We start from the raw sequence: 72,089 nt of genomic DNA, 5'->3' as shown, positions 1-72,089 counted from the left end.
GAAAGTGCATGCAAGCAACTTCCAAAAAATTTGTGAGTTGACAGAAACAGCCAGCTGCCTGGACAGTCACCTGAGGTTTCTCTACAATGCTGGGGCATCATCTTCAGCCTATAGGCTTAGCATATCTGACAGACTCATTTGTGAAGTAGGATGTACACAAGGTCAACAGTTCAACCTTACATTGGGTGAGAGCAGTCCATGTACCAGAAACACCTGAATTCCACTAGTGTCATGTCATGATTCAGGATTTTAAATTCTGGAAATTGTTGATGGTTTTTTAATTCAGCTGTCCATTCTTCTTGGCTGTGTATATATGGCTTCATCTCAGCATCCCGTTCTTCTCCACATCCCTCTGTCAAATGCCAGTTTACTATTGAGAGGCGTGAGCTTAGTTACTCTTCAAGAATAACTGTTTTAGCTGCTGTTCCATTGCACATCAGAAGCCATCGGCCCACTGCCTGTTCAGCTGCCTTCGAAGAAAAAGGCATTGTACCTTTTCCAAGTTGCTAAGGCCACTTCAGGGATGGTGCCATATTGTCCTGGCCCACAGTCAGGACAAATCTCTCTCACCTGCCAGTCCCACAACCGCTCAGACCCAACCAAGTAAACACAGAGACTTATATTGCTTACAAACTGTATGGCCGTGGCAGGCTTCTTGCTAACTGTTCTTACAGCTTAAATTAATCCATTTCTATAAATCTATACCTTGCCACATGGCTCGTGGCTTACCGGCATCTTCACATGCTGTTTGTGATCATGGCGGCTGGCAGTGTCTCCCTTCTGCCTTTCTGTTCTCTCAATTCTCCTCTCCATTAGTCCCACCTATACTTCCTGCCTGGCCACTGGCCAATCAGTGATTTATTTATTTACCAATCAGCAACACATTTGACATACAGACCATCCCACAGCACTTCCCCTTTTCTTTTCTTAAAAAGGAAGGTTTTAACCTTTACACATCTCCAAAGTCAGCTTGGTATATTTGGGAATTTGGGCGTAGCTTCTCTTACTACTTCCTGCTGGAGGGGGGAGATGTATCTTATGGGGACAGAAAGAAAATTTTAGGATTTTGGAGTAGTCCATGAGGCTGTATTGTCTGAGCCAGTTGCCTTCAAACCATTTTGGATGTTGAATCATCTGGGCCATGGTGTCATCGGAGAGCTTTCAGGGGTTCTTGGCTGGTCAAACCTGATGTATCTTAATCTGGAACAAATCCATAGCCTCTGGCTTTCTGTGGGAACAAAAGCAGAGTCTCCTTTCCAAAGCAGCATATCCTTATATCCAAATTTTGATATACATTTTGGCATAACTCAACAGTTTTTACAATCAAATTTTTTTTGCAGTTAAAAATCCCAAAGATAATACAATCCAGATTCTCTGTGTAATATTCATCTTTATGTGGTTTATTTTTTATATTAATTTTACTGTCTCTTTAAAGACTTTATTTTTTAAAACTATGTATTTGTTTATATAACTGTATATATCAACTTTTTTGTCTCTTTCAAGTCTACGTATATTTTACACACATTGTAAACTATTACATCTGAATCTGTCTTATTGTGAATCTATTGCTTTAAACTGCAGCAGCTGTGGCTGCTGGCTCCGCCCACCTCAGCTTCCCAACATGGCAGTAGTACATTTTCTGCCAGCTCTGGGAGCTATCGTGGGTCTATGTTTTTATCCAAGCAGCGTGTAGCCCAGAAACCTCTTTTTTTTTTTTTTAAATATATACTAGTAAAGACTAAATCTACCACACAGCGTAATGTGCTGCTGGCAGATGCCTTATTTCTGCCATACTGCCGGTCAAACGCACAGGCCAGGAACCCACCAGTAGTTCAAACCCGTGTTTTGCAGCGTCTAGCTGCCCGTATGAGACATGAAGCAGGAACCTGGTTTTGGCTCTGTTTAGAATTGGTTATTAAATATTCTCAGGTTTAAGGTGGAAACTCGAGCCATTGGGCACCATTTGTAGCTGGAGAATTTCTCTCCAGATCCCACCGCCAAGTCTTGCCAGTGCCCACTTATAAAATAAACACACAGACTCTTACATTATTTAAACTGCTTGGCCATTAGCTCAGGCCTGTCATTGTCTAGCTCTTACACTTATATTTAGCCCATTTCTATTAATCTTTACTTTGCCACGTGGCTCATGGCTTACCGGTACTTTACATCTTGTTCTGGCGTCGGCTCCAGGCCGTCCCTCTTCCTTTCTTCTTTCTCAATTCTCCTCTCTGTTAGTTCCGCCTATACTTCCTGTCTGGCTATTGGCCAATCAGAGTTTATTTACATATAGCGATATCCACAGCATCCCAGCACTCGGGAGGCAGAGCCAGGTGGATCTCTGTGAGTTTGAGGCCAGCCTGGGATACCAAGTGAGTTCCAGGAAAGGCACAAGGCTACACAGAGAAATCCTGTCTTGAAAAAAAAAAAAGAGTGCTTTCTATCACCAGTGAGACTTGATTTCAGTCTTTCTGTTGACCATATAATAATGTCACATTATAGTCGGACAGCAATGCAAAATCTTACAAACTAGCAAATCCATTTCATTTATGCATTCAGTATTAACAAACAAACACACAAACAAACAAACAAAAAATCCTCCTTATAATGGTTATGAATCGCAGTTCAAATGAGCACCTGACATCAGAAGCTTCTGTTCTGTGTGATAAACCACAAAGCCTTTTTGGGTCCCCACATGGTACTGGCAAATCCAATGGACTACTTGAAAATCATAGAGAATGTGAACCTGTGTATTCTCCTGGACAAAGTTTATTGTTATTGTTAAATAACTACACATTTTGAAGAACACCACATGGTTATATCTTGAAATTTCAGGATCTAATGTCAAGGGGTCTTTTATGTCCCTAGGTGCTTGAGATCTGTTTCTCCAAATCAGCTCAATGCTAAGAAAGCAGTGGGGAGCTGACTCTCCATATTAACGGTTAACCTCAGAAAATACATTCATAGTTCTCCCATTATCTCTGCAGTTTGTTTTGCCTCTGTCATAGGGAACCCCCTGTCCTTACCATCCTCCTACTCTGCCCTCTGTAGGGCCATTGTGAGTCTGTGCTGCCAGCACTCTGTGCAAATCTTGTGTGTCCTGTGAGCAGCATTGGAGGAAACTCACTTAGCTGACAGGGTGCTAATCTCTTGTTTTACATTCTTCCTCTTTGGGCCCTGCATCTAGTTTTTTTTCTCTTTTGTTCTTCTGAAACAAACAAATGAAAACAATGTCAGATTTCCCTAGGGCTCAGTTCTTCAAAATAAATCTGTTGGGCTGATTTTATGACCCTAACCTCAAGACTGAGAAGGAGACTAAACATTACTGTGGTGATATTCTTTGCTTTTGTTTTCCATAGGTGTACTAGAGTTTTGTTGTATTAGTTGCCCAGAGCTTATTCTGACAGACTGAAATGTGTGAAATGTGTATTGAAGACAAAAGGAAGATCTTATAAGAGATGGAGGAGGAGAAACCATGATCAGATACAAAAAAAAACCCATCAAAATCATGCAAATTGGCTTTTTGCATATCATCATATGAAAATTAAGTACTTTCTCCAGCATCATTCTACTGTGAGGCTGCAGACTGCCTTGTACAGAGCATTCTGTGTCTGTTCCAAGCAACTTACTGTCTAAGAAAATGTCAGAATCTCATGGAGAATACTGTGAGTCAGTCTCAGAAGATCTTCATGTTTCTTGGTTTAGCATTGTGCAAATCAGTTATCAATGGGACAGTATTTTTTAATATTTGGCAATTAAAGAAAACTGTCATTTGAAATTAATGCATTAAGGAACTTTAGGATTGGTATTAAATACCTTGCATTATTCATGGACAATGGCTGCTCTCGTGCAGAGTCTCTTTGGGGCCATTTTCATTGCAGAATTCATATCTGGAATCTTAGGAAATGGATTCATAGCAGTGGTGAACATTATGGACTTGGTCAAGAGAAGAAAGATCTCTTCAGTGGATCAGATTCTTACAGCTCTGACCATCTCCAGATTCACTGCATTCTGGTTTGTAACTATAATTATACTTGTATATATTGTTTATTCAGATTTGTTGATTAGTGAGAAAATGACAAAGACAATTACTGTTTCATGGACAGTGTTCAGTCATTTCAACATCTGGCTTGCTACATGCCTCAGTATCTTTTATTTTCTCAAAATAGGCAATTTTTCCAACTTTGTCTTTCTTTACCTAAAGTGGAGAGTTAACAAAGTGATTCCAGTAACACTGCTGACATCTCTGGTACTCTTATTTGTAAATATCATAGTTACAAACATACAAGTTGGTGCCTGGTTTGATGAATTTAAAAATACCATGTCTTATTATTCCAGCTTGGATAATTCAGTTAAACTTACCAAAATTACTTTGTTTAACAATTACATATTTACATTCATACCATTAACTGTGTCCTTAATGGCATTTCTCCTGCTTGTCGCTTCCCTGTGGAGACATCTGCAGACCATGCAGCTCAACGCAGGAGAATCGAGACATGTAAGAACCACAGCCCACATCAGAGCCCTGCAAATTCTGACTGCATTTCTCTTACTGCATGTCATTGTCCTTCTGTCATTTTTTGTTCTAATTTTGAGATTTGAAATCCTGGAGCAAAACATGCTGCTTTTTTATCACCACATTATAGGAAATGGACATCCTTCAGTTCACTCTTGTGTTTTGATTCTGGCAGATAATAAGCTGAGGCAAGCTTCACTTAAGGTATTGTGGTGGCTGAGGGGCAAGCCTCAAAACACTCAGCACCTTGGTTCCTAAAACAGTTAGGGAACGTGTTGCAGTTCCTGAGGAAGGTCAGGCCATGTGAGATATCTGCATGTTAGAAATTTATGAATTTCTATTTATTTCTTTTGAATGTAACTTTATTGTATCCTGAAGATGTGTTTGGAATAAACACTAATATGAAATATTTATGGATGTACATGAGAAATAAATACTATGAAGAGTCTTTTATAGCTGTATTCAAATAAACTTAAATTTTAATATTAATTGTGCCCTAAACATTTTAAATTAGAATTAAAGAATAAAATATGAGCATTAGAAGTCAGACACTCTAAATGCATGAGTTCAAATGAAGATCTCAAGAAGTATTTTTAAATTCCTCAATATCACAAGGTAACATCATCCTAATTATCTTATTATATTCTTTATTTCAAATTAAAGAAATAATGGAATATATCATTCTGAGGTGTGGTTGATACATTGTGCACCCCAAAAAACTTAACTCGGAGTCAGAGAACAGAACAGTCACTATATTAAACAGAGTTTAATCCTAGCATTCTAGAGGCAGAGATCTGGAGCTCCGTGAGTTCAAGGCCATGCTGGAAACAGAACCAGGCATGGTGGCACACACTTTTAATTCCAGGACTTGAGATCCCATGTCTTGCTTGGGAAAGACACATGTCTTTAATCCCAGGAAGTGATGGCAGGAAGCAGAAAGGTATATAAGACATGAGGACCAGGAACTAGAGGCTTTTAAACTTTTAGACTTTTTAGTAACAGTACAGCTGAGATCCATTCTGATGAGGACTTAGAGTCTTCCAGTCTGAGGAAACAAGATCAGCTGAGAAGTTGGCAAGGGGAGGTTGGATGTGGCTTGTTCTGTTTCTCTGACCTTTCAGTGTTCACCCCAATACCTGGCTTCAAGTTTTTTATTAATAAGACCATCTAGTGATTCATGTTACATCTAATGACCAATGTGGGGCACAATTTTGCAAAAAAGCCACTTGCCTGTGGCCTTGCATTCCCCAACTCAGACTGGAGCTGTACATGGCTGGTTGTGGTGGTGCACACTGGTAGGATTTGCTGAAGGAGGCGGAAGCAGAGGCAGGAGGATCCCGAGTTTGAGGCTAACCTAGGAGACTTGCTAAAGAGAAGCTGAGGCCAGGGCCGGGCCAGTCTACAAATGGTGGTGGCGGGACCATGGAGGTGGTGGCTGCTGCTCCATGTTGCCAGCTGCTTCTCATCGTGTTGGTGGTGGCAGCCACCCTGTTTCCAGGGACAAAGGGTTTACCACTGCTTGTTGAGAGAACAATTACAATAAAGTATCAGCAAAGGTCAGTTTGGAAAAGTTTGGTAAGACAAGTGGTGGGAAGAAGTTGCTATGAAGACATTCTCTTCTAGGGAAGAATGTTCATGGTTCCGAGAGGCAGAGACTTATCAGACTGTGATGTTATGCCATGAAAGCATCCTAGGATTTATAGCAGCAGACAACAAAGACAATGGCACATGAACTCAGCTGTGGCTGGTGTCAGATTACCATGAGCATGGATCATTTTTTGATTACTTGAATAGATACACTGTTACAGTGGAAGGGATGACCAAACTCGTCCTGTCTAAGGCAAGCTGTCTTGCCCATCTTCACATGGAGATTGTTGGTACACATGGAAAGCCAGCTATTGCTCACAGAGATTTGAAATTAAAGAATATTTTGGTGAAGAAGAATGGAACCTGTCGTATTGCAAACTTGGTTCTGGCTGTGAGACACAATTCTACCACAGATACAATTATGATTGCTCCAAACTACAGAGGAGGCGCAAAAAAAAAGAAGAAAGAAAGAAAGAAAGAAAGAAAGAAAGAAAGAAAGAAAGAAAGAAAGAAAAAGATTTCTGCATTGAACCTTGACCACACCTAACATCAACTTTGAAATCTCCAAAAGGATGATGGGATCACACAATGACAATTCCACATGGACTATGATAAAGCCCTTAAGCTGATTAACACCACCCAAAGATTGGCTATGGTCTACAAACTACTCAGGACAACTTTGAGATGGCTAGCTGAGATGATACAGCTTCACAGACTACTGGAGCAAGGACTTGAGATAAGCTCTGCACTTTCCCATTATGCAGAGACTGGACAAATGATACAGCTACCTCTCTTAGGACTTGACAATTAACCCAAAATTTGTCTTTTCAGGATCCCCTAAAGATACTTTTGCCCCCAAATAGCAGAAAGTAATTTTAAGAACATGACGTCCACATTCCCAAGAGGTGGGGTGGATGTTTTTTGGTATTTTAATGAGTTATGGATATTGTCATTATTTACGATAATTGGTTACAAGTTGCTAATTGTTAATGGTCAGGGGGGAAAAGCTAAATAAAGGAGATTAGATAAAGCATTCTTGTTTAAAAAAAGAAAAAAAGAATATAGAAAAGGGTAGATTATTGAATCGACTCTGAAAAGAAAAAAGGGAAGATATAGAAATGATAAAAGGTAGACTTTTGAATCTACTCAGAGAAGAAAAAAGAGAGAATATGGATATGGTAAGATAAAAGGTAGATTATTGAATCCACTTTTAAAAAGGAACTACTTTTTTTAAATAGGATAAGTAATAAAATTTTTTGTCTGAATTTGTCAAATGTTAATGGACTGGACCATTTTAATGTATATAATGGAGGGTTTTTTTTGGTCTGAATCTGTCAAATGTTATGGGACTAGACATTGTTAATGTAATTCTTGACTATATATGGTATATACTTGTTCTTATATTAGCTATAACTTTTTATTTTAAACAAAATATGGGGAAATGTGATTGATATATTGTGCACCCCAATAAACTTATCTGGGGGTTCAGAGAACAGAAGAGCCACTATATTAAACATAGAGGTTAGTTGGTGGTAGCACATGCCTTTAATCTTAGCATTCTGGAGGCAGAGATCTGGAGCTCTGTGAGTTCAAGGCCATACTGGATACAGAGCCAGGCATGGTGGCACACACTTTTAATTCCAGGACTTGAGATCCCATGTCTTGCTTGGGAAAGACACATGTCTTTAATCCCAGGAAGTGATGGCAGGAAGCAGAAAGGTATATAAGACATGAGGACCAGGAACTAGAGGCTTTTAAACTTTTAGACTTTTTAGTAACAGTACAGCTGAGATCCATTCTGATGAGAACTTAGAGTCTTCCAGTCTGAGGAAACAAGATCAGCTGAGAAGTTGGCAAGGGGAGGTTGGATGTGGCTTGTTCTGTTTCTCTGACCTTTCAGTGTTCACCCCAACACCTGGCTCCAAGTTTTTTTATTAATAAAACCATCTATTAATTCCTGCTACACTGAGGTATAGCTGAGACTATTTGGAGATGCACATTTTATGATGCAGTCATCAGGAATATACTAAAACATTTGAATTTTAATTTGTAAAATATGAAATTATGACTGATTACAGTCTTCTAATTGAGTATCTCACTAGGAAAGTGTACATCACTTCTTCATTGCATCACATACCTGTGACTTGGGAAACAACTGGATTATCCTAGGAACAGAAATTTAGAGACGCCTCTGGTGAACAGTCATATGATTAACAGGAACATGATATTATGTGACAGACATAAAAATTAAATTAACAGAATTAGTAATCAGTTTAGTTATTTTCGTGAGTTGAAACACAGGAGGCAAAAAAGATCATGTGTCCTCTATTTACATTGTTAAATCTTGATTAAGATATTAACCTACACATTTGTAGAAATGGATTATTCATTACTTGTTTCTATAAAGAAGTGCTTCAAACTGCAAGATTATGGTTTTCAGTCATTTTTCTTGTTCTCTTAATGTTGTTCATTGATTTATTTATTCATTCATTTATTGAAAAATCATACATCAAATAATGTAGGATTATATCAATTGTGTTATTATCTAGTATTTATATTTACAGATGAAGAATGTCAATGACCTAACAATAAGCATGCTACTGTCCTGAGTTTTGAGATAAATGCTTCATTTATGTGCATTTTTGAGAAATTTCAGTGAGAAGTGATAAAACAAGTGATGACAATTCTAGCATAAATCTATTACACTAAGAAGGCCCCCATGGCAAAATCAGTTCAGTTTCCTGCCATCACAGAAGAAATCCCTTCTCAGAGCAATTAAATAATAATATGCCTATTGTAAAAACTATACTGCTTGGGTGATAGAACAGATGCAGAAGAGAAAACAAAAAATTCAGGAGAAACCATAAAGCAAACTTTTTGGCAAACTTCTATAAATGAGCAAAGACAAAATAAAAATACAAGTAAATGACATTCTCATTGAGGGTCTTGTAGACACAGGTGTGGAAGTACAATAATTGCACCAGAACCTCACATCCAAATTGGCCTCTTCAGGAGGTAAATGTTCAGCTGTTAGGGATTGGAACATTATTTCAAGTGAAACAGAGTGCAAGATGGGTTGAATGTACAGGGCCAGAAGGACAGAGAGGAAAATTAAAGATATATGTGGCTAATATAACTGAATTGATGGAGCTGGGATTTATTACAACAATGGAATACCTAGATTAACATTCCCCCAATCTCAGAAATAAACCATAAACTAACTTAAGTTTCTGGGGGGAAAAAAGGTATTATAAAGAACAGTCACCAACTATACAGATTGTACAAGAACATGACATAATAGCTGCTGATCTTTCAAAGACACCAACAGTCTCATCTTTAAAATGGTTAACAGGCAAGCCTGTATGGGTTCAGCAATGGCCTTTAACAACACAGAAACTACAGGACTTAGAAGAGCTGCTACAATAACAGAATGCTCGGCATATTGAAGAACCAAAAAGCCCTTGGAATTCTCCTGTATTTGTTATTAAAAAGAAATCTGGTAAGGGGAGAATGGTAACAGATCTAAGAGCAGTTAACAAGGTAAATCTCCCAATGGGCTCTCTACAATCTGGAATTCCTTTGCCTACTCTGTTACCTAAGGGATGACCTCTTATAGTTATTGATTTAAAAGACTGTTTCTTTTCAATACCCTTACAAGTAAAGACAGAGAAAAATTTGCCTTCATGGTACCCACATATAATAATTCCCAGCCAGTCAAGAGATATCAATTTCTACCAAATAAACAGAGTAAAAAATTAAAAACTTATGTGGAAAACATCTCTGACTTGATTTTAAAAGGAAAATTGAGACTTAGTCAATTAGCAGGAATAGACCCAGCAGAAATTGTAGTACCTTTAACTAAGGATGAAATTAACAAATTATGGGCAGAAAGTGACCCTTAGGAATGAGCTTGCAATAATTCTTTTGGGAGAGATTAACAACAAATATCCCAAAAAGCAGTAGTAGAATTAAACTTATAAAGAGAGCTAACTGGGTCCTGCCTCACATTTTACAGGAAACACCAATATCTGGAGTGTCTACATTTTATACATATGCAAACAAACAAGGAAAGGCAAATTACAAATCAGAAAATTTAAGTAAAATGTTTCAAAGTCGTTATAATTCAGATAAAAAATAAGTTATGAGTTGTTAATTGATAATGGTCAGGAAAAAAGCTAAACAAGGAGATTAGATTGAGAATTTTTGTTGGAAAAAAAAGAAGGAAAAAGGGACATAGATAAGAGATAGATTATTGAATCTACTCTAAAAAAGTTACAGAAATGATGGAAAAAGGGTAGATTATTGAATATACACTGAAAAGAAAAAAGAGAGGATACAGTTATGTTAAGATAAAAAAAGTAGACTGCTGAATCTACTTTTAAAAGGCAACTACTAATTTTAAATATTTTACATTGGATTGGATTTTTGTATATTGTATACAAATTATGTATATTGCTACAAATTTGAGATTTTTTTAGAAAGTACTGTACATATATTTCTAATCCTGTTCAAGGTATTATACCTATACAGTTCATTTAACAATATAATGCAATTTGCTAGTCCTTGAAAGTTATTATTACCAGCTAATTAGGATATAAAGAAATGAAAGTAGTTAGTCATTACAATTGAACTTATAGTCATATTGGCATATTTTCAAGGTCAAACAGAGATCTATTTTAGATAGACAGGTTGTTGTCAAACACTTCAGAGATCTACAAAATATGGCATTTAAAATGTTTTAATAACATAGATTTTTTTTATGACAATGAGACATGTTTGCTCCTGGCAGCACCAATCTACTTCAGAAAAGATGATGGGTATCGAAGAAACTCTTTATGAAGTTTACTTTCATTGTGGCAAAAGTTAGTCACTGGGCAAGAAAATGTCCTTGCTTCACTTGCCTCAACTGCTGACAGTATGCTGTCCAAAATGAACAAGCAGGACACAAAGAAAGGACTACTGATCCTTGTCAAGACAAGGTATGAAAGCCCTTTAGAAAATCCTGCTTCACAGATTAGTCTGTTAGATATGCTAGGCCTGTAGGCTGAAGATGGATGCCCCAAAATTGCTGAGAAAACTCAGGTGACTGTTCAGGTAGCCAGCTGTTTCTGTCATTCCTCACATTTTTGGGAAGTTGGTTGTTTGTACTTCCTATTTAACTTGGTAATATTATTTCCTTCTTGGGTCTCTAAGGGAGTTGAAAATTAGATAGTTATAGTTTTTCTTAACAAATTCAGGAAAAAACTCACTAAAAAGGTGTAAAGTGTATAAGTTCGAAAGACATCAAAAGCTTGTTTTTGGTAATACAAGTTAGGATAGAAAGTGAATTAGGTACATTTTGGACTCACCAAAATAGGATAGATAAAGGAATATTTTTGTTGAATTTGTCAAAAGCAAATGGACTAGACATTGTTGATATATTTATTGTCTGAATATATTGAATATAGTTATTATACTTATTGTATATAGTTTTTCTTATATTAGTTATAACTTTTTTTGATTTTAGAAAAAAAAGCAGGGAAATGTGATATTTTATTTGTGCTATAACAAATAAAGCTTGCCTGAGGATCAGATGAGAAAGCCAGCCACTGTATTAAACATAGAGGTCAGGCAGTGATAGCACATGCCTTTAATTCTAGCGTTAAGGAGGCAGAGATTCATCTGGATATCTATGAGTTCAAGGCCACACTGGGAACAGAGTGAAGCATGATGGCACATGCCTTTAATCCCATCACTAGTTTAACATAGAGGTCTGGAGGGCTGTACAGATAGACAGGAAGTGATAGAGCTGGGCAGAAAGAGGAAGTGATGTAGCTGAACAGAGAGAGGAAGTAAGCTGGCAGGGCACAGAAAGGTATATAAGGCATGAATATACAGGAAGTAGCTCTCTCTTAGGCTGAGGATTTCCAAGTGGAAAGAACTTGTGACTGGCTTGTTCTATTCCTCTGGTTTTTCAGCTTTCACCCCAATATCTAGCTCTGACGTGCTGTGGATATCATTCTGTATAAATAAAACATTGATTGGCCAGTGGCCAAGCAGGAAGTAGGCAGGACAAGGAGAGGAGAATTCTGGGAAGTGGAAGGCTGAGAAAGGAGACACTGCCAGCTGCCGCCATGACAAGCAGTATGTGAAGATGCCGGTAAGCCACGAGCCACGTGGCAAGGTATAGATTTATAGAAATAGATTAATTTAAGATATAAGAACAGTTAGCAAGAAGCCTGCCACAGCCATACAGTTTGTAAATAATATAAGCATCTGTGTGTTTATTTTATAATTGGGCTGTCAGACTGCCAGGGCTCAGTGGGACCTACACTGAGGATTTATTTTTATTAATTTTTTATTAAGACCATTTAGCAATTCATGTTGTAGAAGGGAAATAAGATTATGAATCTTATTCAAGGACTCACATCTGGGGAGTGAAAAATCTAGAAACATTAGAACACAGATGCAATTGTACCCAGCTTTATCATGGTCATGAGGCCTTGTACACATGACCTGTAAGAACTGGATTTACTTCTCTCTGTACATATAAGCACTTGTGAATGCTTCAGTGCCTTGGATTGAGTTTGCATATAGTCACATTTCTGGATATGTGTAATACCTATTACAATAGGATGTTACACAAATATTCATTACCTGTACTATATAGAAATATGGACACAAAAATTGTAATGCTCATTAGGGACAAAATTCAAAACTAATTTATTTGTATTCACTTCAGTCTGCAGTTGCTTGATTCAGCAGGCATAGAAACCACAGATACTAAGAATTAACTCTTTTTTAAAATTTTATAATTAATTTAATTTTACATATCAGCCACGGATTCCCCTGTCCTCCCTCCTCTCACCCCCCAGCCTTCTCCCCCAATCCTCTCCCCATTCCCACCTCCTCCAAGGCAAGGTCTCCCCTGGGGAGTCAGCCCAGCCTGGTAGATTCAGTTGAGGCAGGTCTAATCCCCTCCTCCCTACACCAAGGTTGAGCAAAATGTCTCAGCATAGGCCCTAGGTTCCAGAAAGCCAGTTCATGCACTAAGGACAGGTCCCAGTCCCACTGCCTGGGCGCCTCCTAAATAGTTCAAGCTATTCAACTGTCTCACTTATCCAGAAGGCCTGATCCAGTTCCATGGGGGCTCCTCTTAACTACAAATGAAGAAACTAATGACACAGAAATATTCTCTCTTCTTTCTTTACACACACACACACACACACACACACACATGCACACAAACACACACTCATGGGTTGATGGGGTTGAGGTTCAAAAAATCAAAGGATTCTACATAAAATTTAAAAACCAAGAGAAACAAATATAGTTAATATTAGAAATATATAATCAACACTAAAAAATAAAAATTATGTAAGCACATATTTTCAACTGAAAATGGAAAGATAGATCAATCAAAAATTTTTAGTCTTTAGACAGGCTTCATGGTACCTTCTCTTGAGGAACATGCTCTACCACAGCACCAGGCTGCTAGTGTCTTCTAAGTCCTCAAATGGGCTCATACACAACAACTTTTGGAAGACTTTTGGTGTAGGTATGATTCTTGTTTGCATCACATCTTAGGTATATATGCTGTTCTTTCATCCCAATGGATACATTTACAAAATACTACCACACCTAAGGCTCAGGAAACATTGTGAAAAAGTAGGCAGAAAGATTGTAAGAGCTGGACTCTCAGAGAATTGACTGTGAGATTATGTCTTCTGATAATGTCAGAACCTACAGTCATAAGTCTGACCAACATGACTGCCCAAACATGAGCTGAATAAGGACACCAATGGACATGAAAAGGTAGACGAGGAAAAGCCCATGAGGCCTCAAACCTATACACAAAGAGCTACAGGCAACTGAGGAGAACTGTGAACAGAAGAGGTGGTCTTCCCTAGAGAATAGTACACTAAGTGGTTTTCCAGTGCCAAATGGCCAACCCTGAAAACATACTTATAAGCAACATTTCATGGACTGTGTAGTTTATACTTAAGAATATATATGTATAGAAATGAGGGCTGTTGCCCTCATTTCTATACATATATATTCTTAAGTATAAAATAAAGTATAACTGAGGAGACCCTTAATTCATAAAAGGGTCCACTAACAATCTACAGAAATTATCTTATTTTGTTGTGATAAACATCATTCTTATTGAAAGGTAATGTTAGATACATTGTCTATAGGGGTAACAGTGTAGAAATGCTACTGCTGACACATTATTTTAAATTAAAATATAATTACATTACTTCTCCCTTGTCTTCCCTCCCTCCACTACTTATATTCCCCATTGTTCATTTCACATTTTAGTTTTTAATTTTTATTTTTACAAACACACACATTTACTCACCGATATATTGATATGTATATTATTCATTCATTGACTTGTTTGTCAATGCAAGAAAATTATTCTCTGTGTATAATTAGCACACAAAATTTTAGGAAATACACTAAAATTTATCAGGGTGTTAAGCAAATCTTAAGTGAATGAGAGTAAGAAAAACAAAGCACTTGTCATACATCCTCAATCCAAGGAAAATAGTGTTGGAAATACTCAAAATTTTCATACAATCCCATTCATATCATTGTCTTCTTTACTGTCATTCAGACGAGAAAAATTTCTGTGTGCTTCCATGTTTATAGAAAACCACTTTCATTGCTCTGGTTTATCCTTCCAAAGTTTTTACTTACAGAATCCTTCTGGGACCGTGAACAATGTGTAGCTCAAACTATAACACAGCCTTTCATCCCTTAACTAATAGCACTCATTATGCCACAAACTCTAGGGTCAGTGGTATTTCCTAATATGTAAAGCCTGTGCTATCCCTTAGGTGACTAGTGTGTGCCGATTCTGAGTGTCATTAAGCTCTAGGGAATATCACTAATTTTTTTTTCTAGTTATAATAGAAAACTCTCATTTGCTCTAGAATCAAAAGATATAAAGTAGTTATTTTCAGGTCTGTGAGATTAAAATTAAAAGCTCCAATAATTAATTATTAAAAATTTGTAAATGTATAATGCTAAAAAATTACTGTAGAACATTTATTTTGGCCGAGTGGATATAGAACTATGAGAGAGAAACATGAGGAGAGTCTTGGGTTGGGAAGAGAGATGGAAAGGGGATACCTCAGACACCATTAGGGGAGCATGAATATCAATATGACAGCATTCTCTGGCTGGAGTGGCACAGGTAGCTGATCCAGACTTTACAAGTGGTACTGGTAGGTGGTTACATTATGTGCCTCTCATACCCATACAAAGATTATGACTTCCTTTAACGAAAAATCCTGATTTAAAGAGGAACTCTTACTGTAGCTGGAGAATTTCTCTCCAACTCCCACCAAGTCCTGCCAGTCCCGGAGCCCACTTATAAAATGAACACACAGACTCTTGCATTATTTAAACTGCTTGGCCATTAGCTCAGGCCTATCATTGTCTAGCTCTTACTCATATTAAGCCCATTTCTATTAATCTATACTTTGCCACATGGCTCGTGGCTTATTGGTACCTCACATCTTCCTTGTCCTGGTGGTGGCTCCAGCAGTCTCCCCCTCTGCCTCCCTGTTCCCTCAATTCTCCTCTCTTAGTCCTGCCCATACTTCCTGTCTGGCTACTAGCCAATCAGTGTTTATTTATTCAGAGCAATATCCACAGCATCCTACTTTACAACCTAAAGCAAACCACTCTAATTGAACAGGGAAGACATGACATAGTTGAAGATGAGATTAGGAAACGGGAAAAATAATTGTCCCCTCAATGGGATACGTGCTTGCTCACTGGATTCTACTGCCATGCCTGTTTGCTTTCTGCTTTCTACCCCAGAAAGCAGAAAGGTTACTAGAGAAGTAAATGACCGTCTTGGTCTTTAGGTCATGCAACCTAGGGTTAGGAGAACCACATCTAGAACACCATCCCCACAAATGTAGTGAGAACAAGGCAAAAAAGAAATCATAGTAAGAGAGGGTTTAGTAAGTGAAAAGAGAAAATACATGTGGAAGGTTCAAGTTGGGCAGAACAGAGAGAACGAAGAAAAGAACGCTTGGAGTCTGTGTCCATTAAGGCTTTTAGTGAGGTGGGAATAAACACTACTATTCTGTTCGGTGGTGTTAGCATAGGGGGTAGAAACTTCTGTAGCTATTCAGTCTAGGCAAGGAAACAAACAACTAACAATATTCCATTACTGTCAGCTTTAAGTTATTATCAATTAAAGTCTGTTCTATTTTGGCCCAAATTTAAGTTTGTTTGAGATAGGAGACAGTTACCCACATTCACTACCACAAGTTTTTCCTTTTAGCTCTTGTTAACTGGATATAAAAGACACAACTAGTTGAATTCATTGTCTTCAGTTTGTTTGTTGGGTTTTGGGACAGTTTAGGGCCATGAATTCTTGCCCAGTCCCATTTGGATTAAACATTTGCAAGCATTCTGAGGATTGTTTTTTGAAATGTTAGCACCTGACACTTGCAAATACCTTTGAGAACCTCAGTTACTTCACTTATAGCCTAGAATCTTTTCCAATGCCTTCTCTTCCCATCTCCCTGCTCCTCATGGCTGCTGACATCTGAAGCTTACCTACTTAGCTAGTTGGGGAACCACTTTATATTGATGAAATTATTAAGGCAACTCCATGTAGTTAAAAGGGAGGTTTATTTTGTGGGGTAACTCACAAGTGAAGGGATAGGTAACAGGCTCTGGGAAAGGTGTAGTGCAGTCCAGCAGTGTTCTCTGGAGAGCTCTGCTCAGTCTACCTCCAGTGTCCAGGGTCCAGGAACCAAGAGATCCCCCCCCATCTGGATCTCAGGTCTTCAGGGGTCCTCTCTTGGCTCTGCCTTCTAGGTGTGACAGTTACTGAAGCCTCAAAGGGGGTGGTATTTCCAGGTCAAACCTGGAACAGCTACCCACTACAACTTTTGGCTCTCCAACTCCATCATTCCCTTCTGTATCAGACTTTGAACTTCCTTGATATTGATATATAAGGATGTAGAAAAGGGACTTTGTCCACTGGCATTGAAAACACTATAACTACTTTAAGTTATAAATCAAACTTGAAAATTAATTGTAAATGTCCAAGTGTTTTGTATACCACCTGACAAAGTTAGAGTGATTAATAAAATGCAAAGCTTTTCAATTTATAAATTGATAATTTATTAAATGAAAAATTTTCTCATCAGGTGAAAAAATGTTATATTATATTAATCAAGGTTAAAACAGTATTTAAAGTAATTTATTAACATGATTTCAGTTCGTATTTTTAAATTCTGCTTTCTGCTTTTCTTTTTTATAATATTTGTTTTTTTCATTTTTCTTTATTAAGAAATTTTCTACTCACTCCACATACCATCCACAGAACCCCCTCCTCCCTCCTCCCACCCCCAGTCCTCTTTTCCAAGCCACCCCGCAGCCCCACATCCCCCAAATCGAGGTCTCCCATGGGGAGTTAGCAGAGCCCAGCACACTGAGCCTAGGCAGGTCCAAGCTCCTTCCCACTGCACCAAGGCTGTGCAAGGCATCACACCACAGGCACCGGATTCCCAGAAGCCTTCCCATAGACTTGTACAGCCACTCTGGAAATCAGTATGGCCGTTTCTCAGAAAATTGGGAATAAGTCTTCCTCAAGACCCTGTTATACCACTCTTGGGCATATACCCAAGGAATGCTCAATCTTACCACAAGGACACATGCTCAACCATGTTCATGTCAGCATTATTCATAATAGCAAGAACCTGGAAACAACCTAGATGCTCCTCAACTGAAGAGTGGATAAAGAAAATGTGGCACATATACACAATGGAGTACTACTCAGCAGTAAAAAACAATGATATCAAGAAATTTGCAGGCAAATGGATGGAACTAAAAAATATCATTTTGAGTGAGGTAACCCAGACTCAGAAGGAAAAACATAGTATGTACTCACTCATAAATGGATACTAGATATGAGGGAAGGGATGGCCAGACTACAACCCACAACTCCAGAGAGGCTAGCTAACAGTGAAAGACCCTAGGAGGGTCACATGGATGACCCAGCGAAGGAGAAGTGGATGAGATCTACATGAGTGGACTGGGTGTGTGTGTGGGGGTGGCAGAGGGTGAGGAGTGGGGGATGAGAACATAGGGAAATGGGAGGGTCAAGCTGGAAAAGGGACAGAGTGGGAGAGCAGGGAGGGAGATACCATGATAGATGAGGACATCATGGGACTAGGAAGAGGCAGGGTGCTGGGGAGGCTCTCAGGAATCCACAGGGATGACCCCACCTTGGTCTGCTTGCAGTGGTCCAGATGGTGCCTGGACTCGTCTACTCTGGTGACCAGTCTAGCAAATAACCTAGCTGTCATCATAGAGCCTTTGTCCAGTGACTGATGGAGGCAGAAGCAGAGATCCACAGCCAGGCACCAGGCTGAGCTCCAGGAATCCAACTGATGAGAGAGAGGAGGGATTCTGTAGGTGAGGGACTTAGAGATCATAATGGGAGGGCGTGCAGAGAAAACCGGCCACACTAGTGGAAGCCCATGAACTGTGGTCTGGTGGCTGTGGAGCCCCCATGGGATTGGACTAGGCCCTCTGGATATGGAAGATGGTTGTTTGGCTCGAATTATTTGGGGGGGGGGGAACCAAGGCAGGTGGATCTGGATCTGTCCCTAGTCTGCTTTTCTTCGGAGGCAGAGAGAGAAATTGACTATCTACAATGAATCCCTCTTTCTTTATTTGAAGCCAGCTTCCACCCTCAGTGTGGTAAAAACTGGGGCCTGAGCTCCAGTGGAAATTGAAGTTTTGTGGACCTGTCACCACATGACTTTTAAGTCTTCAGTGGCTCAAAAGACTCTTGAGCACAAAACCATTCTTTAACTTCATATTTGTTGAATCAGACTTTTGTAACATTTGTACTTCAGAACTCAAGTTGGCACAACAAAATTTCCTATATTGGAAAAGGGCCAGAGATGCAAAAGAGTGGGAAAGAATCTTTCTTGATTTGCACATTGGCAAATGTGAGCTGTCCTTGGATTCTAAGTCATCTGGTAAATATTTCAGCCCATGGCAAACATATAAAACCTTTAGCTAGGGCTCAGCAGAGAACTGCAGAAAAATATTTAACAAGAATGTGTGCAAATTAAATGTCAAATGGGACATGATTGTCTTGCCTTAAAAGTTAGAGGTTGGAGGAGCAGGACAAAGAGGAGAAAGAATTTAGCTGTACATTGGACCATATGCCAGCATTTAACCAGCACGTGAAGAGCAGCGCTAGTAGACTTTGAGTTTTCTCTGTTTGAACATGGGGCCTGTCCTCCACAGCATCTCCACTACTGCAGTAGTTGCAGAGTTCATTCTGGGGAATCTGAGCAACGGATTGATAGTGCTGAACAACTGCATTGACTGGATCAACAAGAAAGCGCTTTCCCCAGTTGATCAAATCTTTGTTATCTTGGCAATTTCCAGAGTTACTCTCCTCTGGGAAACAGTAATTATTTGGATTAAAACTCAGTCAATTTCATTTATTACCAGAGAAGAATTAAAAATACTTGTGTTCTGCTGGATCCTATCTAGCCACTTCTGTCTCTGGCTCTCCACAGCTCTCAGCATCTTTTACTTATTCAGAATAGCTAACTTCTCCTGGCAGATCTTTCTGTACTTGAAATGGAGACCTAAACAACTGATTGTGGGGGTGCTGCTGGGAAGCTTGGCCTTCTTGCTTGCAAATCTGATGCAAATAGGCATCACTCTTGAAGAGAGGTTAAATCAATATGGAGGAAACACAACTATGAATTTCATGGAGACAGATTTCACACTACTTTCAGAGTTGGCCTTATTCAACATGACTATGTTCTCTGTAACACCATTTTCACTGGCTTTGATCTCATTTCTCCTGCTAATCTTCTCTTTGTGGAAACATCTCCAGAAGATGCAGCTCAATTCCAGAGGACATGGAGATCCCAATACAAAAGCCCACAGGAATGCCATGAAAATTATAGTCTCCTTTCTCCTGCTCTATGCTACTTACTTTGTGTCCCTTCTAATAGCATGGATTACTGAGAAACATCACATTGAGCTGGTTCACATTATTTGTATGATAACTGGACTCATGTATCCTTCAACTCACTCATTAATCTTGATTCTAGGAAACTCTAAATTAAAGCAGACTTCTCTTTTGATACTGAGGCATTTGGGATGTAGGCTGAAAGGACAGAATATCCCAACTACTTAAGGCATCCAAACAACATGTTTTGCTGTAAAGAACAAGCAAATCTGTGAGGAAATAGTTCAAGAACTTTTTTCTTTTGCAGTAAACAGTTTATTATTAGTCAGTCTATATCAATGACTAAGGCTCACAGAATTATTTGTATAATATTTGAGAAATTGTTGGTCAAGAATCACTGGAAGTTTATGCAAGTCAGAACAGAGTTCCTCTATAACCATCCTGCCTAGAGACAAATACCCTAAAAAGGAGTGAGTGATAATGGGGGGAAACTAAATCAGTCTGATGGAAGTGCTGGAAAACAGATATCTGCTTAAAAATCTGCATTATGCAGTCTTGCTTCTGGTTGCTAAATATACATCTTATTTTAAAGCATATAGCCCCTATCTAGGAAGTATATAGGCTACAATAGTGTATATGCTGTACTCAAAGTAGTAGAATTTGCTTATTTACCTGTTTTACTTACTCTTCCTCTTGCTGGAACAAAATGTCCTAACTAAAGCAACTTTAGGAAGAAAGTTTTATTCCAGCCCACAGTTCAAGGGCATTTTATTCCATTTTTTTCTTGCGTCATGAAGATAACTGCAGTTTTTTCCACAGTGTATATACAATTTTTGTCCTTCCTAAAAACATTAAATATTTATGATGAATAGTTCTGTATTATCGACAATTTGGAACAACTGCAGTTTTTTTCACAGTGTATATACAATTTTGTCTTACCTAAAAACATTAAATACTTATGATGAATAGTTCTGTATTATCGGCAATTTGGAGCCTTTTTGAGGAAATCATTGATTGATAGCCTTACCATTTAGAAATAGCTACAATTACTTATTTATATGCTACTTGTGGACATCAAACCTTTTGGCTGTAAGTGACCAATTTTATATTACACATTGTGGGAGGCACTTGATATAATTATTTTATTAGATTATGAAGCTGTGTTTAGTTGAATTAAGGGCTTTGAATGTAGTTATTTAGAACTGAAATAGAGAAGTTTTGATTTGTTACTTTTACTGATAATTATAGTGTATAAAATGATTAAAAACTATGGATGTACTGCAATAAAGTTAAAAGATCTTCTTCCTTGGATAATTTAAAACAAGAGCAATGTAAATTTGAATTCTCTACTTCTCTCCTATTGTCTTCTGTCTAACTCTTTTGGTTTGGTATCTGTCCCTAACAAATGGTCACATTAAATATGTCATAAGGAAAGCATGAGAAACCTTCTCATTGGTCAGTCTTATCCTAGAGTTTGCAATGATAGTAGTTACTTTACTGACCTCTATTGATTCAGAATAGTCCTGCAAACTACAATCATTTCAATCATGGCGCCTGCATGGGTCTTTGCTAGGTCCTCTGCACGTATGTTGTGGTTGTTAGCTTGGTGTTTTTGTAGAACTCCTTATAATGGGACTGGGGTATCTCTGACTCTTTTGCCTGCTCTTGAGTTGCCTTCCCCAGACCTGATAGGGGGGTTTGTGTCAAGTCTTATTGTAACTTGTTATACTGTGTTCAGCTGATATCCCTGGGAGGCCTGCTCTTTTCTGAAGGGCAACAGAGGAGAGGATGTAGGAGAGAGGGGAGGTGTGCAGTAAAGAGGAGGTGTGTGGTAGAGAGGAGGTGTGTGTGGTGGGTACTGGGAGGAGTGGAAGGAGAGGAAACTGCAGTCAGTGTGTACTGTAAAAGAGAAGAATAAAAAAAAAATAACCCATATCCACGTGTTACTTCTAAAATTTATGTGGATGTTTGTTTTTTTCTCACAGTTGCTTTCAACCTGTTGGCTGCTTTCAACAAATGAAAAAAGGCTAATATAATAAATTTAAAACTATGGCATTTCTATTTAATTATGTTGTGCATCTGCATAAATGCATAATTTACAACAAGCATCTTAAAATGAACACTATTAGCATATAATGAATATAGCAAAATAAATTTTTTTCCCTGATTATATTGTAGTTGCTGTTCCTGGGTGGTACTGGTAAATGGTATTCCATAACTGTAATAAATAGTACATTAAAAATAAGTCACTTTAACTTCTGATGACATATGAATGGTTTCCAATCATTGGCCATTATAAATAAAACTTATTAGTATTCACTATCCTTGACCAGAAATTCTTCAGGTATGATCTTCATTTTAATTTACATAAATGCATATGAAGGAACTAACTTTGCTGGCATTTTATTTTCCCCAAAGTGTCAGTGTTTAAGAAGTACACTGTTCATTCGATTCCTTTTAGCTTTGTGTGCCAGCAGGCAACTCACTATCCTTGATTTTGGCTACAATCATTTATAGCTGGATCTTTAAATTTAATCCAATCATTCTCAATATGGGTTTGCCAGCCACATTATAGAGATGATTGTATCCATTTGGTTAAGTTTTTACTTATCTCTGATAATCAAACACTATTTGATTTTGAGAAAGAAATAAGCTCTTCCAAAATGAACTCCATGCTTCTGAAATCCCTTATATTTTTCCTAATCACAAAATATTCATTTTTTTCTGAGCTTAATTAAAAATAAATTCAGTCAGATGTACTGCTAATATCATTCAAATAAAATGTTTTACTATGGTGTGAGAAAATCCTCAAATATGTGGTAAGTATCATGTGTTAGTTTAATAACTGTTTACTCTCATTTTGTTTATAAGCAGTTAACTATTATTTTTCTTGGTTGCTGTTGAGGAAGGATTAAAATATTAATTCAATGTTTTATTTATTATTTATTAATATATTATAGTTATATTATGATTATTATGTTATAATTAATTATATATTATAATTATTATTTTTAGTTATAATTACTATAATTTATTAATTGTTACTAATTTAATGTTTCAGTACCACACATAGCAAAACCTGAACAAAATGCTGATCAAATTAGTATATTGCACATTTGCTTCAATAACAAGACCTCACATTCTCATTTTGGTTAAATGAAGCATTGTGTTATTTCTGCTTATGTGGTTTATCCAATAGTCTTGTGGCCACAGAAGGGTGTAAGCTGACACATAGTTTTTTCTTGGAACTTGTTTTAGTTCAAGGCAAACTGGGAATTCCCTAAGGGCTTCAGCTCATTCGGAAGCAACATGGTATGCCCACAGTATATTATTGATGGAAAATTTCACAGAACAATGTGTAAATTTAAGAGGGATAGTGGAATTCTCAGAAATGCTTTTCTCATAATCCTATAGTAACTAGAATGTTAGTATTCAGTCTCAACTCTTTACTCTTTTTTTGTTTGTTTGTTTGTTTGTTTTTTGCTTTTTGGTTTTTCTACACAGGGTTTATCTGTGTAACAGCCCTAGCTGTCCTGGAACTTGATTTTATAGATGATGTTGGCCTTGAACCCACAGAGATCTGCCCACTTCTGCCTCCCAAGTGCTGAGATTAAAGGCTGGTACCACCATGCTTCACAGTCTCAAGTCTTTATCATAACTTCTATGCTGCTTACAAGACACATCTCAGCCCCTAATAACCCTAGTTCTTTCCTAAGACTTAAAAGAATGTAAACGAGAAACATCCATGAATATAGAAATAAAGTAGTTACTTTGAGTCCATAGAAGGTCTTATTCTACGAATAACAAGTACAGTGAATGTAAAAGACAGAAGTTTAAAAAAAAATTCATACTGCTCCAAATCCCCTCCCCACAATTTCAAAGACATAGGATGATAAACACTAAAGCTTGGCATAAAAAGTGCAAGAAATGTGAAAAAGTTCACTGGTCCACGTTGCATTCAAATATATAAAATCTACACAGTGCATAGAAAAATCTATGGTTGTAAATAATATGTTAAAATCTTAAGTAATTCAGTTTATTTCAAACACAACTTATATATACATACACACACATCAGGGCTGGAGTAGGGGTTCAGCAGTTAAAAATACTTGCTGCTCTTGCAGGGGACCCAGGTTCAATTCCCAGTGCCATGTTGTGGGGCATGACCACTTGTAACACCAATTCAAGAGGATTCAATGCTCTCTTTTGGCTGCTTCAGGCAACAGTCAAGCATGTGGTATACATACACACATTCAGCTAAAACATTTAAACCTATAAAGGAAAATTGTTGAGACCAAGATTGGAAAAAGCACAGGGACAAATAGCAAAACGAATGGAAACACATGAACTATGAACCAATAGCTGAGGAGCCCCCAACTGGATCAGGCCCTCTAGATAAGTGAGACAGTTGATTAGCTTGAACTGTTTGGGAGGCATCCAGGCAGTGGGACCAGGACCTGTCCTCAGTGCATGAGCTGGCTGTTTGGATCCTGGGACTTATGCAGGGACCCTTTGCTCAGCCTGGGAGGAGTGGACTGGACCTGCCTAGACTGAATCTACCAGGTTGAACTCAATCCCCAGGGGAGACTTTGCCCTGGAGGAGATGGGAATGGGGGGTGGACTGGGGTTAAGGTGGGGGGTAGGAGGGAGGGGGGAGGACAAGGGAATCTGTGGCTGATATGTAAAATTAAATTAAATTATAAAATAAAAAACATTATATAAAAAATAAACAAATTACTCCTGGCTAAGGAAAAAAATTAAAAGATTAATACATATATGTATTTTAAACTTTGTCATGATATTAATGGTCATATAGGTTACTGACTAATTCTAGAAAAAAAGCTTCATCTAGCTTCCTGTACATGATTTTAGGTTTGATTCTCTATCAGGTAACTAGGAATTAAGTTTTGGTACTCTTGATGTATATAATAAATTATGGTCCTTTTTTAACCTCTCTCAGATCTGCTGCATATGACATTTAAAATGTTTAAGTTTTCTGCAGTGAACCATGTCCATCCTAACATCGACTTTTGAAGTCTCCAAAAGAAGGATGGGGTCCCACAACGACCATTCCATCTGGACTATGGTAACGCCACTAAGCTGACAAATACCACCTAAAGATAGACTTTGTACTACACAAACTGTTCAGGACAATTTCAAGGTGGCTGGCTTAGATGGTCCAGCCTAACAGACTACTCTAGCCAGGACTTGAGACAAGTCCTGAACTTTCCCATTACACAGAGACTAGATAACAATGATACAGCTAAGTCTCCCAGGACTTGACAATTATTCCAGTTTTTTTCAGGGTCCTCTAAAGATGCCATCACCCCCAGATAGCAGGAAGTAATTTTAAGAATGCAACACCCATATTCCCAAGAGGCAGGGTGTGTGGTTATTGGTTGTTCTGCAGGTTATGAATATTTGTCATCATTTGGGAGGCTTGGTTACAAGTTGTTATTGGTAGTGGTCAGGAAAAAAGATGAAAAAAGGAGATTAGACTCAGAGATCTTGTTCTAAAAAGCAAAAGGGGGGATATAGAAATAGGATAAAAGGGTAGATGACTGAATGTACTTTTAAACCAAAAAAGCAAACTACTAGCCTTAAATATTTTACATTGGCTTGGATTTTTTTATATTGATACAAATTTGAGGCTATGTTTGTTATACTGTACATATGTTATAGAAATGATAGTACAAAAAGGTAGATTATTGAATCTATTTTCAATCCAAAAGAGCAACTACTAGTTTTAAATATTTTACATTGATATGGATTTTTATATACTGATACAAATTTAAGGTTATTTTTGTTAGAACATACTGTATATACATTTTATTCTTGTTCAAGGTATTGTATCAATACAGCTCATCCAACAAGGTAATGTAAATTTCTAGCCCTTGAAAGTTAGTATTAAAAACTATTTAGGATAATAAGGAAATGTGGCTTAGTAATTTGTCACTTATCACAATCAAACTTGTAGTCAGGTTAGGTATGTTTTCAAGGTCAAGTAGCAATATATTTTAGATATACAAGTGGTCTTCAAACACTTCAGAGATCTACAGAATATGACCTTTAAAATGTTTTAATAAATTGAGGTTCTTTTTTTTATGACAATGAGACATGTCTACCCCTGGCACCACTAATCTACTTCAGAGGAAATGATGGGCATGGAAAAAATCTCCATGTGGAGTTTACTTTCTTTGTGGCAAAAGTTATCCACTTGGTAAGAAAGTTTGTCCTTCCTGCCCAACTTGGCCCCAGGTTCTGGCCACCGGGCAGGTTCCCTGCTAGCCCCACCGGGAAGGATCCCCTTCTCCAAGACCCCTGGCAGACCCTGCAGTCTCCACGCCCTGCCCCCACGCCCATCCACCTGAGCCCCAAGCCTCTTCCTGAGACTTAGAGGCCGGCCCCCAGCTCCCATCTTGCTCCGGACTTCCCTTTTGGAACACTGGTGAGTGCCCTTCCTTGCCCCGGACCTCATCCCTGGGCACCAGCCACTCCAGGGAAGACCTGCCCAACTTAGCCCCAGGTTCTGGCCACCGGGCAGGTTCCCTGCTAGCCCCACCGGGAAGGATCCCCTTCTCCAAGACCCCTGGCAGACCCTGAAGTCTCCACGTCCTGCCCCCACGCCCATCCGCCTGAGCCCCAAGCCTCTTCCTGAGACTTAGAGGCCGGCCCCCAGCTCCCATCCTGCCCAGGACTTCCCTTCTGGAGAGAGAGAGAGAGAGAGAGAGAGAGAGAGAGAGAGAGAGAGAAAGAGAGGGAGAGAGAGGGAGAGAGAGGGAGAGAGAGGGAGAGAGGAGCTCCCATCCTGCCCCAGACTTCCAATTTGGATAAGAGAGCTCCCATCTGGACAAAAGAGAGAGACTTCCTGAATCTGTCAGGTCTGTCTGAACCAAGTGTGCGGATAAGGCCAAGAACGAACCACAAGGAGATGGGCAGACGTCAAGGCAGAAACATATACAACAAAATGAATAGCAATACAGCATCACCAGGCCCGAGCCCTCCTCCAACACCTAGACCTGAACATCAGAAATTGGAAGAAGCAGAAGAAAACAGCCTTATGAATGACATCATGAAGAAGCTAGAGGCTTGTGTAGAGGAAAAGACAAAAAAATGTGAAGAACGCTGTAAACAACTAGAGGAAAGGGCAAACAAATTAATAGAAATCAATAAAGTCCTGGAAGAAAACAATAAAGTACTGAGAGAAAATCAAGAAAAATCAATGAGACAAATGAAGGAAACAGTCCAAGACCTGAAAAGGGAAATAGAAAAAATGAAGAAGACACAAACAGAGGGAATGCTGGAAATGGAAAATCTGAGTAAATGATTGGGAACTTCAGATGCAAGTATAATCAACAGAATGCAAGAGATGAAAGAGAGGATCTCTAGCGTTGAAGATACAGTAGAAGAAATACATTCATCAGTCAAAGAAAACACTAAAGCCAACAAAGTCATGAACCAAAATGTCCAAGAAATTTGGGACACCATGAAAAGACCAAACCTAAGAATAATAGGGGTCGAAGAAGGAGAAGAATACCAACTCAAGGGCACAGAAAATATATTCAACAAGATCATAGAAGAAAACTTTCCCAACTTAAAGAAGGAAATGCCTATGAAGATACAAGAAGCTTATAGAACACCAAACAGACTAGACCCCCAAAAAAAGTCCCCTCGCCACATAATAGTTAAACAACTAAATGTACAGAATAAAGAAAGAATATTAACGGCCGGGCGGTGGTGGCGCACGCCTTTAATCCCAGCACTCGGGAGGCAGAGGCAGGCGGATCTCTGTGAGTTCGAGGCCAGCCTGGGCTACCAAGTGAGTTCCAGGAAAGGCGCAAAGCTACACAGAGAAACCCTGTCTCGAAAAACCAAAAAAAAAAAAAAAAAGAAAGAATATTAAGAGCAGCAAAGGAAAAAGGCCAAGTGACATATAAAGGCAAACCCATCAGAATAACACCCGATTTCTCAATGGTGACTTTGAAAGCCAGAAGGACCTGGACAGATGTAATGCAGACACTAAGAGACCATGGATGTCAGCCTAGACTAATATACCCAGCAAAACTTTCAATCACCATAGATGGAGTGAACAAGACATTCCATGACAAAGCCAGATGTAAGCAATACTTACCCACAAACCCAGCCCTACAGAAAGCACTAGAAGGAAAATTCCAACCTAAGGAAGTCAGATACACCCTCGAAAACACAGGCAACAGATAAAGCCACAGCAGTAAACCCCAACGTATAGAAGTACACACACATCACCACCAAAAAATAACAGGAATGAACAATCACTGGTCATTAATTTCCCTCAATATCAATGGACTTAATTCACCTATAAAAAGACATAGGCTTACAGAATGGATATGAAAGCAGGACCCATCTTTCTGCTGCATACAAGAAACACATCTCAAATTCAAAGATAGACACTACCTAAAAATAAAAGGCTGGGAAAATACTTTCCAATCAAACGGTCTTAAGAAACAAGCAGGTGTAGCCATCCTGATATCCAGCAAAATAGACTTCAAACTAAAATCAATCAAAAGAGATCAAGAAGGGCATTACATACTCATCACAGGAAAGATCCACCAAGATGAAGTCTCAATTCTGAATATTATGCCCCAAACACAAGGGCACCCACATATGTAAAAGAAACATTACTAAAGCTTAAATCACATATAAAACCCCACACATTAATAGTGGGAGACTTCAACACCCCACTTTCACCACTGGACAGATCTCCCAAATTGAAACTTAACAGAGAAATAAAGGACTTAACTGATGTCATGACTCAAATGGACTTAATCGATATCTACAGAACATTCCATCCTAACAAAAAAGAATATACCTTCTTCTCAGCACCCCATGGAACCTTCTCTAAAATCGACCACATACTTGGCCACAAAACAAATCTAAACAGATACAAAACAATTGGAATAACCTCCTGTGTTCTATGAGACCACCATGGTCTAAAGTTGGATTTCAACAACAACAAAAACTACAGAAAACCTACAATCTCATGGAAACTGAATAATACCCAACGGAATCACCAATGGGTTAAGGAAGAAATAAAGAAAGAAATTAAAGACTTCCTAGAGATCAATGAAAATGAAGACACCACATATCCAAATTTATGGGACACTATGAAAGCAGTACTAAGAGGGAAATTCATAGCACTAAATGCCCACATAAATAAGTTGGAGAAATCTCACACTAGAGACTTAACAGCATACCTGAAAGCTCTAGAACAAGAAGAAGCACAGTCTCCCAGGAAAAATAGACGCCAGGAAATTATCAAAGTGAGAGCTGAAATCAATAAAATAGAAACAAAGAGAACAATACAAAAAATTAATGAAACAAAGAGTTGGTTCTTTGAGAAAATCAACAAGATAGACAAGCCCTTATCCAAACTAACCAAAAGACAGAGAGAGAGCATCCAAATCAACAAAATCAGAAATGAAAAGGGGGACATAACAACAGACATTGAGGAAATCCAGAGAATCATCAGGTCATACTTCAAAAACCTCTATTCCACAAAACTGGAAAACCTAAAAGAAATGTATAACTTTCTGGATAGGTACAACATACCTAAGTTAAAACAAGACCAGATAAACTATTTAAATAGTCCAATAAGCCCTAACGAAATAGAAACAGTCATTAAATTCTCCCAACCAAAAAAAGCCCAGGACCAGATGGTTTCAGCGTAGAATTCTACCAGATCTTCAAAGAAGAGTTAATACCAATACTCTCTAAATTGTTCCACACAATAGAAACAGAAGGAACATTACCAAACTCCTTCTATGAGGCTACCATTACCCTAATTCCTAAACCAAACAAGGATACAACAAAGAAAGAGAACTACAGACCGATCTCCCTCATGAACATTGATGCAAAAATACTCAATAAAATACTGGCAAACAGACTCCAAGAACACATCAAAACAATTATCCACCATGATCAAGTAGGATTCATTCCAGGGATGCAAGGGTGGTTCAACATATGAAAGTCCGTCAATGTAATACACCATATAAACAAACTGAAAGAAAAAAACTATATGATCATCTCACTGGATGCAGAAAAGGCATTTGACAAAATTCAACACCCCTTCATGATAAAGGTATTGGAGCGATCAGGAATACAGGGAACATACCTAAACATAATAAAGGCAATTTACAGCAAGCCAACAGCCAACATCAAATTAAATGGAGAGAAACTCAAAGCAATTCCACTAAAATCAGGAACGAGGCAAGGCTGTCCACTCTCCCCATACTTATTCAATATAGTACTTGAAGTTCTAGCCAGAGCAATAAGACAACATAAGGAGATTAAGGGGATACAAATTGGAAAGGAAGAAGTCAAGCTTTCCCTATTTACAGATGACATGATAGTATACTTGAGCAACCCCAAAGATTCCACCAAGGAACTGATACAGCTTATAAACACCTTCAGCAACATAGCAGGATACAAGATCAACTCAAAAAAATCAGTAGCCCTCCTATATACAATGGACAAAGAAGCAGAGAAGGAAATCAGAGATACATCACCCTTTACTATAGCCACAAATGACATAAAATACCTTGGGGTAACACTAACCAAGCAAGTGAAGGACCTATATGACAAGAACTTTAAGTCCCTGAAAAAAGAAATTGAAGAAGATGTCAGAAAATGGAAAGATCTCCCATGCTCATGGATAGGCAGGACTAACATAGTAAAAATGGCAATCTTACCAAAGCAATCTACAGATTCAATGCAATCCCCATCAAAATACCAACACAATTCTTCACAGACCTGGAAAGAATAATACTCAACTTCATATGGAAAAACAAAAAACCCAGGATAGCCAAAGGAATCCTGTACAATAACACAACTTCTGGAGGCATCACGATCCCTGACTTGAAGCTCTACTATAGAGCTACAGTAATAAAAACAGCTTGGTACTGGCATAAAAACCGACATGTGGACCAATGGAATCGAATTGAAGACCCTGACATTAATCCGCACACCTATGAACATATAATTTTTGACAAAGAAGCCAAAAGTGCACAATGGAAAAAAGAAAGCATCTTCAACAAATGGTGCTGGCAAAACTGGATATCAACATGTAAAAGGCTGCAAATAGATCCATATCTATCACTGTGCACAAAACTTAAGTCCAAGTGGATCAAGGACCTCAACATAAATCCAGCTACTCTGAACCTGCTAGATGAGAAAGTAGGAAGTAGTCTTGAACGCATTGACATAGGAGACCACTTCCTAAATATAACACTAGTAGCACAGACTCTGAGAGAAACAATCAATCAATGGGACCTCTTGAAACTGAGAAGCTTTTGTAGAGCAAAGGATATGGTCAACGAGGCAAAGTGACAGCCTACAGAATGGGAAAAGATCTTCACCAACCCCACATCTGACAGAGGACTGATATCCAGAATATATAAGGAACTCAAGAAATTAGACATCAAAATGCCCAACAGTCCAATTAAGAAATGGGCTATAGAACTAAACAGAGAATTCTCAACAGAGGAAACTCAAATGGCTGAAAGACATTTAAGGAATTGCTCAACATCCCTAATCATCAGGGAAATGCAAATCAAAACAACTCTGAGATACCCCCTTACGCCTGTCAGAATGGCTAAGATCAAAAACACTGAAGACACCTTATGCTGGAGAGGATGTGGAGCTAGGGGAACTCTCCTCCACTGCTGGTGGGAATGCAAGCTTGTACAACCACTTTGGAAATCAATATGGTGCTTTCTTAGAAATTTGGGAATCCATCTCCCCCAAGATCCAGCTATACCACTCTTGGGCATATACCCAAGGAATGCTCAACCACACCATAAGAGCACTTGTTCAGCTATGTTCATATCAGCATTGTTTGTAATAGCCAGAACATGGAAACAACCTAGATGCCCTTCAACTGAAGAATGGATAAACAAAATGTGGTACATATACACAATGGAATACTACTCAGCAGAGAAAAACAATGGCATCATGAGGTTTGCAGACAAATGGATGGATCTAGAAAAAATCATCCTGAGTGAGGTAACCCAGACTCAGAAAGACAAACATGGTATGTACTCACTCATAGCAGGATACTAGACATGAAACAAGGATGACTTGTCTGCTATTCACATCACCAGGGAGGCTACCTGGAAAACAGGACCCCAAGAAAGACACAGGGATCGCCCAATGACAGAGAAAAGGAATGAGATCTACATGAACAGCCTGGACATGAGTGGGGGTAATGAAGGGCGAGGGTCGAGGGAAAGAGAGCTTGGGGGAGTGGGAGATCCCAGCTGGATCAACAACAGAGAGGGAGAACAAGGAATAGGAGACCATGGTAAATGAAGACCACATGAGAATAGGAAGAAGAAAAGTGCTAGAGAGGCCCACAGAAATCCACAAAGATACCCACACAACAGACTGCTGGCAATGGTCGAGAGACAGCCCGAACTGACCTACTCTGGTGATGGGATGGCCAAACACCCTTATTGTTGTGCTAGAAACCTCATCCAACTACTGAAGGATCTGGATGCAGAGATCCATGACTAGGCCCTGGGTGGATCTCTGGGAGTCCAATTAGCGAGAATGAGGAGGGTTTATATGAGCGAGAATTGTTGAGACCAAGGTTGGATAAAGCACAGGGACAAATAGCCAAATGAATGGAAACACATGAACTATGAACCAATGGCTGAGGGGTCCCCACTGGATCAGGCCCTCTGAATGGGTGAGACAGTTGATTGGCTTGATCTGTTTGGGAGGCATCCAGGCAGTGGGACCAGATCCTGTGCTCATTGCATGAGTTGGCTGTTTGAAACCTGGGGCCTATGCAGGATTGTTTGGCTCGGCCTGGGAGGAGGGGACTAGACCTACCTGGACTGAGTCTACCAGATTGACCTCAATCTGTGGGGAAGGCTTTGCCCTGGAGGAGATGGGAATGGGGGGGGTTGGGGAAAGGTGAGGGGGACAGGAGGGGGGAGAACAAGGGAATCCGTGGCTGATATGTAGAACTGAATTGTATTGCAAAATAAATTAAAATAAAAAAAAGAAAGTGTCCTTGCCTCAAGTGCTGACAGTATGATGTCCAAATTGAACAAGCATTTTAAAAAAAAGTGACTGCCAATCCTTGCCAAGACAAGGCAGGACAGTCCTTCACATATCCTGCTTCACAGAAAAGTGTGTCAGATAGTCTAGGCTGAAGATGGATACCCCAACATTGCTGAGAAATTTTGGGTGACTGTCCAGGTAGCCAGCTGTTTCTGTCATTTCTTAATTTTAGAAATGGTTTGCTCTGTACTTCCCATTTACTCAGGTAATATTATATCATACTCAGGTCTCTGATGGATTTGAAGACTAGATAGTTATAGTTTTCATTCTTACCAGATTCAGAAAACAATAACTCGCAAAATAGGTATAAAGTGTATAAGGCTGAGAGACATAAAAAGAAAGTTTTGGCTTGGTAATGCAAGTTAGGATAGCAAGTAAATTAGGTACAATACTTTGTATTGACCAAGAAAGGATAGATAATGTAATATTTTCTCTGAATTTGTCACATGCTAATGGATTAGACACTGTTAATGTAATTATTGCATTTATATATTTGTACAATACTTTGAATTGACCAAGAAAGGATAGATAATGTAATATTTTCTCTGAATTTGTCACATGCTAATGGATTAGACACTGTTATTGTAATTATTGCATTTATATATTTGTATATAGCTATTGTACTTATTGTGTATAATTTTTCTATGTTAGTTGAAAACTTCACTGTTTATTTAGACAAGAGGGGAAATGTGTGATATTTTGTGTGTGTTCTGACAAATAAAGCTTGCCTGGAGATCACAGGGCAGAGCTAGCCACTAGTTAACCATAGAAGCTGGGAAGTTGTGGCTCACACCTTTAATCTCAGCAGTTGGGAGGCTCAAGCCTATAATCCCAGAACACAGGAAGTGGAGAGAAGTGACAAGGTGAGGCAGAGACAGGATCTTGGCCCTTTTGGTCAGAGGATCTGGAGAGATAAGAAGTCATTGGTGGCTGCTCCTCTGCCTCTTTGATCTTTCAGGTTATTACTCCAATATCTGATTCCTGGTATTTATTGATAAGACAAATTGAGTTCATGCTTTGACACCAAAATGCCACCCCAGCAGTTCTTCTCATCACTCTCCCCACCATGCCCCCCCCCAACCTGATCACTCATATTCTCATCCCCATTTGCCCTCAGTTCACTCAGAAAATTTTATAGAGCACATACTGTACTTGGATGAAGTATAGTTTGGCTATGAGAAAAAGTGCATGAATTTTGTGGAGAAACTAACAAGGAAATCGTTAGCAAATAATCATGTTTACTAGTTTTAAATCATCTTTGTGAGTTTTTCACATAAATAAATTATTGAGTCTTCATGAATCAGATAAACATAGGATTTTTTTGCTGTTTTTTTGAGGGAGGGTCTCATGGATCCTAGGGTGGCCTTGAATTTGTTTATACTTGAGGATGACATTAAAATTATGACTTATCTTCTACCTCCTTCCAACTTCTGTGAATAGAGGCATGTGCCACTGTGCCCAGTTTTTGTGGTCTTGGATCAAACCCCAGACATTATAGCCAAGTACTTTAGCAACTGAGCCATGTATCCAGTCCCAAAACACAGTTTTATAGATGAATTTATTAAAATAACTGATTTGGGATATTATCTTACAGATAATGGATGTTCTGCAGAGCATATTTGCAACTCTTTTCATGGTGGAATTTGTAATGGGAAATTTAGGAAATGGATTCATAGCCCTGGTGAACTGCATGCAGTGGGTCAAGAGAAGGAAGATCTCTTCAGTGAGTCTAATCCTCACTGCTCTGGCCATCTCCAGGGTTGGTTTACTCTGGTTGTTATTGCTAAATTGGTTTGTGTCAGTGCTCTACCCAGATTTATTGATGATTTAAAAAGTTCTGATAATTATTTACATCACCTGGATGGTGACCAATCATTTCACCATCTGGCTTGCCATGTGCCTCAGTATCTTTTATTTTCTCGAGATAGCCAATTTCTCAAACTCTTTTTCTTTGCCTTAAGTGGAAAGTTAAAGAAATGGTTTTCATGACTTTGCTTGTGTCTCTGGACCTTTTGTTTTTAAACATTATAATTTTGAACACACATGTTGATATTTGGATTGATAGATCTAAAACACTTCTAATGTAAAGTATCATCTACAATTTTCCAAAATCTTTTTAGTTCCCAACTTAACATTCACTCTTGTTCCCCTCACTGTGACCCTGGTCACTTTCCTCATCCTCATCTTCTCCCTGTGGAGACATCAGAAGAACATGCAGATCAAGGCCCAAGGATTCAGAGATGTCAGCACCATAGCCCATGTTAAGGCCCCGCAAATGGTGGTTGTTTTTCTGTTCCTGTATATAATTTTCCTTCTGTCAATTCTGACACAAATTTGGAAGTTTGGATCTCTGATAATTCATTTTGGACAGGCCTGTATACTACCTTTTCCTTCTGTGTACTCGTGTATGCTGATGCTGGAGAACAAGAGGGTGTGGCAGGTCTCTCTTTCTGTGCTCTTGTGGCTGAGGTACTGCCAACCCAATGATGTGGATCCTGGAGATTCCCAGATCCACATTTTGTGGATCATTTTGAGTATTTTAAGTGGAACTTACTTCAGAAGATATCCTTATATCTATGAATTTGTAATTTTAAAACTATTCTGTTTTCATAAACTTCATGAGTTTTAAGAGTATGCTTGCAATAAAAATGGTGCTAAACATGGGAAGTCTTTAGATTTCTGTGTTTGGAAAGTTCTGTTGAAAAGGACATCAATGCAGACTACTGGGGTGTGAGACAGCTTCAGCATACCTAATAGTGGGAACTTGTGCCAATTATTAACCTATTGTAAGTTTTAAAATTGGAAATCTAAAATGCGTATGAATGTGTGTTTATAATCATGTGAGGCATAGTGAGGAAAATAATACCTTATAATTTATAATATTCTAAATGTAGAAAATGAATATAAATATTAGATGAGAAACAAGAAAAATATAGACTCAATGCCAAATTGATCATGTTAAAAATGAGACTCAATATTAATTATCAAATCCTCATGTATGAGCCTAAATTATTTTGATATTATTTATACTTACTCATGCTTCTCATTAAAATGATCATTTTTTTTATCCAATATAGTTCTCAAATGTACACCAGTGTCCATTTACTTTAATGTGAAAGAGTACAAAGCCATTCCTTTAGTAGTATTTTAATTGAGTATAACACTGGGATGTTTCATCATATTAATTCCAGTATAAAGCTGTAAGGGCAAATGTAGGGCAGAAAACAACTAGATCATCACATGAAAAACTTTTCATAAAAAAATTGACTTATGAGCACAAACAAAGCATTCACATGAACATTTGTTAGGCTTAAGTTAAAATGATTGTGCCAATTCTCACACCATAAAACAAAATGAACCTTCCTTGCTCATTGTAGCATGTATCTTAAAAGTTCTTACTAATAAAAACAAACCTGGAGCCAGTATTGGGGTGATTGCTGGAAAATCAGAGAAGCAGAACAAGCCACAGCTACCTCACCTTGCCAATTGCTCAGCTGATCCTGTTTCTTCCAACTGGATGCCTTTCAGCTGAATTGTGTTGCTCAAAAGCCTAAAAGCTTAACCAACCCTAGTTCCTGGTTTTCATGCCTTATATACCTTTCTGCTTTCTGCCATCACTTCCTGGGATTAAAGGCGTGAGTCACCATGCCTGTATGTTTCCAGTGTGTCTTTGAACTCACAGAGATCCAGACGGATCTCTGCCTCCCAAGTGATAGGATTAAAGGCATGTGCTACCACTGCCTAACCTCTATGTTTTATATTATGACTGTTCTGTTCTCTGACCCCAGATAAGTTTATTAGGGTGAAAAATATTTTTGGAAATGACAATAAACATTAAGAGTTGTATAGTCAGAACGACAAAAGATATTTTATATTATTTGAAGTTCTTATAAATGTGTTGTTTCCTTGATTTCTTCCTTAGTCTATTTGTCATCTATATATATAGAAGGGATACTGATTTTTGTGAGTTAATTTTGTATCTAGCTACTTTGCTGAAAGTGTTTATCAGCTGTAGGAGTTTCCCAATGAAATTTTTAGCATCACTTATGTATACTATCATATCTTTTGATATAAAGATACTTTCATTTCTTCCTTTCCTATTTGTTTGTCATTGATCTCCTTCAGTTGTCTTATTGCTGTAGCTGAGACTTCAAGTACTATATTGAATAAGTATGTGGGGAGTGGACAACATTTTCTTGTTCCTGATTTGAGTAGAATTACTTTGAGTTTCTATTGATTTCTGTTGATGTTGGCTATGGGCTTACTGTAAGCTATTGTTATTATGTTGAACAATGTCATTTATGTTCCCATCTCTCCAGGACTTTTTTTTTGAGACAGAGTTTCTCTGTGTAGTTTTGGTGCCTGTCCTAGATCTCACTCTGTAGACCAGGCTGGCCTCAAAGTCACAGAGATCTGCCTGACTCTGCCTCCTGAGTGCTGGGATTAAAGGCGTGCGCCACCACTGCCCACCCTCTCCAGGACTTTTATGATTAAAGTATGTTGGATCTTTGTCCAAGGCCTTTTCTTCATATAATGGGATGAACAAGTGTTTTTTGTTTTTCAGTCTGTTTATATGGTATATTACATTTATTGATTTACATATGTTGAATCATCCCTTAATCTCTGGGTTAAAGCCTGCTTGATCACACTAAATGTTCCTTTTGATGTGTTCTTGGATTCAGTTTACAAGTATTTTTTTGAGAAACTTTCATCTATATTCTGGCACAGACAAATCTAATGGGAATGACAGAAGTCATAAGGCCAGCACAGCTGCTTGACAATGATCCAACAAAGCTGAGTCACATGACCACTGCTATGCCACCTTTGGTTATCAACTTCACCTGTTGTATACTTTGGGGACTTTCAATATTTGTACAATGTGGGGATATTGAATTGATGGGAAATTTCTTGTGAATCATTTATGACTTCTCCCAGGAGTAATGCTTAAGCTTCCTCAGGAAAGTTCTGAACATAACACCCACCACCAGTTTTAGGGAGATACCCTTATCTACTTGAAGGTCTTTCTTATGCCTTGGAGGTTGTGATACACATAAAGGAGCCAAGGGTCTCTTTATGAGGTTATAAGATATTCTTGAAATATCTGTCCCTGTACTTAGGAACAAAATAATCTAAACAAAGTAATCTTTAAAAGGTCAACAAGATTCAGTGAGCTAGAGGAGTTGTCCACAGATCAGATTGCAAGCCTCTTCCCATTATACCCTCAGGCAATTACATGGCATATACAGCAACAAAATTAGATTGTCTGAAGTTACCTCTGCCTTACACAGAATTTATATTAATGAGTATAGTTGAAAGTTTTCCTGTGCTCACCCAGCACCAACGTCCCACAGCCAGTTATAAAATTCCTGTGTCCTGTCTGGTCCTGTAACCACTGAGAACCAAGTATACACACACAAGCTTATATTATTTTTAAACTATGGCCATGGCAGGCTTCTTGCTAGCTAGCTCTTATATCTTAAATTAATCCATTCCTATAAATCTATACTTTGCCATGTGTTTTATGGCTTACCAGTATTTATATGTTGCTTCTCCTGGCAGTGGCTAGCAGTATCTACCTTCTCTCTTTTTCTTCTTTCCTATCTCTTTAGTTAGAATGTCCCACCTAACCTTATAATGCTTCACCGTTGGCCAAACAGCTTTATTTATCAACCAATCAGAGCAACATATTTTCACAGCATACAGAATGACCTCACCCATCATTTCCTCTTTTCTTTCTATTCAAAACATTTTAACTTCAACATAGTAAAATGACATATAAAAAATCAGTTATCAACAAGAATTAAAGTTATAATATCTAGTCTATTTGTATTTGAAAAAAATTAAAGAAGACATCCTATCTATCCTATATTTGTGAGTTTAAGGTTTCATATCTACCTTGTCTCTTATCATAACCAAGGAAAACCATAGTTTATCTATCTAGTCTTCAACTACATCAATGACCTTGGAAGGATATAATATCATCTAAGTAAACAGGAAGAACATTATAAGCAACTTTCAAAAATCTAGAACGACAGAGACAGCTGGCTGCCTGGACAGTCACCTAAAGTTGGTTTGCAATGTTGAGGCATCCATCTTCAGCCTATAGGTCTTGAGGTTTTTTAATCACTTCTCCATGTGTCTCGTAGAATATCTGGCATTCTCCTCTGCAAAGCAGGAACATGAAGGGCCATTTTGTCTTGCAAAGTTCAGTGCTCACCTTCCTATGAGTCCTGCATGTCCAATCAATACAACATTTTGTAAAGCAGTCCAGGCAAGAGCAGTTTTCTGCCCACATGGCTATTTTTGCAAAGAAGAAGATAAACTCCATATAGAGTGTCTTCAATGCCCATCTTTCTCTTTGAAGTAAATCAGTGTTGCCAGGAGCATACGTGTCTCACTGTTCAGAAAGTCTAAGTTTTTAAAACATTTTAAATACCATGTTCTGTAAGTGTTTGAAGATATCTATCTATCTGAAACATATCTGTGTATACCTAGAAAACTTAACTAATATGACTATAAGTTTGATTATCATGGATAACTAATAATTAATCTGTATTTCTTAATTATACATTACAATTTAAATGAGTTATGCAAATGTAATACCTTAAACAAGAGTAGAAATATACATACAGTGTAACAAAATTAACTTTAAATTTATATCAATAAACTAAACTCCATAGCAATGCAAAATATTTTGAGCAAGTTGTTGCTCTTTAACAGTAGATTCAATAATCTACCCTTTTATCCTATCATATCTACATCCTATATTTCTATACCATATCCCCCTTTCTGTTTTTAAAAGAGATTGACTATGATCAATAACAATTTGTAACCAACAACCTAAACAAAGACAAACATCGATAATGTATTTTTTGGGAATGTGAGCATAGTTTTCTAGGCTACTTCCTGCTGATAGGGGGCACTGGTAGTCTTATGGGGATCCTGAGAAAATTAAGAATTATGGTCAAATTCTGACTAGAATAGTCTGTGACTCTATATTCTCTGAGCCAGTTGCCATGAAGCTGTTCTGGATATTGAATCATCTGGGCCCTGGTGTCATCAGAGACCTTTCAGGGGGTCTTGGCTGGTCAAACCATATCAGCCTGGGAGCAATCTACAGGTTCTCATATTCTATGTAAATAATAGCAGAACCTCTTTTCCAAAATAACATATCCTTAGACATAATTTTTGAAATCCAGATACCATATATATATATATATATATATATATATATATATATATATATATATATATATATATATATATGCTTAACTCAACAAGTTTTACAATCAAATGTCTTTCTGCAGTTAAAAATCCCAAAGACAGTATAATCCAGACTATCTGTGTAATATCCATTTTTACATGGCTTATTTTTTTATATTACCTTTACTGTCTCTTTAAAGACTTTATTTTTAAAGTATTTCTTTATATAACTCTCTATATTCATTTTCTTCTCTCTTCCAAGCCTACATACATTTTTATACACACTGTAACCATTTAAAGTCTTATTCCATCTGAATCTGCCTTATTGTGAATTTATTGCTTTAAACTTGAGTGGCTAGGACTGAAATGACAGCTTTGGCTGCTGGCTCTGTCCACCTCAGCTTTTCAATATAGAGGAATTAAATTACCACCAGCACTGGGGGAACCATGCTCACCACCAACTTTGGGAAGCAGTGGGTCCATGCCTCCATCGAGCAGTGTGTAGCCCAGAAACCCCCCCTCCTTTTTTAAAAAATTAAAAACTGTTAAACTATGGCCATGGCAGGCTTCTTGCTAGCTAACTAACCCATTTATATAAATCTATATGTCATGACGTGGCTATGGCTTACTGGTCTGCTGGCATGTTATTCCTCAGTGGTTGCTGTCATCTCTCTCTACCTTCTTCCTGTCTCCCTGTTTTGATTTCCTGCCTGCCTCTAAGGTGCCTTGCTATTGGTCAAACAGCTTCATTTATCAACCAATCAGAGCAACACATTTCCACAGCATACAGAATGACATCACCCATCAGCTGAGTGAAGAATGGAATGGAAAGGTGTCAGGACCTCCCTTTCTTGAAAAGTTTAGCACTTAGGATGTTTTCTTGGGGGCACCCTGACTATTAAGAGTTAATAATACACTGCTTGGGACATGGAAATATGCCCAGGCTGGCTTGAAGATTTTTGTCTAGGTTGAGTATCCTTGAAGCAACCAGAGCTACCAGCCTGAGAACAGGCTGTCATATGCCTCTAGATTATTTAAAAAATGAATTTTGGTTGAATGAGTAAAAATGATAACTCTTTATTAATGATGTCAAAACTTGAGGGAAAATGATTACAAATGATAACTCTGCTCTGTCATAGTTTATTAATGATAACTAAAAGACAAGCAAGAGAAAGTAAAACACATGTCCAAAAACAAAAATGATATGATCTATGTTTTAGAACAACATGAATCTATTCTTACTTACTAAATTCTGTATAAATAAAGAAGCATCTGGCTGATAATCAGGCTGCAAGATTCTCACCACCATGGCCTGGCTCACTTCCTTCCCTTGCCAACTCCTTACATCCTCTGCTGGGACATGTCTAGCACTGGGGATGGCTCCCAGCAATGTTCTTAGGGGAAATTGGTCTGTAATTCTCATTTTTTGTTGGGTCTTTATGTTGTTTGAGTGTCAGAATGACTATGGCCCCATAAAACAAATTTGGCAATTGCTGTGGGATGTTCTGTATGGCAAATGTGTTGCTGATTGGTCAATAAATAAAACACTGATTGGCCATTGGCTAGGTAGGAAGTATAGGCGGGACAAGGAGGAGAATAAAGCTGGGAAGTGGAAGGCTGAGTCAGAGAGACACTGCCAGACACCACGATGACAAACAGCATATGAAGATGCCGGTAAGCCACGAGCCACGCGGCAAGGTATAGATTAATAGAAATGGATTAATTTAAGCTGTAAGAACAGTTAGCAAGAAGCCTGCCACGGCCATACAGTTTGTAAGCAATATAAGTCTCTGTGGTTACTTGACTGGGTCTGAGCGGCTGTGGGACTGGCAGATGAGAGAGATTTGTCCTGACTGTGGGCCAGGTAGGAAAACTCTAGCTACAAATGGTGTCTAACGTGGTGGCAAGAGTTTCCACCTAAAAACTGAGAAAAAAGATTCTAAAACAGAGCTAAAAACAGTTCCTAATTGTCTCTCTCAAATGAGCAGCAGCTGCCGGTTTGAGCTACTGGCGGGGTTCCTAGCGTGTGCGCTTGACCTGCCGATGTATGGCAGGAATGAGGCCTCTGCAAGTGGCACATTAAGCTGTATGGTGGATTTAGCCTTTGCTAGTACAAAACAAAAAAAGAGGTTTCTGGGCTGTACGCTGCTTGGATAAAAACATAGACCCACGATAGCTCCCAGACCTGGTGGAAAATGTAACACCGCCATGTTGGGAAGCTGAGGTGGGCGGAGCCAGTAGCCACAGCTGCTGCAGTTTATTGCAATAGATTCACAATAAAACAGATTCAGATGTAATAGTTTACAATGTGTGTAAAATATACATAGGCTTAAAAGAGACAAAAAAGGTGATATATACAGTTATATAAACAAATACATAGTTTTAAAAAATAAAGTCTTTAAAGAGACAGTAAAGTTAATATAAAAAATAAGCCATGTGAAGATGAATATTACACAGAGAATCTGGATTGTGTTGTCTTTGGGATTCTTAACTGCAGAAAAACATTTGATTGTAAAAGCTGTTGAGTTATGCCAAAATGTATATTTTAAAGATACCTTGACTTCAAAATTTGGATATAAGGATATGTTGCTTTGGAAGAGTCTCTGCTTTTGTTCCCACAGAAAGCCAGAGGCTATGGATTTGTTCAAGATTAAGATATATCAGATTTGACCAGTCAAGACCCCCTGAAAGGTCTCCAATGACACCATGGCCCAGATGATCCAATATCCAGAATGGTTCCAAGGCAATTGGCTCAGACGATACAGCCTGAAAGACTATTCCACAATCCTAAAATTTTCTTTGTGTCCCCATAAGATACAGTGTCCCCCTTAAGCAGGAAGTAGTAAGAGAAGCCACGCCCAAATTCTCAAATTATATCTAATTTTACTTTGTTAAGGTTAAAACCTTCCTTTTTGAAAAAAAAAGGGGGAAGTGCTGTGGGATGTTCTGTATGGCAAATGTGTTGTTGATTGGTCAATAAATAAAACATTGATTGGCCATTGGCTAGGCAGGAAATGTAGGCAGGACAAGGAGGAGAATAAAACTGGGAAGTGGAAGGCTGAGTCAGAGAGACACTGCCAGACACCACGATGACAAACAGCATGTGAAGATGCCGGTAAGCCACGAGTCACGTGGCAAGGTATAGATTAATAGAAATGGATTAATTTAAGCTGTAAGAACAGTTAGCAAGAAGCCTGCCACGGCCATACAGTTTATAAGCAATATAAGTCTCTGTGGTTACTTGACTGGGTCTGAGCGGCTGTGGGACTGGCAGATGAGAGAGATTTGTCCTGACTGTGGGCCAGGTAGGAAAACTCTAGCTACAGGCAATGTATCTTCTATTTCTATTCTGTAGAATAATTTGAAGAGTACTGGTATTAACTCTTCTTTGAAAGTTTGGTCCTGGGTTTTGGGGTTTGGAAAGCTTTTATTTACTGTTATTTCAACATGGATTATAGGTCTGTTTAAACTGCTTATCTAATTTTGATTTAACTTGGGTAAGTGGTATGTATCAAGAAAATTATCCATTTATTTTATGTTTTCCAATTTGGTTGAGTACAGGTTTTAAAAATATGCTCTTATGATTTCATGGATTTCTTCAGTATCTGTTATTTATGTCTTCCTTTTCATCTCTAATTTTGTTAATTTGAATATTCTCTCTCCTTCTTAGTTAATTTTGATGTTTGTCAATCTGAATTGATTTTGATTTCTTTCAAAGATCAAATTCTTTGTTCCATTGATTCTTTGCATTTTTTGTTTATTTCTGTTTTATTGATCGTCCTGAGTTTGATTATTTCTTGCCATCTTCACCTTTCGAGTGTGATCTCTCCCCTTTGTTCTAGAGCTCTTGGATGTGCTCCTAAGTTACTAATATGAGATCTCTCCAAATTTTTATGGAGGTGCTTAGTGCTATAAACTTGTCTCTTAGAACAGCATTCATTGTGTCCCATAAATTTGGGTATGCTCTGTATTCACTTTTATTAAACTTTAGAAAGTCTTCATTTTCCTTACTCATTTCTGTCTTGACTCACTTTTCATTCAACGGAAGAGTTGTTCATTTCCATCAGTTTGTATGCTTTTTATTGTTTCTGTTGTTGAAATCCAGCTTTAATCTGTGGTGGCCTGAAAGGATACAGGGTGTTATTTCTATTTTCTTGTATCAGTTAATACGTACTTTGTGTCCAAGTATGTGGTTAATTTTAAAGGAATTTTGTCTTTGTTGGGGTTTCTTTTTCTGAAAAAAGATACCATGACCATGGCAATTTTAATAAAGGAAAACACTTAATTGGGACTAGCTTACAGTTTCAGAGGTTTAATCCATTATCCTCATGGCAGGACACGGCAACATGCAGGCAGACATAGTGCTAGAGAAGGAGCTGAGAGATCTACATCTTGATACAAAGGCAAGAGGAAATGAATTGTGTACCACACTAAGCACAGCTTGAGCAAAGAAGACCTCAAAGCCCAACCCCACATTTCCTGCAAGAAGGCCATACCTACTCTAACAAAGCCACACTTCATAATAGCACAACTCTCTTTGGGGCTATTTTCTTTCAAACCACCACATGGTTCCATGAGAAGAATGTATATTCTTTTGTGTTTGAGTTAGATGTTCTGTAAATATCTGTCCATTTTGGTTTATAATGTCAGTTAGTGCCAGGATTTCTCTGCTTAGTTGTCTGGATGATCTGTCTAATAGTGAGAGTGGGATATTGAAGTCTCCCATTATCAGTATGTAAGGGTCAATATGTGTGTAAGGGTCAATAGGCTGTACTAATGTTTCTTTTGTGAACTTGGTTTCCTGTGTTTGGTGCATATATGGTAAGAATTTCAATGAGTTTTTCTTTGATATGTATGTGGTGTCCTTCTCTATCTCTTCTGATAAGTTTTAGCTTGAAATCTACACTAGCTTGCTTTGTAAGTCCATTTGCTTAGAATATTTTCCATCCTTTTACCATGACATGATGTCTATCCTTAATGTTAAGTCATATTTCTTATATGCAGCAGAAATATGAATTATGTTTTAACAACCATTCTGTTAATCTGTATCTTTTTATTGGGAAATTGAGACCATTGATGTTGAGATTTATCAGTGAGCAGTGTTTATTGATTCCTATTATTTTCTTGTTTTTGTGGGGGATATTGTTGTTGTTGTTGTTTTGGTGGTGGTGTGTGTATGTGTATGTGTGTGTATGTGTGTTTGTGTGCTCTGGTGCTTCTCCACTTTTGATTTGATGATCAGGGATCATTTATTCCTTGTATTTTCTTGGGTATAGTTAATCTTTTTCATTTGGAGTTTTCCTTCTAGATCTTTCTGTAGGGTTTGGCAGATATTACTTAAAATTGGTTTTATCATAGAAGGTCTTATTTTCTCCATCTATTGTGATTGAAAAATGTTCTGGGTATGGTAGTCTAGGCTGGCTATGGTATCTTAGAGTCTATAGCATATGTATTCAGGCCCTTCTGTTTTTTAGAGTCTCCACTAAGAAGTTAGATGTTTATTCTAATAGATCTGCCTTTATATATTATTTGTACTTTTTCCCTTGCAGCTTTACTATGCTTTGCTCTCTTATGTTTAATGATCTGATTATAATGTGCCAAGGGAAACTTTTTATTCAGATCCAGTCTATTTGGTGTTCTGTATACTTCTTGTACCTTAATAAGCACTTCCTTCTTTTAGGTTAGGGAAATTTCTTCTTTGACTTGACTTTGTTGAAAATATTTTCTGTGACATTGACCTTGGTTTCTTCTCCTTCCTCTATTCCTATTATTCTTATATTTGGTCTTTTCATAGTTTTCCAGTTGTCTTGTGCCAGGAATTTTCTTAGGCTTAACATTGATGTATCTATTTCTTCTAATATATCTTCAATTCCTGAGATTTTCTTTTCCATCTCTTATATTCTCTTGGTTATTCTTACTCTGAGCTTCCTGTTCAAGTTCCTAAATATTTCATTTCTAGATTTCCATGAGCTTGGGTTTTTTTTTAATTAATTCTCCTTTTACTTTTAGGTCTTGAACTGTTTTATTCATTTCCTTCCACTGTTGATTTGTGTTTTACAGGTTTTTTAGGGACATCATTCATTCCCTCTTTAAGAACAACCTCTATCATATTCATAAAGGCTATTTTAAGGTCTTTGTCTTATGCTTCAATCATGTTGCAATTTTCAGGACCTGCCTTGGTAAGGTTGCTGGACTCTAGTGGAGACATATTACCCTGGCTGTTATTGATTGTGTTTTTACATTGGCATTTAAGCATATGGGTCTGAGATGATTGCATTTTTGGCTGCTGATATCTGGTCTTGTATTTGTTGGGTAGGTATTTTTTTCCTGGGTTTTTGTTGCCCTTTATAGCTCTTAGGAGGATATGGTGGCTGTGTGTTGTCTGTTAGGAAATTATTCTGGGATTCCTTTAGGTGTGGCCACTGAGGGTAGAGGGTAAAATGTGTTTTAGGTATTGGGAGGATGACCTGGGTGAGGTCATAATGGGCCCAACAGGAGTGGGAAAATCAGATTGTTCTACCCAGATCTATTTAAACCCTTGAGAGTGTCAGAAGAGGCCACAACACGTAGTCTGATACAGAGCTGGGGATGAGACTGGGGATTTCATGTGGAGGAGAATAGAGGGAGTGAATATCTGAAGCTTGCCTATCTGCTTAATTGGCCTACTTGCTTCTCTGTCAGGCTTGACTGTTAGGTTACTAAGGAATACTTGCTTGAGTTGGAGGCTGGGATAACAAGATGGGTTGGGAGGGAGTTTGGAAGAGAGAGTCTGTATGATCCACTGGAGGTAGAGAGGAAGGGCAAGTGTCACCTTGTAGACACATTTCTTTTTTTTTTTAATTTTTTTTTTTATTTTGCAATACAATTCAGTTCTACATATCAGCCACGGATTCCCTTGTTCTCCCCACTCCGGGACCCCTCACCTCCCCCCCAGTTCACCCCCCATTCCCACCTCCTCCAGGGCAAAGCCTCCCCCACGGACTGAGATCAACCTGGTAGACTCAGTCCAGGTAGGTCCAGTCCCCTCCTCCCAGGCCGAGCCAAGCGATCCTGCATAGGCCCCAGGTTTCAAACAGCCAACTCATGCAATGAGCAGAGGACCCGGTCCCACTGCCTGGATGCCTCCCAAACAGATCAAGCCAATCAACTGTCTCACCCATTCAGAGGGCCTGATCCAGTTGGTGACCCCTCAGCCATTGGTTCATAGTTCATGTGTTTCCATTCATTTGGCTATTTGTCCCTGTGCTTTATCTAACCTTGGTCTCAACAATTCTTGCTCATATAAACCCTCCTCATTTTCACTATTTGGACTCCCAGAGATCCACCCAGGGCCTAGATATAGACACATTTCTAAACAGTCTTATTAAATAAGAAACACAGAGCCAAATACAGGAGTGAAAGCTGTAGAATTCAGTGATAGCCTCCAACTAACTTTAGCTCACCACTAAAGTTGTCATAGCTTCCCAAGAGAGAACCTGCTTCTTTCTGTCTAACCTGAGCCTTTATTGCCTAGATGTTCTGCCTTCTGATTGGCTCTTAGGCAGATGGATCTCTGCCTCCCCTCCAGAGTGATAAGATTAAAGGCGTATGCCAACACTGCCTGACCTCTATGTCTAATTTGGTGTCTGGCTTTGTCCTCTGATCCCCAGGAAAGCTTTATTGGGATACACAATAATATACCACCACAAATATGTATGTTTTAAAGTTATCTTGACTTCAAATTTGATTGTAAGGATATGTTGCTTTGGAAAAGAGGTTCTGCTTTTGTTCCACAGAAGATGAGAAGCTGTGGATTCCTTCCAGGTTAATATGGTTCCATCAAGAAAGACCCCCTGAGAGGTCTCCAATGGGAGTTATGGACTAGGTGACCCAATATCTAGAACAGTTTCAAGGCAACTGACTGAGATGATGCATCCTCACAGACTACTGCAAGCCAAGATTTAATCATAATTCTAAAACTTCTCAGAATTCCCACAAAATTGCCGGTGTCCCCCAATCAGCAGGATGTAGTATGAAAAGTTATGACCAAATTCCCAAAATATTATTTATGAATGTTTGTTTTTATTTAAAGGGAGTTGATTTTATATGGGTAATGGTTATAGTCAATCATTTTCTAAACAAAAAAGTGGGATATGATATAGAAATTATGAAAAATAGATAGATTATTGAATCTACTTTAATCCACCCCCCCAAAAAAAACAACTGTTAATCTCAAAATACTTTATATTGGTATGGATTTTGGTTCACTGATACAAATTTAAGGTCAATTTTGTTATACTATATGTATATTTCTACTCTTGTTTCAGGTATTATGTTTATGCATAATTTTTATCTTCACATTATGCATTGGCACAATGAGCCTCCTTGCAGAGACTTCAAACCTGGCACACATTGCCTAAAACTTCAGTGTAAGATTTCATGACCCCTTAATATCATATTTTTTATTATTGTAAAACCAATACCAAATAGGCAATGCTGCCAAGTTCTGCTATCACCTCAGAATGGAACCAACCCCATGGACCAGAGTTGCAGAATGCTTTGTGTGTTGGCTTTCTAAGCATACAGAACCCTTTCATTTTCTGAGTTTTAGGCTCTCTCCTTTCTAATTTGTGTTTTCACTAGTTTTCTCCAGCCTTTGATAGGTGGAATCTTTCCCTCAAGGCTTCTTCCCTATTGTTCCAATACAAAGAAAGAGGTTTGTCTTACCCAATTCTACTTGTTTTATAACGTACAGGCACAATTTTAGTGCTTTCCAAGTTTTTTCCTCAATGAACTGCACATTTCTTTTGTTTCTGCCCCATATACTGCTCTTTTCACTGTAGGCTTGAATATGAATGATCCCTAATAACCATGTTACAGTTACTGTAATCTAGACTTAAAATTTCCTCTGACAAATGCATTAGTCCACTACTTCTAAATTCAGTTTAACTCAAGTTCTAAGGACACAGGCAGAATGCAGCTAAATTCTTAGCCAGAATATTGTCTGAATGGAGTGTAAACCCAGTTCTCAGGAGAGTTCCTATTTTCTTCCTCTCCTCAAACAATGTTCTTCTTTGTCTTCTTTTTCCAAAATTCCCTCAGAATAGCTCATTAAGATCTGCTTACAGCATAGGGCTTTCCCAACATAAAGTTTCAAAATCTTGCACAATCATCATCAAAATTAGTTCCAAAGAGACTGCAAATCACATGATCATATTTCTTCCAGCAAGGACCTCCCTTTTCCTTTTTGAGTTTATAGTTTAGTTACTTTTTCAATTGCTGCAATAAAATATCATGACAAAAAGAACGTTAAGAAAGAAGTACTTATTCTAGATTATAGTTCAAGTGGATCGTTCTATCATACATTAAATGGCATGCCAATAGACAAGGAACACATGGTGTCACACATGAGAGGTAGGCCGGTGACAGTGCATACACACTCAAGAAGTAGAATGAAGAAAAAGGAGGGAAGGTTATAACAGTTTGCACTCACTGACTAGCTTCTTCCAGCAAGACTCTTTTTGTAAAGGTTCCACCACCTTCCCAAATAGCTCCACCAATAGGGAACCAAGTGTTTAAACACAGGAGGCCCCATGTGACACTTTACCACATTGTTGAAAGCCATCATTGACTGTGATGGATGTGTGTGTCTTTATTGGCTGCAATATTCACCCTATGGATGGCAAGCATTCCTTATCTAAAGTTCTAGGTTGTGGTGATATTTTATTTGTGATGAAATGTGGTGATATTTTATTTGTGCTTTAATAAAGCTTGCCTGGAGATCAAGGGGGAAAGGGACAGTCAATTTAAGTAAACAAGAAGTCAGGCAGCACACACCCTTAATCCTATCACTTAGCAGGCAGGGTCTCTATGTGTGTAAGGCCACACTAGGGAACAGTGTCAAGTGTGGTGACACACACCTTTAATCCCAGTACCAAGAATAGAGGCCTGGAGGTCTGTACAGACATACAGAAAGCCACAGAGCTTTGTAGGAAGAGGAAGTGAGGTAGCTGGGCTAAGAGAGCAAATGAGAGGGCAGAACAGCAAGGCAATAAAGGTGTGGGTAGACAGGAAGTAACTTGCATTTGGAAGCTAAAGAGTTGATGAGGTAAGGTTGGTTGGTGCCTTTCCTTATTTCCCTGATCTAAGGTTTTCACCCCTATATTTGGCTCCATGTTTTTTATTTAAGATCATTTAGAAATTCATCTACACTAGGTCTTTGATCTGCTGGGAACCATCTTTGGTGGTGAGCAGGTCCCTGCAGAAGATGTAAAGACTTGGTTGGGGAAGGCCTGAGCCAGGTCATTGTGCTGGTGAGAACCTTGCAGCCTGACTGACTAGCAGCCAGAGTACTTCTTTATTTATACAGAATTGAGTAAGCAGGGATACATTCATGATGTTCCAAAACATAGATCATATTGTCTATAACTACTGACTATTTGGGGTTGTAATTCTCTTGTGTGACACCAGAGTTTCCTTCTATGTGTCAGCTGTGGGACTTGTCCCACAAACCTAAGCAGTGCATTCCTTATTTATGGGGCACAGTCATTCCTGAGTACTAGTAGATGGATGACTTCCCCCTGCACTGTGTGATTCTGGTGAATTCATTCTATACTCCTTAGATAGAAAAATCTCAAAATAGGATTTGCTATGCTGTGTTTTTTTTTCTTTAAACCCTGGATGTAGCCTTGAGAGCAGGTCTTTCAGGACACAAAATTTTTCTTATGCAAATATTTGTATAGATAATCTAATGTTATCTAGATGGAAATAATTAGTACCATAATAAATGGAATGAGAATGTTTAGGAAAATCTCTAATTGTGATTTTAAATTTGGTGTAATCTAGTAATAAATACATACTAAGGATAAGACTATGAAAAGTGAATTATCACATTAGCAAAAGTAATTGGAAATATGTGACATACACTACAGTTTACTGAGGTATTCGTATTGAATAAACTAAGAAAAAGTGTGTGTGTGTGTGTGTGTGTGTGTGTGTGTGTGTGTGTGTGTGTGTGTGTGTTCTTGAGCATATGGAACAAACTTATTAAAACAGACAATATAGCCAAAACTTTCTCTCTAATACCATTCTAAGGAAATACTATGGTGGATTTCAGAATATCTACAATTATCCTGAATATTGTAATTAAAAAAAAGTTTTAAGTATCCCTAAAAAGGATGATTTTATAAAAAATATGTGAAATATTCTTCTATATATATTATAGAATAAGATGTAAGAGTGACAGTCCTAAATGGGATGTCTTCAACAAATCTCTCTCCTCAGCATTCAAGGAACTACATGAAGAGAAGGCAGAAAGACTGTAAGAGCTAGTGGGGATGGAGGACACCAAGGAAACAGAGGCTTCCAGACATAAGAGAATTGATGCAAATGAAGTCACAGAGGCTATGAGCATAGCTGCATGTGCAGATCCTGCGAATGGGGTTCTAGTGCTGAGGGGAAGTGGACACAAGCCTTCATTTCTTACCCAGAAATTATCTACAACTGATAACTGCTAACAAAGAAAAAACAAGTTTCTTGAATGGAGTCTGTCTGGTGATACAAGCCACTATTAAGAGCAGTAGATGGCCAGCACAGAGTAGACTCTGTGCCCAGCAGTAGATGGCCAGCACAAAACAAATGCAATGTCACCTTTGGAAATTCTTTCTCTCTTAATTCTTTGTTTGGACATTTTTTTGCTTATCTTTTGCTTGTCTATTATGGTTTAGGACTTTGTGTTTCTATGGTGCATGTGTGTCTGCATGCACGGTGTATTTATGTATTTCTCATGCTTTTCCATAATTTTTCGTTTCCTCTGTGCTTTGTTTTATTCTAGTTTATTTGTTTGCTTGTTTATTGGCCTGTTTGTTTTCTAAAGAGAGAAAGTATAGAAAGTTGAATGGGTGAGTAGATGAGGAGGATCTGTTAGAAGACAAGAGAGAGGAAAACTTGATCAGATTATACTAGATGAAAAAATTATTTTCCATTAAAAAAGAAATCAGAATGCGAAAGATTGGGTTTTAGATTTGATATATTCCCTAAGGTTTAGTATTTTTATGGATTTTGTGGGTTGATTGGTTGGTTGGTTTTTGATTATTTGTTTTGTTGTTTGTTTTGTTTCAGAAATTACAGGATAATGTTTCTTTTTCTTTTATTGAAAATAGATTTTTTTCATTCAGTGTATTCTGATTATAGTTTCCCTTCCTCTACTCTTCCCAGTTCCTCTTTACCTCCTCTCCTATCCAGATTCATATCCATTTTGTCTCTCATTAGAAAACAAACAGGCATATCAGGAACAATAATAAAGTAAAATACAATACACTAAAACAAAAACAAATAGGAATAGGACAAAACAGAAGAAAAAGGACCAAAGAAAAAGTATAAGACACACACACACACATACAGATGCAGAAATACACATTTGCACACAAAGGAATCACATAAAAGCACAAAACTGGAAGCCATAATGTATTTACAAAGAATCTGTAAGTTTAAAAATAAAATGTTATGACAGAACATTATGAGACAAAAGTTTCCAAAGTTTTGAGTTCATTTTCTGTTGGCCATCTTCTGCTGGGTACAGGGCTTTTCCTTAAGAGTGGTTTTGTTTCCTCAGTGAGACTCCTTTGGAGAAAATGTATTTTTCATTTGCAACTGTTATCAATTGAAGACATCTTCTAGTTTAGGGAAGGGGATGTGTGTCCATTTATATTTTCAGCCCTTACACCCCATCTGGTGCAGACGCATGCAGGCCCTGTGCATGATGCCCATCCCTATGAGTTCATATGTGCATCCATTCTGTTGTATCTAGGAGGACTTGTTTCCTTGGTGTCCTCCATCCTCCTAGGTCTTACATTCTTTTGGCCTTCTCTTCTGGAGAGTTCCCTGAGTCCTGAGGGGAGAGATTTGATAGAGATATTCAGGGTAATATTTCATATTATATTCTTGTTAGATATTTTCCAGAAACAAAACAAAACACTAGTGAGGTGGCAGAGAGTGTGTGACTATGTTAATTAATTATAAGGAACAAAGTTACAATTACATATTAGGTATCAGCTCCCATTTTACAGAAAAGATTATGTTTTCCTGGGTTCATAGAGAAAATGAAGGCCTTGAAAAAAACTGAGTCAAATCTAGAAATAATTTCCTTTGAAGCATAATAATTTCTCCAATGTTTTTGTTAAGATAGAGTCTCAGTGATAAGAAAGCATACATGCCATCTGCACACACTTTAGTGTTATCTATTTATTTAGATATTTCCTGAAAGGTTTAACATTTGTAGTTTAAGGAGAACACTGACATAGGTAGTCCTTTTTACAGCAAATTAACTGGAAGAAATAGAAATGCCATAGACATACATACAGAAAACAACATGGTGGGGGCTGTGAGACGAGATCAGGTGTGCGTGTTAGAGGAAAGGGAGTGGGAAGGATATTGGAAACTTTCCCTTTTTGTAACACAGCTGGCTGTTGCTAAGAGTAACCAGTGAGTGCTCATTTAAAGAATGTCGGCTGGTCATCTCTGACCTCTCTCCTGGCAGGCTATTCCTGGGAGTTGATGAGGTTGAAAAGGCAAAACTCTAGAAAAACAGTTTACTTTAGTTTCTGGAATTATAGTTCAACCAAAATGGAAGATCTTTATATGATGGTATGGCTTTGGTTATCATTTCCCACAAATGATTGTATTACAGTTAAACATTTTACCAGCTATCATGCAAACTTTATAAAACCAAATCCTGTAGACCATAAACAATTCAAAAACTTGTAAAATCATGCAAGAGAATACATCTTCATTTACATGCTAACAAATAAGGATCTACCATCACTTTGATTTACTGCTGAAGGATTCCTTCCTTTGAAAGGCAATACACTATATATTATGACTTATTTTATGCTGTTGAGGAAATAACAGTATTTTTTCAAAGAAAACACTACTGAAGTCCTCCTTTAGTAGACAGTATTGCAGTTTTGATTAGCAGTGGTCACAGGAAGTAGAAGAAAGTGAGAACTTCAGTGTACATCAGCTCATCTAAAAACCAGACTGTGGTAAAAACTTGTCACAAAATATGTCACAACCAAGTAGTTATGCTTGGATCCTTTTCCTTCTGTCTAAACTAACTCATTACTGTCATCCTAGTAGTGCAGAAATTACTTCTGGAAATTTGAAAGTGAGTTCATGGTGTTTGATGAACTACATTTAGTGGCAAGAAAAATGATTCCTTGTCAGATTTTCTCTGCATGAATTTCTCCAGATTTTTCTTATAGTACAGAAAAGTTAATAAACTCATAGAAAAGTGTGATTAATGCAGGGTTTTATGGAGGAAAATAAGCTATTGCTCTTGTTATTTGGGCAGTGATTAACTGTATTGGTGCGTGCCTTCTGATTATTCTTAGCAATGTTTGCTCAAGATAGATTCACCAACTGTACTTTTCTCTACTGAGAGATAAGAGAGTCATTTACCATTCTGACAGGGTTGAGAATGTTGGGAATGCCCATTTATTTATTTGATCTTATGGCAATAAATATGGAAGAGACCAATAAAGTGAAAAAGCATGCAGTAAAGATGACATGGTTATTTAATTGAAGGACACTATAAATCCTTCAAAGAGGCATGGGTATAGATATATCTATTCTAGTGATATGTGCAACTTCATTATATTCCTGATTGGTGTTCTGCTTTTCATTACTGCTAATGTCAGCATCCTGAGGAGATGTAGCTGTGTAACAAAAGTTCCTAAGATCATCACTACACTCCCTATAAATCACAAAATATGCAAACAGCTCCCTTTCTCTTGCTAGATATCACATACTCTCTGTATGTCATCACATCAGTTTGGGGGAATAAAAGGGATTAAGATGTCATTGACTAGCTCCTCTTTTCATTTTCAACAACCCTCATGCTTTTTCCCCATAAAGTAACTATCTGTTCTTGTTAAGGTAAGCAAGAAGCTAAAACAAGCCCTATTTCCAATTCTTTGGTAGTTGATGTATTGGCTAAGAATGCAAACCTTTAATTCTAAAGACCTATAAACAGGACATGGTGTATCTTATGTTAGACATGAAACTGAATGAGTACTAGTTTATTCTCTTAATATTTTCTTCGTATTTGTCATAGCAATAGGGTGAAAAATTAGCATATAAAACATACAAAACAACTCCTACACCTACAGATAGGGATTTTTGTGGGAGAGGAGGCAGGAAAATTGTAAAAGACACAGGATAAGAGAATTATCTATGAGATTGTGTCTCTAGGTAATTTCAGAAGCTGCACCTAAAAGTGTCATCATCGTGACAGCCCAAACATGAGCTGGACAATGACATCAAACATCTAAAAGTTGACTGAGGAAAGATCACAAGGCATCACCTTTGGACAAGGAATGCTGTCAGTGTGAGAAATAGTGTGCTCTAGGGAAGAGCACATCAGTTGGTTATCCAATACCAAATGGTCAGCCCTGGAGATATACACACTTATGGTGATATTTTATTTGTACTAAAATGTGATTTGTATGTTAATAACTTTATTTAAGTTGCCTGGGGGTTGTAGCTAGAGTTTTCCTGCCTGGCCCACAGTCAGGACAAATCTCTCTCACCTGCCAGTCCCACAGCCGCTCAAACCCGACCAAGCAAACATAGAGACTTATATTGGTTACAAACTGTATGGCCGTGGCAGGCTTCTTGCTAACTGTTCTTACAGCTTAAATTAATCCATTTCCATTAATCTATACCTTGCCACATGGCACGTGGCTTACCTGCATCTTCACATGCTGTTTCTCATCATGGTGGCTGGCAGTGTCTCTCTGACTCAGCTTTCCACTTCCCAGCTTTATTCTCCTCCTTGTCCCACCTACACTTCCTGCCTAGCCAATGGCCAATCAGTGTTTTATTTATTGACTAATCAGCAACACATTTGCCATACAGAACATCTCACAGCACTTCCCCCCCTCTTTTTTTTTCCAAAAGGAAGGTTTTAACCTTAACACAGTAAAATTACATATAATTTGGGAATTTGGGCGTAGCTTCTCTTACTGCTTCCTGCTGGAGGGGGGCGCTGTATCTTATGGGGACACAAAGAAAATTTTAGGATCATGGAGTAGTCCGTGAGGCTGTATCGTCTGAGCCAGTTGCCTTGAAACCATTCTGGATGTTGAATCATCTGGGCCATGGTGTCATCAGAGACCTTTCAGGGGGTCTTGGCTGGTCAAACCTGATGTATCTTAATCTGGAACAAATCCATAGCCTCTGGCTTTCTGTGGGAACAAAAGCATAGACTCTTTTCCAAAGCAACATATCCTTATATCCAAAATTTGAAGTCAAGGTATCTTTAAAATATACATATTGGTTTAACTCAACATCTTTTATGATCAAATGTTTTTCTGCAGTTAAAAATCCCAAAGACAACACAATCCAGATTCTCTGTGTAATATTCATCTTCACGTGGCTTATTTTCTATATTAATTTTACTGTCTCTTTAAAGGCTTTATTTTTTAAAACTATGTATTTGTTTATATAACTGTATATATCACCTTTTTTGTCTCTTTCAAGCTTATGTATCTTTTGCACACATTGTAAACTATTACATCTGAATCTGTCTTATTGTAAATCTATTGCTTTAACTGCAGCAGCTGTGGCTGCTGGCTCCGCCCACCTCAGCTTCCCAACATGGCGGTGTTACGTTTTCCACCAGGTCTGGGAGCTATCATGGGTCTATACTTTTATCCAAGCAGCGTGTAGCCCAGAAACCTTTTTTTTTTTGTTTTGTACTAGCAAAGGCTAAATCCACCATGCAACTTAATGTGCCACTTGCAGAGGCCTCATTCCCGCCATAGGGCAAGTCGAGCGCGCATGATAGGAACCCGCCAGTAGCTCAAACTGGCAGCTGTCACTCATTTGACAGAGACAATTAGGAACTGTTTTTAGCTCCATTTTAGAATCTTTTTTTCTCAGTTTTTAGGTGGAAACTCTTGCCACCACGTTGGATGCCATTTGTAGCTAGAGTTTTCCTGCCTGGCCCACAGTCAGGACAAATCTCTCTCACCTGCCAGTCCCACAGCCGCTCAAACCTGACCAAGCAAACACAGAGACTTATATTGATTACAAACTGTATGGCCGTGGCAGGCTTCTTGCTAACTGTTCTTACAGCTTAAATTAATCCATTTTCATTAATCTATACCTTGCCACATGGCTTGTGGCTTACCGGCATCTTCACATGCTGTTTCTCATCATGGCGGCTGGCAGTGTCTCTCTGACTCAGCCTTCCACTTCCCAGCTTTATTCTCCTCCTTGTCCCACCTACATTTCCTGCCTAGCCAATGGCCAATCAGTGTTTTATTTATTGACTAATTAACAACACATTTGCCATACAGAACATACCACAGTAGGGGGTCAAAGCTAATAGCAAGCCCTAGCAGAAGCTGGGTGGTGGTGGTGCACACCTTTAATCTCAGCTCTTGAGAGGCAGAGCTAAGCGGATCTCTGTGTGTTCAAGGATACAGCCAGCATGGAGACACATGCCTTTAATCTCAATAACAACCATAGAAGACCTGGAGGTCTGTACAGACAGGCAGTGACTAGGAGGTCATGTGGTTGGGTTTACAACCAATGAGAAGGCAGAACAGAAACACTATAAAAAGACAGACACACAGGAAGTCGGTCTCTTTTGGAGAGGTAATGCAACAGCGACAGTGAAGGGTAAGGTTTTTAGCTCTTAGCTATTGCTCTGACCTCTTGGCTTTCATCTCTGTATTGGCTCTGTGTTTCTTATTTAATAATGACGGTTGGTTACATCTACACACACTAGTAACATTATGAAGACAGAGTAGGTTGCATTTACATATTTAGAAATATATATGTATATGTATGCATGTGTATGTATGTATGTATGTATGTATGCATATAACAACAATTGATGGATTGAATTTGAAAGAGTCTATGAATTTGAAAGAGAACATGAACAGGTATATGAGAGGTTTTGGATGGAGAAAAGGTATGGAGAAATAGTGCAATGATATTATAATCTGAAAATATAAAATAATAATTTTTATATAAGTTTTTCTTATATCAATAACAAAAATCACTAAGAACAAAATCAGGAATATTCTTAGAATTTAATACATCTAAGAATAAAACTAGCCAAAATTAGGAAAGAACTCTACAATAAAATGAGAAAGCATTGAATCAAAAAGTAGAAGAAAATGTCAGAAGATCAAAAGGTTCCATGGAACTAGACATAAAAAAATTATATAATTAATATTAAAGCACAAAGTACTATAAATATCTAGAGAAATTCTGTGCAAAAAATACCAATGCTTCAGGCAATTTTAATATTTTAATAATCTAGAGTAACAAAAGAAACAATTGTATTTATATACAAATTGAATGTAAATGAGTGTATTATAATTATATCATAATGGGAATGTAGTATAATTATATTATATTATAATGTAATTGTAATATAATATAGTTCAACTATTAAGACATGAAGTATAGCTCACACATTCACGACAAAGGTCCCAAAAATGCATACTGATGATGTTACAGCCTTGATTCAGGAACCTTGCTTTTCCTTAATATTTTGTAAGGTAATTAAATACAAGTTAAAAAAAGTAAAGCTTTAGAAAGGAGGTATTTTGCATGGCTGGATAATAGAAACCTTAGAAGTCATTGTTTGCCATACAAAAATCCCAATGCCAGATATGGGATACAGCTTTAAGAGCCCAGAGATCCTCCATACAACACAGACTCTTGCCATTCTTCTTGATTACTCACCAGAACTAGAAGATAAAGCCTTATTATTGAAGACATCACACAGGTTGGCAATAAGACATAACTAAGTCAAGATATAATTGACATAGAGGCTTACTTATTGATGAATAGTTTTCATAAGGTTGGAAGGTACAATTCAGGCATCACTGTTTTTATGCTATGAACCCTTTGAACTACAATGCAAACCTGCCAAGCAAGATATGCCCACCAGTGGCAAAGTTTCAATACATACTGCATTCACTCTTTTGTTGTGGGAATTCGCTCCGTTAGTGACCTTGGGGTATCTGGCCTGATGGAGGCATAGGTTTTCTGGGTAAGTGACTGATGAGATCTGAGGAGGGGATGTTTGGTTCCATTCAGCCCTGGGAAGAACAGAGGACGATGACAACAGCAGTTTACTTTGTTCTGTATCTGTGCATGCATTTCTCCCCATTTTATTTCTTAATAAATCCTCAGTACCCTTTTAAAAAGGGGAACTGGAGGGATAGCTCAGCTGTTAAAGGCTAGGCTCACAGCCATCTCTAATGGGATCTGATTCCCTCTTCTGCTGTGCGTGAAGACAGGTCACTCACATACATTACTCTTTGGTTAGGATTGCTTTGGGTGACTGAAGCTGGTTTAGTGCCTCAAAGAATCGATTGTCTATGCATAGCTCTCTGAAGCATGTGACTCATGTGGCTCAGCCTGATGAGACTGGTGTTGGTCCTTTCTTTTTACCTGTTTTTTGCTTACTCTTTGGCTATCAAAGAGGATAGGTTGTACATTACATTACAATACAATGTAGCTCCCATCCTGAGCAGACAGCATACTCTTCTACACATTCCTTGATGTCTATTGTGGGAGTCCTGGGAGAGGCACTGCTGGGAAGAGAAGCATACAATCTGAACATGTTCATGCTGGGCTAGGAGGGGACAGAGAAGGAGAAAGACTCTTGCAGTATTGATGAGCTGATCCATTTAAGTGTCTGTTTCATGTGACAGTAGTATTGTCTTCCTGCTTTCACAGTTTCAAATGATAAAGTTCAAGTTGACTAAATGCCAGAATATAATATCCTATAATATCAACATGAAACCAAGGTTAAATAATTTCTTGACCACTAACGTAACTTTTATCATGAGATAGATGCACAATACAAGTTGAATAAGAGAATAACCTGAATTATTAAAGTGAAAAAAATAAGCAATTTTTATTCAAATAAATATTTATTGGTGGGTATGTTTGTAAGAGTATGAATATATACATACCTACATATATACATACATATTCCTATTTACAGGGCATATGAAAAATAAGGTAAAATATTAGACAATGTGAATGGAGGAAGAACATTGAGTAACATGTGTAGATGTAACCAACCATCTTATTAATTAAGAAACACAGCCGATTCAGAGAAGAAAGCCAAGAGGTCAGAACTAAGAGCCTTACCCTTCCTGCTTCAGCCAAGAGAGCTCTCCAAAAGGGGCCTACTTCCTGTGTGTATGTCTTTATATAGTCTAGCTGTTCTGCCTTCTCATTGGTTGTAAACCCAAACACATGACTGCCTTGTCACTGCCTGTCTGTAGAGACTTCCAGGTCTTCTATGGTTGGGATTGAGATTAAAGGCGTGTATCTCCAATGCTGGCTGTATCCTTGAGCACACAGAGATCTACCTAGCTCTGTCTACCAAGTTCTGGGATTAAAGGCATGCGCCACCACTGCCATGCTCTTGCTATGGCTCTAATAGCTCTGACCCCCGGGCAACTTTATTTATTTATTAACTTACAATTAAAATCACATTTCAGTACAAGTAAAATACCACCATAAACATGTGCATATTAGATGTTAAAGACCTAATTTTCAAGCATTCAAAGAAATTCCATGCACTAAAATATCAGAGAGAGGCATCCTATTTCCTTTCATATTTATGAGGACTTTTGAAGTGTCAAATACCAAACCTAAAAGGGAAAAATACAAAAATTATAAATGAACTCATTTTTATTTGCATTTCAGGGAAGTAGAAGTCAATGTACCCTTCAGTATCTGACAAGAGGATTATGATTTGTAGCGTGTTAGGCATAGAAGATCTGGATGGACCTCAGCTGGTCTCTGTGAGAAAATGCAAGATTTTCTTGACCAAGTTAAAAAGTGAATAACTAGAAAATATTAATCTTTGACTGGTTTGATAATGTGTATGTTGGTTTTAACAAAAAGGAAATGACTTTTTTAATCAAATATATGAAATAATTTAGACAAATTAGTAAATGTTAAGCAGTGATAGATGACATTTGGGCATTGTTCTAAGGAGAATGGGTGTGGGCATGCCGAGCATACTAACAATCATTTTAATTATGGAATCCATTGTTGGTGTTTGAGGAATTGTGAATTTGGATTCACAGCTCTGGTGAGCATCATGGACTGGGTCAAGAGAAGAAGAATCTCTTCAGTGGATAAGATCCTCACAGCCTCAGCTTTCTCCAGCATCTCTCTCCTGAGTGTTGCCTCCAGATTGTTTGCTATGTATAATTTGCCCTGATGTGTTGATGGCTGAAAAGACATTAAAAACAATTTATGTTTTCTGGACCCTGACCATTCAGGTTAGTAACAGACTGGCTACCAGCCTCAGCATCTTTTATTTTCTCAAGACAGACACTACTTTTTAAGTCTCCTTTTCTCTAGGAAAAGTAGAGGTTTAAAGAGGTTGTTTTCATGGGCATCGCTGCTGCCCACTGTCCTCTTAGTTTTAAATATAATAGTGTTAGGCACCTATATTGATGCCTAGTTTGATAGACCAGAAGGCTGTGTTTCCTATAACTTTATTGTAAATGACTTTCTAAAATTCTCCATGTTTGTTTTATTCACCACCTTTATCTTCAACTTCATTGCCTTCACTGTGTCCCTGGCCACTTTCCTCCTGCTTATGTTCTCCCTGTGCAGACATCTGAAGAACACGCAGCACAACTCCAAAGGATGCAGAGGTCTCAGCACTGCAGCTCACATCAAAGCCTTGTAATCCATCACCAGCTTCTTCCTCCTTTATGGTATTTTCCTTCTCTTTCTAACTCTATGCACTTCAACATTTGAAATGGATAACAATCTGATGATTTCCTTTGTGAAGGCTACTATCTTAACACTTCCTGCTGTCCATTCATGTATCCTAATTCTGGGAAATAATAAGCTGAGACAAACTTCTTGTGCAATGACTGACTATTTTGCAACCAAAATTGCAGGTCCAAAGATGCAGAACCCCCAGTTTCATAAAAAAAAAAACCCTCCAGGAATCAGTTTCTACAAGTCACACAAAATTCTAGTACTTATAAAGTTGAGCTTTTGATATATTTGCTTGTATTTTACTTTGTGATTTTGCAAAAGTATGTTTAGAATAAGGAATAACTGTTTTTGTTCCTTTGTAGTCTAGTTAGAAGTCAGCTGCTTTACTCAAGTCTACTTTATTTTAATCATTTTCTCTTGTCATTTACAGCTATAAAATTCCATTACTTCTAACAGGCTTTTTCTTTTGGACCACCAACCAGCTCTGAAATTCTTATTTGTTATGATTGTTTAGCTTTAGCTTAGCTCTTATTTTAATCTATTTCTCTTTATGTTTTACCTCAGGGCTTTTTACGTTTCTTTCTGTATATCTTACTTTCCTGCTGTCTACATGTCTGGCTGGGGGCTGCCTGGCTTCTGACCCTGGGTGTGTCCCTCTCTTTCTTCCTTATTCTCTTCTTCTTCTCTCTTCCTATTTATTCTTTCTGCCTGCCAGCCCCACCTATCCCACTTCTGCCTAGCTATTGGCTATTCTGCTTTTTTGTTAGACCAACCAGATGACTTAGGCAGGCAAGGTGAAACAAATTCAACACATCTTTACATAATTAAACAAATACAGAACAAACACATGTAACACATCTTTACATCATTAACAAAGGCAGCAGAAATAAAAGTAGCACAACTTTACACAGCTAAAGTAATACTCCGCAATGTAAACAAATGTAACACATTTTCACATAGTTAAAATAATATTCCACAACAATTACCTATATATAAAAATTTATAGCATTTATTTCTTGGACCTATTTATCATCTTTCCCGTTTAATGACTACATCACTAAATGTCTCTCTCTCTCTCACAAACACACATGCAATTACTAATTGTTGTGGTAATTGTTTATCTGTTTATAAATACATTTTCTTTGCATCTTCCAGATGTAAGATTGACTTCAGCTTTGATATAAATATTTTTTAAACTTATATTTGGGGATAATTTTTATGTTGATTTTTGCTGGAAAAAAATTGTTGATAATTTTCATACAAGGATTTTTTAATTCAGATGAATGTAATTTCTTCTGTCCTCTGAGCAATTAGTAGAATGGTATATGTTATTAGTATAAATGGAGCAAAGGTGATTTTCATAGTGTGTGTAGTCTATATCAATCAATGTCACTTAAACTCTCTTATTTGTATGTTAAAAGAACTATGAAAATATCCAACATAAATTGAAATTTAGAAAATACCTATAATGTAATAATTAGTAATATCCAAAATGGTAACTAACCAAATTAAATTATTTCAGAAATAAATCCAGCTGTAAAATTCCATTTGTAGAATATATGATTCCTATTTTCAAAGTGTTGAAGATTGCCAAACCACTAAAATTTTAATTTTATTTGTATCCTTGGGATTAAATTAATTAGTGTCATTTCAATAGAATGGTTGGGGGCTATTTCTTGTACACTAATATTCACTAAATTACTAGTATTGTGGCTACTTCAGAAACTCTTTTACAAAATGGATTGCTTTATTCTAAAATCTTAAGGTTGTCATTTAATCACTGATATATCTTAAAAGTATGGCCCTGATAATCCTAATTAATATTCAATGAGATTGTAAGGGTGAGGCTTTAATCCAATAGCGATGCTGTCACTATGGGATGAGGAGAGCACTCAGAAGTCTATGCACACAGAAGAAGCCCAAAGGTGCTCACCAAGGAAGAGCCTCGGGAAAAGTGACTGCTGGGTAAGTCCACAGGAGAGGCCTTACCAGAATTCAATGCTGCTTGGCGTTGGTCTTAGACTATAAAAACATAATCCAATTTATTATGCATAAATAATTTTAATGAAAGGACAGAGGTATTTAAAGACATGAAAAATGACTTTTCTTGAATTAAAAAAATTTCACTCATGATTGGGGGAAAAAAGCCATAATATATGTTACATATTATGTTTATATATAATAAATATTAGCAAGTGTATAGTACTTAACTCACAAGAGCAAAATTTGTTAGTTAATCGATGACTTTAAAAAATAATAATTTCATTAATCTAAATTAAGAGATTAGAAAAGATATGAATAACAACTGCAAGTAAATCTTCAAAATAAAGTTTAAAATTATCAGAAATACATATAAATACATGTGTGCATTAAATTTAAGTTTCAATGAGTAGATTTTTAAAATAAGACAAGGTAATTTTTTTGTCATCTCAGAGGCTGCACAAGAATTTACTAATTTTTCTATGAAAATTTAACCTCATTATTGATTCTTTGGGAGTTTCACATCATGCAAGCCAATTCTGCTCACCTCCTGATCCCCTCATATCCTCTCGTCACCCCTGCAGCATCTCCAGCAAAAGAAAATTAAAGAAAAAAATCAAATCAAAACAAAACAAAGCAAGCAAGCAAACAAACAAAAACAAGAACAAACCAAAAAACAACAACAGCAAAAAAATACCTCTTCACTTCTCTCCAGCACCTCTTCATTAATCCTGGTGGCAATGGGGGCCTCAGTGTGTCATATAAGATACCCTTTTGTACAATCAGCAAATGTTCATTTCAGTGAGTCACTGGTCTGGTTTAAGGCTAGTGATGATGGTGTATCAGAATCTACGGATATTTTAATTATCATCTTTGGCCCTACAGTCCCACGGTCAGTGCCCTACCAGCCACTGCCTGGAGGGCCTTCTGGTCCTGCATCCCTGATTCTGCAAAGGCCGTGATATGTAGGTTTAAACTAAGTTTCCATCATTCTGTTTATCAACAAAGACTGGGAAGTCAGATGTGGGGATGAAAATCTGCTAGATCAGAGAAGCTGAGAAAGTAACCAGCTGACCTTGCTTTTTGGCCAGAGAGCCAGCAAGACATTCATCTCTTTACTTCCAAAACCAAAAAGAGCACCCAAACCCAAGTCCCTGCCCTTTCCTTCCTGTGTGTCTTCTCTATCCAAATTTCTGGCTTCTCTATGGCTAATTATGCTTAACTAGTTGCTGGCTCCACCCCCTGATTCAAGGTAAACTTTATTAACCATCTCAAAGTGTCACATTGCAATCAAATATCCCGCAACAACAAAGTTTCTCGGGATATCCCTGGCTATTCTGGAGTTCAAGTTGTAGACCACACTAGGCTTGAAATCAGAGATCTGCCTGCCTCTGCTCATGAGTGCTGGAATTAAAGGTATGTGCCACCACCTGCAATTAGTAGTTTATTCCCAATTCCTACATCATTTTACACAAGTGAATTGTACATCCACTGGTGTCCTTGAAGGAGGCTTGTGGAATAGAAATTCTGTGTTTCTGCTTAAAGAAGCTATAACCTACCAAGAACAAATCTATTCATGGGAATAGAGGATAATCAAGTTTATTACTATAAAAATATGATTAGAATAAAATAACTTTGAGAGAAACATAGGAAGTACTGGCGGTTATTAGATTAATGTTATGGGAGGCAAGGAAAAATGGATAAAATCAGAACATCATTTATGCTGATGGAAGAAAGTACCATCTGGGCAAGGAAGAGTCATAGATTAAGGATTCTCACTTGTGAATGAATGTATTCATTTCATAGTTTTTCATTACTGAATATGTTAGAAATAATGCATTAAATAGCTGATAGTTTTTAGAAAGAGCATTTAATGACCTATTCATATCTGATCTTGCAGGCTGTTTTCAAGCTTTAAGGAAAGCTCAGTGCTCAGAAAGTAGCATATTACACAGTAAGACTTAGCACTGTTACAGCCGCAAACATGAGAGGACAGGTTAGCTATGTGGCCAGTGGAGACTTGCAAATGTGCCCATATTTACTTGCAGCGCTTTAGAATTTGGTGTCATCATTGGTGACAGAAGACTGAGCTGCTGTTGCTAGGACACAGAATTTTGATGAAGTGCAGGTGAGCTGTGAAAAACATTTACAAAGTCTTTGGCTGCTTTGTGGTGTCTATTTTAAACATGGAGAATATTACTGAATTTTCATGAATTGGATATTTGCAACATTTTTAGATAAATTCAGAGGAATCATCTGTGAACACTGGCATTGGGGCATTATCTTAAGGAGAATGGGTGTGATGCTAATAATCACACTTACAATTGTTTTTATTATGGAATTTATAGTTGGAAGCTTGGGGAATGGATTCATAGCTGTGGTAAACATTGTGGACTGTGTCAAGAGAAGAAACATCTCTTCAGTGGATCAGATCCTCACTGCCTTGGCTGTCTCCAGAATCTCTGTGCTCTGGGTAGTATTCATAGACTGGTGTTTTTTTGCAGTTTACCCAGCTTCTTTGATTACAGGATGTATCATAAGAATTATGTACATTAGTTGGACGGTGACCAATCATTTCAGCATCTGGCTTGCTACCAGCCTCAGCATCTTTTATTTTTTTAAGATAGCTGTTTTTTCGAACTCTATGTTCCTCTACCTAAAGTGGAGATTTAAAAAGGTGGTGTCAGTGGCAATGCTATTGTCTCTGTTCCTCTTGTTTTTAAATATCTTAATGATAAACACCCACATCAATACCGTGATTAATGAATCTAGAAGAAATGCATCTTACACTTTCATTGAAAGAACTTATCCACAGTTCTTTAGGTTTCTTTTATTCCCAAGCTTTATATTTACATTCATACCCTTCATTGTGTCCCTGACGGCCTTTCTCCTGCTCATCTTCTCCCTGTGGAGACATCTGAAGAACATGCAGCACAACACCAAAGGATGCAGAGACATCAGCACCACAGCTCACATAAAGGCCCTGAAAATGGTGGTAGTCTTTCTCATGCTTTACATCTGTTTCTTTCTGTCTATAGTTGCAATAGTTTGGGCATCTGAATTAGAGAATATTCAAATCACCTTGTTTGCAAAGGCTACTCTAACAACTTTTCCTGCTGTTCACTCGTGTGTACAGATTCTGGGACATAGTAAATTGAGACAGGCCTTGCGTTCTGTGCTACAGTGGGTGAGGTTCAGGTCAGACAAGAGATCTTTGCATCCCTAGACAGCTGCAGAGATCAGCTCACATATTCCATAAGAAAATCAGTTTATGAGAAAGGCTTGTCTTACTTTTTTATATTAAACTTTATAAAGTTTGATCAAAGTGTGTTTAGAAAAATCACTGTCCAAACCATAGAGCTTTGTAGTATATGCCAGATTTGTGTCTTAGGATAGTTTTATATGGAAGAATATTGACAAAGCATACTTAAATGCAAGAAATCTTTATAGTAAATATGAAGTTTTGATAAGTTTTTAAATTTTTCAGATTATAAATAAGTCTATGTTGTCATAGATACAATTTATATTTATAATATGCATGTGAGTAATGGCATTAAAAAAAGTACTTCATTTGATTGGTTGTACCATTCTATCTTGAGGCGTCCTGTTTGCTCAACCCCTCTCAGTTTCTCAAATGCATAACATTCCTCAAAGATGTTGTACGGAAGATGGAAAAGTTTGCTATTAAATACAATAAATGGTGACATGGATACAGCTGACCCAGAAAATCTCATGAAAATGGATGAAGAACCAAGACCTATTGAACAAGTACTTGAACTCCAACATACACTTGTGTATCTTTAAGCCAGAATTGATGCATTTGGGGAAAAATATGAACTAAATCAGAAACCTAAGCACTGGGACAATATTCAAAAAATCTCATGACTGCTTCTGACGTATTCCAGAGACAGACACACAAAAAGGAAACAGTTAAATGGATTGATTTTCACATTTTCTCATGCGATTGTTACTGTTATTATTTTTCTTTAAAATTTGGATAGATTTTGTTTGTGCCTTATTGAAACTTAGAGAGATAATGTCGGATTAGGTGAAGTTGACTGCATGGGCATCTATGAATTTATGTAACATTAGTCTGGGAAATGCCAAATGTATTATACAGACTTTATAATTAAAACTGCTTTATATAAATATATATATATATATATATATATATATATATGAAAATTGAAGATGACTTTTTAAAAAAATTGCCTGAATTAGTAGATTCTGTACTGACTTTTATTTTTTGATAATGCATTAGAAACTTATTGTCAATGAAAAAAATTAAATTAATTATTTTTTTAGGTTTACCTATCTCCTCACTTTTAAATTTATGATTTCATATTTTATTAATTATTGTTATATATGTGCGTGTATATTTCTAAATATACAAATACAACATGCTTAGCCTGTATAATGTTACTTGCATGTATGTTTCTGGGCTGGCCATTTGGTATTAGATAACCAATTAGTGTGCTCTTCTCTAGAGAAGACTATTTCTTCCACTTTAAGAATTTCTTAATTGTCTGAATTTCTTTTGATTCTTTGGTTGAGATCTCATGAGCTTTCCCCTGTCTACTTTTTCCCCCTATTCTAGTTGTCCTTGTTCAGTTCATGATGAGGCAATCAGTGAGATATAGCGTAGCTTCTGACAGTCATAGGAAACAGTCTCAGAGGAAACTCTCTGATCCTTTGGCTCTTACACTCTTTCTCTAGCCTTCCACAATGATCTCTGAGCCTTGGTTACAGGAACTGTTTCATAGGTGTATCCTTTGAGACTGGGTTCAACAACTCTGTATTTTGATTGGTTATCGTTTTCTGTAGCGGTCTCTGTAGTGGGTAGCCATTCCAGCTTTGATCTGGAAGTTCCAACCCCCATTGAGACTTCGGCAACTGTCACGCCTACAAGGCGGGGCCAAGAGAGGCGCCTGGGGACCCGAGAGCTGGATTGGCGGGCGCTCTCTCTGTTGCGGGACCCTGGACTGGAGAGGTGGACCGAGCAGAGCTCCAGAGAACACCGCTGGACTGCGATACACCTTCCCCAGACCCCGCGACCTACCTATCCCTTAATTTGTAAGTTACATCATTAAATAAATCTCCTTTTAACTATGTGGAGTGGCCTTAATAATTACACTAATATCTGGCGCTCATGTGGGGCAAATTCCAAAGGCCTGGGTGGCTCCCACCCTCAGCCTCCTCTCCGGCTAGCAGGGACCTAAACCCGCCTGCAAAGTTCCATATAACCAGGGAACACCTACACGGTTCCATTCCCGAAAAAGGGAGCAGCTAGTCCGGTCTCAGTTCCCTACCTTAGCCCCGAGACCAGCAAAAGAGGCACTCCCCGGCTTCCCGAGTGCTGGCGCCAGCTTCGGCTCCCGCCATCTTGACTCCAGCGAGCTGCAGTCAGCCAAGATCACCAGCAGGCCCTGCTTTGGAGCTGTACCCACGCCACCTGCTGGCTGAAAAGTACTACTACACCCCCCAAAACCATGAAAGGTAAGCAAAGGCACCTGATAATTTTACACTTTAAAATTGACTAACAAATTTTGAGTAATTCTTGTAATATGGCTGACAACATTACCTCACAAGAATTCGAAAACCTTTTTGCCTGTATGATGAATGACATCTTCCTGGAAATATATGACCTTCCTATGGCATATCTAGCCTGTACCATTTTGGCATTCATTGTAATAATCCACACAGTGTTCAAACACTGGTTTAATAACAAGAACAAAGATGAGTCATTATTGGGACTGATACAGGCTTTAAGCGAGAGCAATGAAGGCTTACAGAAAAAGATTCTATCTCTGGAATCTGCTTTAAAGGAGACCTTAGAGAGAAAGATTTTTCTCTGGAATCTGCTGATCAGGATTTACAAAACAGGCTTGTACCGAAAATTGATCTTATTGATAATAAATGTGAATATTTAATGGACAGAACACTAACTCTCCAGACACTATATAAGGAAGAAAGATTATCATTAATTGATAAGATAAGGTCCATGGAATCATGTGTTTCTGAGGAACATAAAAACTTCTATGATTCCATGAGAAATCTGGAGTCCCTTGCCAGAGAGGAGGTTCACTCCCTAGAACAGACCCTAGGTGCTCGTTTGCAGGCCTTAGAAGAAACTCTCAGTAACATGACAAGGGACCTAATAGGCAGAAGGGCAAGACCATAGAGGTTGTAACATCTCCAAATGGCTCTCACACAATGGCTTATCCTGTTATCATCCATGAGAAGCCAGCGGATGACACACACCCTGAGCCATATAATACATATACATTACAACCAATTTCAACAAGGGACTTTAAAAATATAAAGGAAGCAGTAGTTATGTATGGGATAGACTCCACATACGTAAGAAAGGTGTTAAATTCATGGTCTACCTCACATAGAATCATCCCAGATGACTGGCATCAGTTAATTTTAGCTGTTCTAGAATATAGTCAGCAGCTACAGTGGAAAAGCTGGTTGAAAGAAGAGGCAAAAAATTTAGAACAACAAGGCAAACTCGGAGGTTTTGTGATCTCCCAAGATCAAATACTTGGTGAGGGATGTTTTGCTGACAGGAATGTAAAAGCCATTTATGATGAACATACAATATCCCTATGCCGTACAGCAGCTCTAAATGCTTGGGAAAAAATTCCAGAACCTGGAAAACCAACGCAGGTATACACAAAGATATTTCAGGGACCGCACGAACCCTTCACTGATTTTTTACAAAGACTGAACACAGCTATAACAAGAGCTGTATCAGATAAAGAATTAAGAAAAGTATTAACTGAGTCCTTGGCATTCGACAATGCTAATGCAGAATGCAGAAGAATACTTACACCATTAAAGATCAGATCAGCTCCTTTGGAAGAATGGATTCAGTATACTAATGGTGTTGAGTCTCGTCACTACAGTAATGAGGCTTGGATAGGAGAGACAAATCCCAGAGGTGAAAGAAGGCCCCGTGTTACCAAATGTTTTAAATGTGGTACACCAGGTCATATAAGTAAAAACTGTACGTGGGGTGCTCCTAGAAGTAATACTCCTTTTAGGAATAGCCTAAACAGGAGACCCCAACCACTTCCCGGATTATATAGAAGGTGTGGCAAAGGCTGACATTGGACCAGTGAGTGCAGATCAAAAATAGATATACGAGGTAACCCTTTACTGGCGGGAAATGCCTCAGGGGGCCTCTTGCAGGCCCCCAAATCAAATGTAGTACGAACATTCCCAGCCACTGTGGAAGAAATTCCTCTCCAAGACAACTGAATAAACCAATGCCTAATGTAAAAACCGATACTGCAATGGATGATAAAACAGCTCTGATGGGTGGATCACAGTTTACAAAGAACACTATAAAACAAATATTTTGGCAGACTTCCATAAATGATCAAAGACCAAAGCTTAGAATTTGAATTAATGGCCTGGTTATGGAGGGACTGGTAGACACAGGTACAGATGTGACTATAATTACGCCAAAATCATGGCATCCAAATTGGCCTCTTCAAGAGGTAGATGTCCAACTTTTAGGAATTGATGCCCTATCTCAGATAAAACAGAGTTTGAGATGGGTTGAATGCATAGGGCCAGAAGGACTGAGAGGAAGGCTGAAGCCATATGTAGCAAATGTAGCAGTAAATCTTTGGGGCCAAAATCTGTTACAACAGTGGAATACCCAGATTAAAATTCCTACACTTTCAGAAAAAGAATACAGACCAATGCATGTTTCTAGGAATAATATCATCACATGCTATAAAAATCAGGCACCAACCATTCAGGCTGTTCACAAACAGAGCACAACTGCTGTTGAACTCTCAGAAGTACCAACTGCCTTACCTTTAAAATGGCTAACTAATAAACCTGTCTGGGTTGGACAATGGCCTTTGACAAAAGACAAGCTACAAGCTTTAGAACAGCTGGTTCAAGAGCAGTTAAATGCTCAACACATTGAAGAATCTACCAGCCCTTGGAATTCTCCTG

The 72,089-nt window shown here is 38.0% G+C and overlaps 2 protein-coding genes and 1 pseudogene across 2 annotated transcripts; all 3 read left to right on the top strand.

Annotated features, from left to right (window-relative positions):
* The first annotated feature begins 19,358 nt into the window (after positions 1–19,358).
* On the top strand, positions 19,359–20,288 carry LOC128098431 (taste receptor type 2 member 124-like). The gene has a single exon (XM_052719553.1). The coding sequence runs from the start codon at positions 19,359–19,361 to the stop codon at positions 20,286–20,288; it is 930 nt and encodes a 309-aa protein (XP_052575513.1).
* A 14,473-nt stretch (positions 20,289–34,761) lies between these two features.
* LOC128099802 (taste receptor type 2 member 140-like) lies at positions 34,762–62,415 on the top strand (annotated as a pseudogene).
* A 3,990-nt stretch (positions 62,416–66,405) lies between these two features.
* LOC128099801 (taste receptor type 2 member 14-like) lies at positions 66,406–67,338 on the top strand. Its single transcript, XM_052721616.1, has one exon. It carries the CDS (start codon positions 66,406–66,408, stop codon positions 67,336–67,338), a length of 933 nt encoding a protein of 310 aa, XP_052577576.1.
* Positions 67,339–72,089: the final 4,751 nt, after the last annotated feature.

Source organism: Peromyscus californicus, unplaced genomic scaffold, assembly GCF_007827085.1.
Source record: "Peromyscus californicus insignis strain IS unplaced genomic scaffold, ASM782708v3 Scaffold_6__1_contigs__length_162567912, whole genome shotgun sequence".
Classification (NCBI taxonomy): Eukaryota; Metazoa; Chordata; class Mammalia; order Rodentia; family Cricetidae; genus Peromyscus; species Peromyscus californicus.
The sequence above is the reverse complement of the archived record's forward strand: the minus strand, read 5'-3'. Positions and strand labels throughout refer to the sequence as shown.

What these genes read in the sequence shown, in the direction of transcription:
- LOC128098431 (XM_052719553.1), top strand. Translation starts at nt 19,359, where the DNA reads ATGGGGCCTGTCCTCCACAGCATCTCCACTACTGCAGTAGTTGCAGAG.
- LOC128099801 (XM_052721616.1), top strand. Translation starts at nt 66,406, where the DNA reads ATGGGTGTGATGCTAATAATCACACTTACAATTGTTTTTATTATGGAA.